Source organism: Mytilus edulis, chromosome 14 (genome assembly GCF_963676685.1).
Source record: "Mytilus edulis chromosome 14, xbMytEdul2.2, whole genome shotgun sequence".
Classification (NCBI taxonomy): Eukaryota; Metazoa; Mollusca; class Bivalvia; order Mytilida; family Mytilidae; genus Mytilus; species Mytilus edulis.
This window is the reverse complement of record NC_092357.1, coordinates 32,516,624-32,585,386: the sequence shown is the minus strand read 5'-3', so window position 1 is coordinate 32,585,386 and position 68,763 is coordinate 32,516,624. Positions and strand designations below refer to the sequence as shown.

At 32.4% G+C, this 68,763-nt stretch overlaps 6 protein-coding genes across 6 annotated transcripts in view; 2 read left to right on the top strand and 4 right to left on the bottom strand.

Moving 5' to 3' along the window:
- Positions 1-4,172, top strand: part of LOC139504482 (kin of IRRE-like protein 1) — an 11,749-nt gene extending 7,577 nt beyond the window's left edge. The window contains exons 7-8 of the mRNA XM_071294586.1: positions 271-309; positions 3,053-4,172. Coding sequence (XP_071150687.1) covers positions 271-309; positions 3,053-3,486 — 473 coding nt within the window. The 3' untranslated portion in view covers positions 3,487-4,172. The remainder of the gene's footprint in view (positions 1-270; positions 310-3,052) is intronic.
- Positions 4,173-8,815: 4,643 nt separating this feature from the next.
- Positions 8,816-16,139, bottom strand: LOC139504481 (uncharacterized). Its single transcript, XM_071294585.1, has 6 exons — positions 15,654-16,139; positions 14,806-15,126; positions 14,170-14,285; positions 13,324-13,510; positions 11,210-11,342; positions 8,816-9,479 (listed from the first exon to the last, which is right to left on the bottom strand). The coding sequence occupies exons 1-6, from the start codon at positions 15,721-15,723 to the stop codon at positions 9,371-9,373; spliced, it is 936 nt and encodes a 311-aa protein (XP_071150686.1). The 5' UTR covers positions 15,724-16,139; the 3' UTR covers positions 8,816-9,370.
- Positions 16,140-35,733: 19,594 nt separating this feature from the next.
- On the bottom strand, positions 35,734-37,170 carry LOC139504465 (uncharacterized). Its single transcript, XM_071294565.1, has one exon. The coding sequence runs from the start codon at positions 37,167-37,169 to the stop codon at positions 36,000-36,002; it is 1,170 nt and encodes a 389-aa protein (XP_071150666.1). The 5' UTR covers position 37,170; the 3' UTR covers positions 35,734-35,999.
- Positions 37,171-37,889: 719 nt separating this feature from the next.
- On the bottom strand, positions 37,890-39,632 carry LOC139504127 (uncharacterized). The gene has a single exon (XM_071294188.1). It carries the CDS (start codon positions 39,630-39,632, stop codon positions 37,890-37,892), a length of 1,743 nt encoding a protein of 580 aa, XP_071150289.1.
- A 249-nt stretch (positions 39,633-39,881) lies between these two features.
- LOC139504126 (uncharacterized) lies at positions 39,882-42,276 on the bottom strand. The gene is made up of 4 exons (XM_071294187.1): positions 42,256-42,276; positions 41,514-41,681; positions 41,133-41,291; positions 39,882-40,618 (listed from the first exon to the last, which is right to left on the bottom strand). The coding sequence occupies exons 1-4, from the start codon at positions 42,274-42,276 to the stop codon at positions 39,965-39,967; spliced, it is 1,002 nt and encodes a 333-aa protein (XP_071150288.1). The 3' UTR covers positions 39,882-39,964.
- A 734-nt stretch (positions 42,277-43,010) lies between these two features.
- LOC139504125 (acetylcholine receptor subunit alpha-like) lies at positions 43,011-45,977 on the top strand. Its single transcript, XM_071294186.1, has 2 exons — positions 43,011-43,325; positions 45,079-45,977. Exons 1-2 carry the CDS (start codon positions 43,011-43,013, stop codon positions 45,967-45,969), a joined length of 1,206 nt encoding a protein of 401 aa, XP_071150287.1. The 3' UTR covers positions 45,970-45,977.
- The last annotated feature ends 22,786 nt before the right edge of the window (positions 45,978-68,763 follow it).

Genomic DNA, 68,763 nt, shown 5'->3' with positions numbered 1-68,763 from the left:
CACGGAACAACTGAGGGTCATCGGAGGTCTTCAACAATGCACAAAGCCGATACCGCATAGTCAGCTATAAAAGACCCCGAATTGACAAATGTAAAACAATTCATACAAGAAAACTATAGGCCTTATTTATGTACAAAAAAAGTGAACGAAAAACAAATATGTAACACATCAATAAACGAAAACCACTGAAATAATGTTCTCCCAAATAATAATGACTTTTAATCATACAAAAATGTATATTTTATTGATATATTCTCCTCTTGTATTAAGGTTATAATTCCAATAAAACTGAACCAAGTGCGTCATCCGGTATGTATATGTTACTTCATTTTCTGTTTGCGTTGTAAACAGTATTTTGCAAACATTTTCACAATTAAGAAAAATAATCTTTTAATATATTCATCGTCACTTAAAACTTTCTTTAGACATTTTCTGTGTGTGTTACATTGTCATTTGTTTTTCTGTTGCACTTACGTGTTTCTGTTGTTTGTCGTTTTTCTCTTATAGTTGATGTGTTTCTCTCGAATTTGTTTTCTTTCAATCGATTTATGACTTCCGAACAGCGGTATACTATTGCTGTCTTTATTTCTTTATTTACTACTTGATAGCTGTTTTGGCTTGCGAAAAGGCAGATTGATATACAAAATTGAGTCATTGGTTTACCAGTTCAATAGAACATGTAATCCGAAATTTATACGAAATATATGTATTTAGGAAAATATCATTCGGACAAAACCGTCTCGTAAAAAACTATGAATACTAATTCAGTATTTTGTCCATTTTTTGTTTTATCAGATATTGATATAGGATTACAATCAAAATATTTCTTCGAAATCGCAATTACTTATCTTTTGTAATATTCCAAGGTTCATTTTTTTGTAAAATAATGAATACAAATATTTCTAATCATTACAAAACTTTTTGAAATGAAATAGAATTGAGTTTATATCTGGACTGCTTAAAAAATTCATGGTAGGTACTGTTCAATGTCGTTTCAAACTTTTGATGTTCAGGTGGTAACCACCACTTTCACTAAAATTAATTTGGCTCGTTTTTTAAATTTTCATAAAATTTGTCAAAGAATTTACTTTGACACTTTATCAAAAATAGAACAAAAATAGAAAAAAAATTAAAAATTTAAACCAACCGTATTGTCAGAAAAATTACACTGGTTATATAGCAATTTGACAAACATCAATTTTGATCATTGAGAAGCTTAATATTCCTTTTACAACACAACGTAATTAAAACGTTAAGCTTACTTTACAGAGTTATCTCCCTGTAGTGTTAGGTACCACCTTAAATATGTCTATGAGATTTGCAAAAGGTAATAAAAGGACACTCAAACTGATATATCAAAAATAACAAATTTTTCAATGGCAAAACAGGTCATAGACAATCAATAGTAAACAAATAAACAGAAAAGAAATATAAGGACTGAGAAAACGATTTACACAAAAAAACAAAATTGATCTTAGGTGCTTCGGAACGATATGCAGATCATGTTTCGTATGTGGTACCAACAAAGTTCATTTAAGAACAAACCTTAGATCTAATTCGGTAAGTCGAACTAGGGAAAATAACGAAGAAAAAAGATAGAAATGTCGTTCACAACGATTGGATCTGTGAAAAAGATATTCCGTTACGTTCATAATGACGTCCATAAAATTATCGAAGGTGCAATTCAATTTTAGTACTTGAAAACACTTGGATTAAAAGTTTCCTGAAAACCAAGCCCTGGAGTATTATGTCAAATGTGAGGTATTTACTCCATATAAAGGCACTGATAGATTTTGCTGCACAGAAATGGAAAATTCACAATTGTGAAGCTAAAATCATCTTTTTTTGCGTAAAGGCGTATTGTTCTCAACCAATGTTCACTGCAAATTTCTAGATGTAAGTCAAGGTGTTAGGCATTCTTGACTCTATCTAGTGTATCCTTTATTTTAAGTTCATTGTCATTGTTCCGTTCAATATAGTCCTTCAACTATGAAGAATTTAGTGAGACGACATTGTCTTTATTGCGGAACATAAAAATAAAGAATAATGCTAGCTTTGTTCATGATTCAAAAGAAGCTCTTGTATTTCTGTATGAAGTCAGACTCATGCGAATGAAGGAACAAATTGGCAAGAAGGTCAGCACAAATGGATTCCATTGGAATACCAATTGTTTGTTGAAAAAGAAAACGTTTGTTTTTTGTTTTTTGTTTCATTTAATCTATAATTCAAGATGCACAAATTCAGTTCTAAGGATGTTTGGAATATTCATGTTCTAGTATATTAATTTTGAGTCTGTTTTGTTGATAAAATTGATAAACTTTAAGGAAAGAATGGTTGTAAGTGGTTTAATTAGAATAACAAGAAAGTTTGCGATGATTTGAAATTATTAAGAAACTTAGGTTTCAACTCACTCAGGCAAAGTTGAACATAGTTGGATTTGGCTTTAATTTAATGGTTAGTTAAAAATACTTTAGCTCTTATACATACTTGACTGTCACAATTCGGCTCTGAGCGTTTCTGGTGAAGGTTTATCCAGAAAAGCGCTTTGGACGCATTGAATTTATACGTTTTGTTTTTATTTTTTTAAAGAACCGGGTCGAAACCTTTGCATTCCCCGAGGATATCACCAGCTCAGCAGTCAGTACTTCGGTTCTGACATGATTAACACTTTTTACAAACCTTTGTTAATTTGCCCGTTAATACATTTTGAAAATTTAGGGAAACTTAGGAGTCAACTCCCTCACGCAAAGTTGGCCATAGAAAGATTTTGCTATAATGTTTTAAATTATATAGCTTTTCAACTGTTTCGGATTATACATTTTTAGCTTTCAATTATTCGACTTTGATCGTTCCTGGTGAAGATAAATTCAAAAAGCGCTTTGGACCCATTCAATTTATAACATGTTCTTAACATATTTTTATGATTATTTATTTTAAATGTTTAGATAAAGTTGATACTTTAATGTATACCTATTGTTTTACCAAGACATTTCAAATATCGAACAGGATGCTCGCGGTCATTTTGTATAAATCATATATTTTTTCATTTAAGGAAAATCCTACCTGCAGTATGCCCTCCTAATTGTGGGATTTGTTATAGTTTTATTCGTAAGTCACGTGTGCAGTTGGTACTTCAGAACACATTATCGAAAGACTGTAGGAACGGATGGAAATCTCAATGAGGCCTCTGCAAGTTACAATACGCAACTTGGTGAACACTATGAAGAGATTAATATGAGCCAGGAAATAGAAACTCAACTTGAAAAAGACACTGATAGAAGTTTCAGTTGTATTGCTGAATACGCTGCCCCGGTTAATGATGATAAAGGAGAAGTAGACGTTTTAGATGAAGATATTCATTGCCAACAATTTGCCACTGTTGTATCTAGAAATCAATATGAAAAGCTGAATAAGGTGCAAACAGACAATAATGAGCATGCCTATCACGGAACAAGATCAAGTGAAACCTTTTTGAAAATCTTTTGAATTACTTTACATCACTTTTATCACCAATTAATGCTTCATAGTTACTTTAAACAACACAATCTAGGGAATCCCTTTACACATGTATGACCGTTCTATACTTAAAGAAAAATGGAATTAGACAATTTTTGTTCATTAAAAAGAGGTGGTCAATGTTAGACCTAATCGGCAAAATTATCAGACTTGTGTAAAAAACTATAACAAATGGAATAAGATCCTTATTGTTGTACAGCGGTTAAACTCATCATAGATACCATGATTAAAATTGTGTATTTGCTCTAGACTCGCGTTTTGTCTACAAAAGACTCATTGTGACACTCGAATAAAAAAGAGTTAAAAGGCCTACAGTACGAAGTTGAAGAGCATTGAGGACCAAGAATTCTAAAACGTTTTGCCAAATACAGCTATCGTAATCTATTCCTGAGGTAGAAAAGTCTGAGTATTTGATGTTGTTTACAGATCGTCGAGTTAGATACAACCCATGAACACTTTTCGGTCCTTTGTATACTTTTATTCTGAAAGTTCATCAACTTTATAGAATCATATATGACGTGTATATGTGTCTTGGTATTTGTTTATCCAAGTTGTATTTGTTATTCTGATTTGATATTGTTTTATGTCTTATCTTTTGTAGTTATTATTCCATTTTTCTTTTCTATTCATATATAAATAAAGGCAACCGAAGTATACCGCTGTTCAAAATTCATAAATCGATAGAGATTAAAACAGAATTCGGGTTTCCAACTTAAACTGAGGGAAATACATCAAATATAAGGTAGCAATAAACAGTTAGAACAAAATATTAAAATTTGCCCTTATAAATTTTACCATCCCCTTTACATTGCTTTCTTGCAATTTCAAGCTTAATGTTTATGTCATATATGGGCATATGTATGTAATCAGAATCTTCAATAAATTTTATATTCAGAATATAAAATGGTAAAATATAATTTCTTTTGAGTGTATTCATGGCAACAATCTGCCTGTATATGTTATAAAATATTGTAAAAAGGAGGGAAAAGATGTCACATATTTCCTCAAAATTTTGCTTAAAGTTGAACTTCAATCGCTTGAAGTAATACCTTTTCTGAAACTGTGTACATATATCATTCAGCAAATCCAATGCAAATCATATGACTTTCATTTCATTTTTTTTTTGTAAAATTGCGTCAAAAACTTCGTGTAGAAAAAAAGGGTTTGTAAACATAACATTAATTTCTGGACCGATCGCCGGTCTAGCTATGAAAATACGGATTGTCAAACAGAAAATAGCCCATAAAACATGTAAAAAATAATCTTGATGCTCTTATAAACAATCTGTGAAGGCTAAATTAGTACTCAGCTGTCTAAAACTGAATTTTATTACACAATAACTTTCCTATTTTAGAAATCCACCGGGGCCAAAATGCGAAACGAAACTCCTAACTGTGTATTGCTACCTAAGATGTAACAACAGAGACACAACACCGAAATGTAACACACACAGAAACGAACTATAATGTACACATGTAACAATGGCCATTTTACTGACTTGGTACAGGGCATTTTATGAAAAAATGGCAGTGTTAATTATAACATTAAAATGACAACATTACACGACAGGGTTACAATAAATAAACAGACAAATTGGAGAAAATATACAACAGAGAAACAAACGAATAATAGCCATCGAAAGGTAACAGGTTAATAAATATTGTTATACGCCAGACGCGCGCTACGTCCACACAAAACTATGCTCAGATCTAAAAAGTTTGAAAGCCATAACAACTACAAAGTTGAAGATCGCCGAGGACCAAAAGTTCCAAAAAAGTTGTGAGGCCAGAGTTATCCGCCTTGGACAAAAACATTATTGTTATCAAGAAATATACATAGTTTCGCAAACAGTAAATTTTATAAAATGACTATATAATAGATATACATAATTAAACTGAAGTGGTGACTAGCTATAGAATCAAAACGAATACATTACAAAATCACAGCCCGGTTAGCCATAGTCAATGCAACGCCCAAAGTGACGTCACATTTAAATTTCTAAAACGTGTTCCGAAAATTAAGAAAGAATTAAGATGAAATTCAAGATTAGATTTTTATGACTTATCTAACTTATATTAATAGCAATGAATATTATAATACTAAATAATATCGTATTGTAGTATTCATTAGATAATAAATTGTATTATCTAGCTTTGTGAGTGTTTCTTCTGATCCAACTGCAAACCAAATGTATAGTGTAAATTTCGTTCATCCAAAATTAAATCTACTAAATGAACTGGATGAGTAGTTATCCCCAACACAACACACGAAAACAACAGCAAAAAATACGATTTACAACTACAAACGTTAAGACATTTGACAAAATCCGATGACGACAACAAACACAACATCAAAACCCAACAAATTAATTTGGGATTGAAAAGTACCGTGCCACGTCTTAAAACAATACGAATTCACAATCAGCAAAACAGTCACATTCGGGAATAAGTCACGTTCGCTAATAAAAACATCAATCGACGTAATGACAGACCACAATCTAACACGTTGTAAAAATGTCCATAGTTAGTTTTGACAAAGATACATCCTATTGATCAACCAATTAGTGATGGTGTCTGTAAAATTAACGGAGTGTCATTTTAAATCTGTCCTCCTCATAACTTTGTTGGAGCAGTTTCTGCATTAGGAGCACACTCCTGTATATGAAGTCAATATAGTGTGAACATGCACGAGAATAACGTATTAATTAAGATATGTAAACAACATGCGAAGGAGCAGAGGGTATATTACTATCGAGAAATAGAATATTGATAATTGGGAAGTTGAAATCGTCCCGTTTATCAGAGTTTCGTGTGAAGTCGTCCATCTGTGTCAATATTGAGGAAAAGATAAAGGTATGAAGTACTATCCTTAATTTCAAGTTATTTGGGATATATGAGATGCAAGTATTGGCTGAAATATGGGTTATTCAGTGGTAGGACATCATCAATATTTTAGAAAGTGAAAATAAAGAATTACACAAGGTGCTTTTTCTGTTTGTCTTTTAGAAGGGGGTCTTTTGTGGATAGTTGTCTAATTTGCAATCATACCACATCTTCTTTTTTATATTTGAATGAATTCTTCTTCATACGAGTACAAACGGCTAGTAGGGGTGCACAGTAAGAACGCATTGAAATATCGATTGTCTGTTGAAATATGAATCCTCCAAACTCAACAAATAAATTGTCGATCAAAAGGTCCAGCATTTTGATAATATCATCGTCAGTATATTTTCAGGTAGATTCAGTGTGGTTCTTCACAAAATATGAATTGTTGTAACCCAAAACAAGAAATTTGTATCTACGATTTCCATTTTTATAGAAATAGCTCTGTTTAATGAGATGGTGGAGTCGATCTTTCAACTGAGCATGGAGAATAGTAGTGTAAAGGTTCGAAAAATCAAAAGTCTTTATGTTGCTGCAAAATTGCAAAGATTGTGACCGAAGATTAAGCAGTAGATCTTTCGATTGTTTTGAGAATCCACATCTGGTTAACACCACTTGTATAATATATCACATCACAATATTTTTGAAGCCCATCTTTAACTGTAGAAAGAATAGTAGTCAGTATTTTAGAAAGATGTTTAGTCGAACATTTTGATGATCCAGCTACATGTATGTATCGTTCTTTATATGGAGTTTTGTGTAGTTTTGGTATCCAGTATAATGATGGTAAATTTTCTTCGTTTTCCTTGATGTTGATACCAAAAGAAAGAAGGACACATATGTGATTTTGTAAAATCTCGTCCGTGTTAAATGATGTTAAGGAAAACGTAGGATTACCAGTTGTTTTATTTATTCCAAGCTCTGTTGTGAGGCATTGCAAATAAGGGGTTTTCTATAAAAGTAAAGATAATTTACCACTTAGTTCATTTGTATGGTTTAAGTTTAAAGCAATTATGAACACAGGATTATTAGTTTTACACAGTTTGATTTGGAAGAAAGGCTGAAATAGTAAGATAGTGCAGTTAATTGCACAATTGTATATTAATATTCTCGTATTTGTTATAAAACACATCAAATAACATAATCTGATAATTAGAAACCTAATATTGATTTATATCCAATTTATAGAAATTTTCCTGTGACGTTACTTTTTGTGACGCTGATACATTCGTGTGACATACATACAGTCTTTATTTCTATTATGCTGTTTTTGTCTAATGCCCTTATTCACTTTAAAAATTCGCTGTTAGTCTGCAGTGAATGTGTCGAAATGTATTATTACATGTATTTTATTTAATTTTGTATTTCTCTGTTTTGAGTGTTCTTGTATTTATTTGTACTGTATTCCCGTCAATTAATGTTGTAATGTTAGCAATATTTGTAACATTAATTGCCATAAAGCGTGAGGTTAGGCTAGAAAAATTCCTGATTTAACTCACAATTTTTATTCTTACAATGTCCTGTCAGGATTATGGCAGTTGTTATTAAATAGTTCGTTGCTATGTACGTTGCAGTGTAGTTTGTTATTTTTTTGTTGCATTTTTGTGTTCTGTTATTTCGTTGATTTCCTCTTTAATTTGATATGTTTCCCTCGGATTAAGTATGTAACCCGGATTTGATTTCTCTCAATCGATTTATGACTTTTGAACAGCGGTATACTACTGTTGCCTTTATATGTAATATTAGATTTTTAATACTCGCATTGCTTCCATCGGCATACTCATCGATTATTTACAATAAATAATTAGTAAGTGTTTATCGCTATTCAGTTAAAGAAGCTTACTGCTGTACTTCCTGAATATTCTTATTTTTGGTCTTGAACTTTTTGTTTAGTATTTGTGATTGTTTTCTTTTTTTTTTTTTTTGTGATAGGCTTTTAATAAATGGTAGAACTTTTAGATCGGTTCTTTGTCTTTCAAGTGTATTTGTTTGTTTTGCACTACATTAACCTTATGAGCCTAACCCTTTTGAACTGGTTTTTTAGCATGATATATTGTTGTGCTGTCTCACCACCGTCCCAGGCAATATATTTAAGCTTGCCAAAATTGGGGTGTGGTTATCCATGCCCAACAGCTTGTTAATCAACGGTGGTTTTCATTTACTGATTTTCGTATTCGTTTTTCGTCTTTTTTATGTTCTTGTATATAAAATCGTTAAAACTCGTTTAAATTGTTTAACATTTTGATCATTACGGGTCTATTTGTAGCTTCCTCACCGACTTTGGTTTTGTTGATTGTTAAAGACTGTACGGGTACCCATAGCAACATGCACCCACTCATCATGCCACATCTCCTTTTGTGGATTTGACAATAGGTGGTAAAAACTTTGAATCGTGCAAGTATATAAGTCTGGTAATGTTGAGTTTTTTTCTTCATTTTATTTCACATTGGATTTAAAAAATAAATTATTAATAAATAACAATACTATGTTTTTAAATGATTGCAAATATGTGTAGTAGCCATTTCACAGTCTTATACCTCGTCTTTGTTTTACTCTTTAAAATTATTGCCGATATTTGTTGAATACATCTAAACAGGCGATTAGATTACAAAATCATCAATAACAGAAATATAAACATAAGTTTTTCCAAAAATATACTTAAACTCTGTCAATCATAACTTTGTAGTACAACAACAATATACTTTTACAAATATACACTAAGATATTTGCATAAATTAGAACTGTAATGTTGAAGAAAAGCATGTCAATACAAATGTTACAAATAGAGTTGTGCAAAACATATCTTTTTGTTCTATCTTTAGACAATTTTTAAAATCAAATTAAAACTCAACGACTGAAAATTGTACTGATTTACGACAATCAATACATGTATGAATAAGTAATTCATAGCAGATTTATAGAAATTGGATTTCCATTGAAGAATATCATTTTCTAATGTATCCTTGAATTCATCATGTTACCCCTTCTTTATCATTTTGTAATGCCATTTCTTCGTCTATCTTCCGGTGTTGTTTTAATGAATCTTTTGACCCTTGCCTCTTCTTCTGATAGCAATTATGTCTTAAAAATAAACAAATTGATTAACACGTTGTGTCTTGTTAAGTACCAAAACACATATGTGTTGTATGAATGAATTATTATGATTTTGGTTTTGCAAAATATTATTTAAATTTTTACGCATACATTTTGGTATTTCTCAAATGCATAGTGGTGACGTTCAGAATATTTGACAGTTTTCATTTATTTCTTTACATTTTGAAACTATCATACATATATATCACTCTTTTTTAAAGACGTTGGACCATGACTCATATTGGATTATCTCCCAATTACAAAATGATATCAATTAAAAAATGACTCTAATGTTTCAACACCCAACACAAAGCCATATAAGCATTTACATGACGGATTATAAATGTGTCGAGTTTTGTAATGGGATAACAACATAGAAATGTCAGTATTTATTCAGGAAGCTGCCGGGGTATATACGACGTTTTTATCCTAAATTGGAACCTCGAATTAAAAACCTGTAACTATGTGACGTAGTCGAATGCTATACACTAAGGAATGTCAGAGGTTAGCATCTGGAGAAATAATGACGTGCTTCAGTCAATAATACATTTTTAATACAAAATCACGCAACTAACACTTGACATACTTATTTTATTTTTTTTAAAGTGTCATTATAAATATAATATTTGTGTTGCAAAACAAAGCTTAACACACATACAAACAAACACACACTTGAACTCTGAAAACGGAAAGAAATTGTCAAAAAAAGGGTGCATTTAGATAGATTACTTAAAATAGTAATACACGATAATCATGACATGAATAAGCATGTTGGATTGGGAATGTTTTTAAAATTTCTGCACTTGAAAAATAGTAAGACAGACGTAATCCATAATATATGTTTATTTCAGGTCTCAAAGAGGGAATACTGGGATATTCCTGGCAAATAGCTTATATACTCTGATATAAATCTGAAGTCGGGAATGTCGAGATATAAACCCTGTCTGAGACATAAATAACATATAATACACATGTATATGTATCTATATATACAGATGATACAAATGTTATGTATGATAACCACCGCAACCCTTAATGTATTTAACTTAATTCTTCAGAAAGTGGTCAACCTTAATGACGAATTTGTATTTTGTAAGCTGATAATTAATTAAAAAAAGGACTTAAAAATATCACAGGTCTCTCAAACTTGTCAGCAAAAACGAACTGACAATCCAATGACAAAAAAATGAAAGAAAAAAAAACAAAACAAAAAGCTTATAGTATACAATACTCATTACAAAACGACAATCTACACAACACGTACCCTAAATTTTCTATTGTGAGTAAACCTCAACATAACAACGACGTTAGATAGCCATAGTGTCTATTAATGCTCAATAATTGGTACTTACGAAGACAGATAAATTCACAGTGTTGACCATCTCATTTTTTCGAAAGCTTTACACTTTGGGTAATTATGAAAGCTAATTGTACAAAGTAAAGGGAAATGTTACGAAATGCAGGGTTATGGAAAGTTATATAATGATGCCGGATTTGAGAATTATCAAAGATACAAACTTAAAAGGCAAAACGCGCAGTACGTCAACACAAGACACACCAATGACGACCGTACAAACAAATTAATATGATAAATAAGTCGGATATGTAAGACATTTTTGCCAAAATTAATATTTCTTAATTACAGTTTGTGTTATGTGGTCGTTATTTCATTGACGCTTCTAATAAATACAAATTGGTAGTTAAATAAAAATACTTACAGGAGTGCTAATAATTTCGTTTTGTTGTTCTTAGAGAGAACGCACATTAAACACATAAATGGAATAGACATCAAAAAGCAAACAGAAATAATTCCAGCAACTCGTTGTATATCAATTCTGGATTCCATTGTACCTACAAGTACAAGATTAAGGTTGTTACTCATTGTTGACTGCTGTACCCAATTATTTTTTTTATTTGTTTTACCTCTTGCGCCTTTATGTGTTCTTCACACATTGTTGTTAATATAATTAAATTTGTCATTGTTTATGCGATAGTTATAAAACCAATTGTATACGTCCTTTTGTATTTTTTTTTTCATCTGATGAGTTAAGCCATTTCAACTGATCTTTATAGTTCGTTCTTATGTTGTATTGTTAAACCACTGTCCCATGTAAGGGTTGGGATTCCGCTAACATGTTTAATCCCGCAACATTCTGTAGGTATGTGCCTGTCCCAAGTCAGGAGCCTGTAATTCAGTGGTTGTCGTTTGTTTATATGTTACATTTTTGTGTTTCGTTCATGTTTTATACATAAATAAGGCACTTAGTTTTTCTCGGTTGATTTGTTTTACATTGTCATTTCGGGGCCTTTTATAGCTGACTTTGCGGTACGGGCTTTGTTCATTATTAAAGGCCGTACGGTGACCTATAAGTGTTAATTTATGTGTCATTGTGGTCTCTTGTAGAGAGTTGTCTCATTAAGCAATGATATCATATCTTCTTTTTCTATCTTAATCCACCATTTTCTAAATTCGAAAATGCCTATATCAAGATCGGAAAGTGAGAGTTGTTAATAACTCGTTTAATGTGTTTAATATTTTAACATTTGAATAGGGTCTTTCCGTTTTAAATTTTCATCGCAGTCGGGTATTTTTTTTTTTATATATTCATGATATTGAATTATACAAAACTGTTTTGAGTTTAAAGGTTTAACGGAACGATACTTTTAGATGTTTTAAGCGAAATAAATGGAATGAATTAATCAAATAATCTTTTAAAAAGCTTGAACTATATTATACATTTATAAGTAGTTGTTTCCATAAAGCACTCACTGGAGTATACAGATATTACATCATTGTAATATTTTGTATTTGTTCATTTAAACATAATGTAACGAATGTCATTAACATTTATTTCTGGAATAACTATTGCCGAACATAAATTTCTTATATCTTTGTTTTGATTAAACTCTTGCAGGGTTTCAAGGATACATTATCTATGTACATGTATATATATATGAAGCCCAGGTGGTCGTGTGGTCTAGCGGGACGGCTACAGTGCAGGCGATTTGGTGTCACGATATCGCAGTAGCATGGGTTCGAATCCCGGCGAGGGAAGAACTACAAATTTGCGAAAGCAAATTTACAGATCTAACATTGTTGGGTTGATGTTTAGACGAGTTGTATATACTAGTACATAATTTACACAGCCGTGTATCACCATCATTGCTGGTGATCCGATGGATACATCTGTTGTAGAGTTGTCACTGACTGAGACGTACTTATAAATATAATTATTTTCTGTGACTGTATCTTGCATTAATTTGTAGGATCCTTTACTATAGATAATTGAGCTGATCTGTAACAATAACATCTCCATGCCTTATATATCATGTACTGTAGTACGACGCTAGATTAAAACTGACGAGGAAAGGAAACACACGGCCACCGAAAGCTTTACTTTTGTGAAGCCCAGGTGGTTGTGTGGTCTAGCGGGCCGGCTGCAGTGCAGGCGATTTGGTGTCACGATATCTCAGTAGCATGGGTTCGAATCCCGGCGAGGGAAGAACAAAAAATTTGCAAAAGCAAATTTACAGATCTAACATTGTTGGGTTGATGTTTAGACGAGTTGTATATACAAAATGTACACAGCCGTGTATCACCATCATTCCTGGTGATCCGATGGATACATCTGTTGTAGAGTTGTCACTGAATCAGACGTACTTATATATATATATATATATATATATATATATTAAAAATTAAATACACAAAAAGAGTTTTAAAAGCAGCATTGTCTAGCGCTTTCATCCATCTTGGGACCGCTTGAAAAGAAACTTTTTTTGTATATATATATATATATATATATATATATATATATAAAGACAATCTTACCGTTTAAAGTACAGTTCATCGTTTCATTAATTACAACAATCCGTTTACTCCCTACATCACAAACAACAATCAATTTTCCAATTTTAACATCGTCTCTATGTGTATAGACCAGCTTAATATCAGTAGTAAAAAATAACCCACGTTTTTCTGTGTTAACTTGAAGAGATTGTAACGTAATGTCTTTTTTCTGAAAAAAAGGATCAACTTTATTGTTTTAATATATTTTCGTAAATAATAAATCTCTTTCGTTCTGTCTCGTCTATGTGAGAAGTGAGTTTCAAATTAAGGTTTTTGCTAAGGATAGATGAAGTTTGATGAGTAATATTTATACATACTAAAATGATATGATTAAGTATATTATAAACATCGACTATTGCATTGGTGCTTACTGCATATTAGTCATAATATCCTTTATTTTATGTTTTTTGCAGTATACCTCATAGAATAATGTGTTGGTTTTGTATTTTATTTTAAATATAGATTTCTCCGAAAAATTAATCTGCAACTTGAATATTAAATAGTCAAAATACACTTACCTTATGCAATTGAGTCAATATTAACTATTATTCCATATTGGTCTTATTTTAGTAGGTTTCTCTATATGAATTGGATTTTGAATAAAAAAACATATTCACCTGAGAAAGTGTTATATATTATTATGCTATTTTTTTGGTGTGTGTGATTTTATTATACATGTATAATACATTTAACATCTCTATTGTCCAGATTATGGAACTGTTCATATTGATTTTGTTTATTTGCTACATTCCCTGCTTTGGTCCTAATTTGGTGAAAACAATATTGTATTTTTTTTCTATCAGTTTTATTAAATTTTCATTTACTCACATTCAAAGTAGATTTACAATATGGTTGAGGAAAAACATTTTCTAATGTAACATTTCCTCTGCAAGTACATTCTGTGTCGGTCTCAACTGTTGCATTCAGAAGACTTTGAGGATGTTCTTAATAATGAGAGAATACAAATTATTACATTTTTTTTAAAAGAAAATTTATTGTAAATAATTATAGTAATATATCGGACCACAAAAAGTGTAAAAATGTTCAACGCATGGAAAATCTATATATAAAAAAAATCATGGCTCTGAAAATTCCCTTTTTTATTTGCCCTACTTTGACAAGATATCAAAGTTAATTAGCCTGCGATAAACAATCATTGAGCATCACATTATTTGTTGACTTTACGTTATATATTAGTTGCAATATATTTGCATGCATTGGTTCAATAATTTCGATAACATTTACATTACAAGAAACTCCTTTTTTCTGGCAGTTACAATAATACAAGCTTAAACTAGAAAAAAAATGTGCACTATTAACTAGCAGGGGACTCGGACGGTACATTTTTATTGTCATAAATGTGTAAAACATCTAAGAATTAAGATCATATACGAAAATCTACGAATAATTATATGTGAATACAGTCAAGAAATGTATGTGGTTTAGATGAATTGATATACTCACTTTCAAATTTGAATTTAGACAGTATGAGCATCTTTCTGTCAATCAAAAACCCATATGCACATTCGTAAATGATATTTACGTCATGTAAGCTAAAATTGTGAATTCGTAACGTTGATACACCAATCTTCTTATCCATATGCTCACTATATTTGTTTGGATATCTTGATACACCGTTCAATGTAATTCCATGAATGTTTCTTCGAATCGACCATCTTCGGTTCATATTTGCCCTACTTGCATAGTTAGGAATGAAGCATCCTAATTGAACATCTTCTCCAAAAACTGCTGGTACTGTGTCCAATTTCCATGATAGTTTTTCACCTAAAAGGATGCATTTGGTAAATAGAATTAGTCTTTTAGGCTAAGAAGACTTTAAGAAATTAACATGAATGTAATCATTATATAACACTAAAGCTGCCGATACGGATATTATGCAACCAAAACGTAATATGTTCTAACTGATAGATACGATCATACGATGTTGTATAATCGACGAGCGTAGCAGTATATTACTTTATTTTTGTTTTATTTTTCAATATGATGAACATTCCTGTCCTCAGTTATCATTTTTATATTAGAAGGGAAGAGATGCGATTCATTTTCAAACGATAAAAAATATTTCAAATGAAATTCAGATCAACAGTTATAATTTCTCTTACAACCTTGAACAATAAAAAATATAAGTAGTTGTAACTGGCTTTAATCATAACATAGATGGTGGTGTGGACAAGGTAAAGAAATGTAATTGATTCAGGTACACAATGTATCTATGTTTTGTATTATACAAATCTGAATTTTTGATAATATAAAGTTTAAGACACTGCCAACTAAAACAGGACTTTGCTTACCTGATGTGCTTGTCACAGAAGAACACACCAGGGCATACAATAAATACATGTATATCATACCGATAATCATGTTTTGTGAAATAAGCTGCAAAACAGAAAAATATAATTCATCATACTTATCAATAGGTGAATGGAATAACCTGGGAGAATGTTAAATACTGAACACTGAGGTAAGTCCACACAATCAAATTGCAAAATCAACATCTCAAAAACATAAAACGAATGGATGACAACTGTCATATTCCTAACTTGGTATTGGCTTTTTTCTTAGATCGAAAATGGTAGATGAAACCTTGTTGTATAGCTAGCTAAACCTCTTACTCGTACTACGGTCACAACCAGAGTTTTTCATCAATTTTTTCCGGACATTTCGATAGATTGCAGATTCTGAATTATTTTTAACTTTTATATACTCTTTTATTTTTTTTATTTTGTCCATTGTCTTTCAAAGATACTTCTAATCATAAGGTTTGTAGATACTTTTGTTCCTTACGTTGTAACTAAATTCCTATTCCCTTTTTACGAATGTGACCCACCGAATTACACTAATTAACCGAGTTTGTAATAACATGAGCAACACGAAATATACTACATGCGGAGCAGGATCTGGTTACCATTCCGGAGCACCTAAGATCATCCACAGTTTTTGGTGGGGTTCGTTTTGTTTTAGTTTTCTGTGTTGTTTCTTGTGTACAATTATTTGTCTGTATGTCTGTATGTTTTGTTTCTTTTCTTTTTACCCATGGCGTTTTTAGTTTATTTTCGATCCATGTGTTTGAATATCCCTTTGGTATATTTCGCCCCTCCTCCACATATATCATTTATACTTATTATCTTATAATCAATGACTTCCATTTATTATCTTCGATTTTTTCGTTTATTCCTTTCAAAATAAAACTTATCATTGCTAGCAAAAACTTACGATGTTGAATTAACCCTTTACTTGTTCAATATACGGTTTTATTACAACGCAATAAGTCATGATCAAAATAGTGGGAAAATTTATTTAGGTCATCGTAGACATTCATTTCAAATACTAAAACGAGAAAAATATAGTAAAAAGTAAAATAAAAAAATACTGAACTAGGAGGGAAATCTAAAATAAGAAACTACCAAATAAAATAGCAAAATCAAAAGCTCAAACCCATTCAAATTGTCATATTTCTGACTTGTACAGACTTTTTCTTGAGTAGAAAATGGTGGATTGAACCTGGTTTATAGCTAGCAAAACCTCTCACTTGTATGATTGTCGTATCATACTCCATTCTCACTTGTATGATTGTCGTATCATATTCCATTATATTGACAGCGATGTGTAACCAAAACAAACATATTTAATGGGTAAAAATGTCAAATTAGGGGTGCAACAGTCAACATTGTGTTATAATCCTAATCACAATAAAATTAAACAATTATTTAACTAAGAAGAACAAAAAGGCAAAGTAGTCCTTTGTTAATTTATATATTATTGTCATTTTGTTTAGTTGTTTTTTGTTACTTATTGTGCCATCTGACTCGGATTTCTTTTGAACTTACTTTTACTGTGCGTATTGTTGTACGTCTTGTTGTTTGTTTTTTCTGCGTTGGCCAGTGGTATAGGGAAAGGATTCAGATATCATAAAACATGGTTAACCCCGCCGCATTTTTGCGCCTGTCCCAAGTCAGGAGCCTCTGGCCTTCGAAAGTCTTGTACGATTTTTTATTTTAGTTTCTTGTGTATATATCGGGGTTTAGTATGAGGTCCATTATCACTGAACTAATATACGATTTTATTTAAGAGCTAGCTGCAGCACGCCTCTGGATCAAGAGTTTCTCGTTGCATTGAAGACCAATTGGTGGCCTTTGGCTGTTGTCTGCTCTTTGGTCGGGTTGTTGCCTCTTTGAAACAATCCCATTTTAAATTTTATTTATCAAATTTAACAACCTCATTCATTGCTTTCTTATTTTCGTATTTTATTTATGTATGTTAAATCCACCTATAGAGGATTGAAATATTTTAAGCACTGGCACCGAATGGTCAATTTAACACAAAGTCCAGTTTACATTGTTGATAACAGTTCTCCTCTTACATTTCTAACTTAAAGGGGTTATTCGGTGCTTTGAGTTACCCTGTACCACTTGATTTTTTATTGTTATGTGTTAAAGTGTAACAATAAGACCAAAATTACGTATGGAACCATGCAATTTATTTTAATAAATGGAAATGACAATACATTTTCCATCATCAAAAACTAAACCAAAATGTTCAAACTTTTAAGCATGTTTGGTAAATGAATCTTCAACCATGAATGAATCTCTAACCGTAATATGCTGTATTCAAACTTAATTAATGAACAACACTACTTGACTTTATATCATATTTCACTCATAGCGAGAATTCTTCATTTTTCTGTCGATTAAAAAAAAAAGGGTTTCCAACATTTTTTTACAGAAGGTTCTATCTCATAATTTTCCGAAGCAAGGTGAAGGTTTTAAGTGTTCAAACAAATTAAATCCCGCAGCCATCTGTGTGTGCCCTTACTAAGTCTCATATTTCAGTCTGTCATATTTGATTTTGTTCATTTTCAAACCTCAATTTGTTTGTTTTTTTGGTTTTTTTTTGTGTTTTGGTTTTACGGTTTGGCATATAGACAGCCTTCCATAATTAATAAAATTATATTCATTATTGGTTTTCCTCATTATTAAATACTGTAAAATGTCCTTTAGTTGTTTTTTTAAGCATGTTAGCTACCGCTTTCTAGATGTATCTATATATTTGGTCATTATTGAAGGCCATAATGGGACTAATAGTTGTTTAATCCTTATCACTTGATTTGTGATTGTTCAATTCTAATCAAACTACATTGTTATCAAAGGTACCAGGATTATAATTTAGTACGCCAAACGCGCGTTTCGTCTACATAAGACTCATCAGTGACGCTCATATCAAAATATTTATAAAGCCAAACAAGTACAAAGTTGAAGAGCATTGATGATCCTAAATTCCAAAAAGTTGTGCCAAATACGGCTAAGGTAATCTATGCCTGGTATAAGAAAATCCTTAATTTTTCGAAAAATTTAAATTTTTTTAAACAGGAAATTTATAAAAATTACCACATTATTGATATTCATGTCAACACCGAAGTGTTGACTACTGGGCTGGTGATACCCTCGGGGACGAAAGGTCCAACAGCAGTGGCATCGACTTTTCCAGTCATTCATAGAATTGGTATTTGACAGAGTGGTATGTCTGGTCGTGTATGTTGAAAGTAGTACAATAAGAACATACTTTGTAACTATTTTAATCTGAGTGTCACTGATGAGTCATATGTAGACGAAACGCGCGTCTGGTGCATTAAACTATAATCCTGGTACCTTTGATAACTATTGAAAACAATCTGTAAAAAAAACATGAAAATATCTTTTTTAAATATATTTGTATATAGAAAAACGATTAAACTGAGTCAAGAAAAGCAGAAAGTATAAAAAGTCAGATCACAAAAAAAAACTGAACTCCGAGGAAATTGAAAGCGGAAAGTCTCTAATCAAATGGCAAAATCTAAGGTTCAAACACATCAAACGAAGCTTAACAACTGTCCTATTCCTGACTGGGTACAGGCAATTTCTTATGTACTGTTTGTGATGTCTTTAATTTTCTGCTTTATTATATTGTTTTTTTACTGTTGTTTGTACTTTGGTCGTTTTTAGTTTAACATGGCACTGTCAGTTTGTTTTCAACTTCCGAGTTTGAATTTCCCTTTTAATATATTTCTCTTCTCCTTGGCGTTATTCGATATTCTGCATCAAGTAAACAACCCATGCAAACATTTGTTAATATATGTATGTACATGATTTATCTGAGTCAAGAAAAGCAGAAAGTATAAAAAGTACAATCCAAAATAAAAAGCTGAACAGTAAGAAACATTCTAAACGTAAAGTCCCTAATCAAATGGCAAAATCTAAGGCTAAAAATCATCAACTGAATGGTTAACAGCTGTTCTTTTCCAGACTTGGTACAGTCGTATCTTTAGTTTTCTGATTTATTATATGTTTTGTTTACTGTTGTTTGTATTTTGTTCGTTCTTAGTTTGACATTGCTATGTCAGTTTGTGTTCAACGTCTGATATATATATAGGAAGATGTGGAATATAAACTCATCATAGATACCATGACTACATTTTGTATATTCGCCAGACGCGCGTTTGGTCTACAAAAGACTCATCAGTGACGCTCGAATCCAAACAATTTTGAAAGGCCAAATAAAGTACGCAGTTAAAGAGCATTGAGGACCAAAATTTCTAAACGTTTTGCCAAATACAGCTAAGGTAATCTATGCCTGAGGTAGAAAAGTCTTAGTATAAAAAAAAAATAATTTGTAAACAGTTAATTTATAAATATAACCAGATCAATGTTTATTCATGTCAGCACAAAAATGCTGACTACTGGGCTTGTGATACCCTCGGGAAAATAAATCTCAACCAGCAGTGGCATCGACCCAGTGGTTGTTAATGAACTCATCCTAGATACCAGGACTAAATTTTGTATACGCCAGACGCCCGTTTCGTCTACAAAATACTCATCAGTGACGCTCGAATCCAAAAAAGTTTAAAAGGCCAAATAAAATACGAAGTTGAAGAGCATTGAGGACCAAAATTTCTAAACGTTTTGCCAAATACAGCTAAGGTAATCTATGCCTGAGGTAGAAAAGTCTTAGTATAAAAAAAAAATAATTTGTAAACAGTTAATTTATAAATATAACCAGATCAATGTTTATTCATGTCATCACAAAAATGCTGACTACTGGGCTTGTGATACCCTCGGGAAAATAAATCTCCACCAGCAGTGGCATCGACCCAGTGGTTGTTAATGAACTCATCCTAGATACCAGGACTAAATTTTGTATACGCCAGACGCCCGTTTCGTCTACAAAAGACTCATCAGTGACGCTCGAATCCAAACAATTTTGAAAGGCCAAATAAAGTACGCAGTTAAAGAGCATTGAGGACCAAAATTTCTAAACGTTTTGCCAAATACAGCTAAGGTAATCTATGCCTGAGGTAGAAAAGTCTTAGTATAAAAAAAAAAAAATTTGTAAACAGTTAATTTATAAATATAACCAGATCAATGTTTATTCATGTCAGCACAAAAATGCTGACTTCTGGGCTTGTGATACCCTCGGGAAAATAAATCTCCACCAGCAGTGGCATCGACCCAGTGGTTGTTAATGAACTCATCCTAGATACCAGGACTAAATTTTGTATACGCCAGACGCCCGTTTCGTCTACAAAATACTCATCAGTGACGCTCGAATCCAAAAAAGTTTAAAAGGCCAAATAAAATACGAAGTTGAAGAGCATTGAGAACCAAAATGCCTGAAAGTATTGCCAAATACAGCAAAGGTAATATATGCCTGAGGTAGAACAGCCTTAGTATTTCAAAAAAAATAATTTTGTAAACAGTTAATTTATAGATATAACCATATCAATGATAATTCATGTCAGCACAAAAAACCATTCATACGGTAAATCCAACGGTCTAATCTATATAAAAACGAAAAACGAGAAACACGTATGAACTACATAAACTACATAAACAGACGACCACTACTGTTCATCAGATTCCTGACTTAGGACTTTAATATTTTTTTAATATATTTCTCTTCTTCTTTTCTTTACTCGATAGTATTGCATCAAGTCGACAGGTATTTTGCTATTTTTCATGATGCTAGTATGTCAAAAGGTGAATTGGACTTTAACCAGGGTGAATTTCAGTCACACGCATGATCACGCAATGATCGAAGACGAGGTCTTCTATATTATTTTTTCATTCATTCATAGTTTCCGTTAAAAACTTGGATATAATCCAAATTTGTCCCTGTAAACTTGAATGGATAATCACGTGACCATTGATTGTGTACTATTTTTAAATCAATGTTTGTAAACAATGTTCAACATGTGTCAATAGGTGAGATTCAGATAAAAAGTTTTTCACGTGACTTTATCTTTTACACAATTTCACAGGTGTATTTAACCTGTTCCTTCAGAAATTATGATTGAATAACAGTTTTGTCCTCGATTAGTATTAAAAATTGACAAGAGGTCAATGAGGACTGTATGTTTTGTTTGAAAATTAGCACATTACATATCACATGTATATTATGTTTCTTATAAACGAAATGGTGCGAAGAAGTTTCATAATTTGTAAAATAGACAGACAGACAAATAATAGTATTCATGACACAACATAGAAAACTCAGGACTAAGCAAAATGTACCCCACCAAAAACTGATCTCAAGTGCGTCGGAAAGGTTAGCAGATCCTGCTCTAAATGTGGCACCCATCGTGTTGCTCATGTTATTACAAACCCGCTTTTGGCCTTATTTGCTATTTAACGCATAGTATTAGGCAAATATATATATATAACATCAGTCATCTGCATCGATGTTTAAAAAACAAAATCTAAAACAGTAAATGTAGTACAAATTTAATTGAGAGAATATAAAAATCATGCAAATTTGATGACATGAAAATTAATTTAATACATTATATAATATAAGGCAGCTACATGTATTATTAGATGTTTACGAAAGTGCCGTGGAACACAATATTTTCTTTTATTCTCACAGACTAAAAAAGTCTGTTTCATACAAATTTGGTGACATGAAAATAAAATTAATAAAAAAATGTTTATAAAAACAAGTTCAATTGTATATTGAATAAATTAAAGCAGTTACATGTATTATTAGCTGTTTATGAAAATGCCGTGGAACCTCCTTTTTTTATTCTCAAGATAAGAAAAGATTATAAATACAAATATCAGATTTTTCTTTTTGCCAACTAAATGAAATGAGTTTATAATGCTACAGTTATAAAGCTGCCGCCCAAAACACAGAAGCTGAAGATCATGTCAACATTTTATTTTTATTCTGTTTTCCTATGCAAACCAAACTACAATCAAGACACCAGCACTTGTTGTAAAATGATCTATATAGCAATATCAGTTAACAATTATCTCAACTAATTCCTGCAAGACATTGTGTTGGTAGTTGTGACAAAAAGAATACAGAAACATCACAAAAATAAATAACCCTTGTTTGCTGATCGTCAATGTGTTTAAGCCAATTGTACATGGTTTCAATAATGTGAAATGGAACTGGTTATCTTAAGAATTACTTTAACACTCCATAACACCAGCCCCGAAAAACTTGGTTAAGACGATGGAAATGTGAAGAGTTGACAGATAGACGGGCGGACCGACGGAAGCAAAGTGAAATTGAGAATGGAAATGGGGAATGTGTCAAAGAGACAACAACCCGACCAAATAAAAAACAACAGCAGAGGGTCACCAACAGGTCTTCAATGTAGCGAGAAATTCCCGCACCCGAAGGTGTCCTTCAGCTGGCCCCTAAACAAATATATACTAGTCCAGTGATAATGAACGCCATACTAATTTCCAAATTGTACACAAGAAACTAAAATTAAAATAATACAAGACTAACAAAGGCCAGAGGCTCCTGACTTGGGACAGGCGCAAAAATGCGGCGGGGTTAAACATGTTTGTGAGATCTCAACCCTCCCCCTATACCTCTAACCAATGTAGTAAAGTAAACGCATAACAATACGCACATTAAAATTCAGTTCAAGAGAAATCCGATTCTGATGTCAGAAGATGTAACCAAAGAAAATAAACAAAATGACAATAATACATAAATAACAACAGACTACTAGCAGTTAACTGACATGCCAGCTCCAGACTTCAATTAAACTGACTGAAAGATTATGATTTCATCATATGAACACCAGGCACAATCCTTCCCGTTAGAGGTTTAGTATCATACCATCATAACATATATGAGAAGAACATAACCCGTGTCATGCCAACAACTGTTATTAAAAAAATAATGTGTTTAGTTCCGATGCAAAGACCTTATCAGTGACTCAATATTAACGCCAAAATATGCAATCTTTAATGACTTGACAACAGTATCGTAATTATATCCCTTCTTGATAAGTCTATTCAAAGGTTTTGTAAGTTTCTGAGGTGAATACTGACACCTTTGTGCTTTATAAAGAATATTACCATAAAAAATTGGATGTGAAATACCTGAACGTATTAGAAGTCTGCATGTTGAGCTATATTTACGAATGATGTCTTTATACCGATGATAAAATTTAGTAAATGTTTTGACTAGTTTGTGATATCGAAAACCCTGGTGTAATAATTTTTCAGTAATACATAAATTTCTCTCGTTAAAATCTAAAACATTGTTACATACACGAGCGAATCGTACAAGTTGAGATATACAAACACCGTAAGATGGTGACAAGGGAACGTCACCATCTAAAAACGGATAATTAACGATAGGAAATGAAAAATCATCCCTTTTATCATAAATTTTAGTATTTGAGACGAGACAGATCACAACAGCTCACCTGACCAATACTAGTAATAGATTTTGCAAACGAAAGTGTTTACTTTTCGCCGTGATTTTTAATTGTCCTTTCATAATATTTGTTTTTTAGTATAGGATTTTCGGAGGTCGTGTTAAACTTTATATAGACTGTTTTCGCCACAAACCACTAAAATCAGAATGAGATGCATTTACGAAGTTATTTTAATTTTCTGGGGATCCCATGCATGTATAATATGGTATATAAGTCAGGTTGCAAGTAAGAAATATATAAACACACAGGGATACAAATTATAAACTAACCTTTCGCTTGAAACAATATTTCTATCTTTCATTAAGGACATTAAGAAATAATCTCACCTGGACTGTTTTCTTGGCCGTGTAATGATGAAATTGTGAAAGTGAGTAAGGGCTAGGAATGTTTTGGAACTTCGATTATCAAAGAAATTGATTATAAAACCGTAAATACAATGTAACAATTGTTTGTACTTTAACTGCTAAAAATCTATTTTATTTTTCATCAAAAGCAGCGCGTTTGACATCTTCGTTTGAAGTATATGATATTTATAAAACTTAAATGAATCGTATAGGTCAGTTGATGAGTAAACACGTAGACTCTGTTAAACTTACTGTTTAATATACGTTGAATGTTTAAAAAGATGGGATGGTCACTTCTAGTACTAAAATAAGTTGAAGACAACCAATACTTTGCACATTTTAGGGGGGGGGGGGCGCACGCCCACCACGCTCCCGACTAAATCTGCCCCTGAAAATCATTTCAAATAGCTCAATCGATAGTTATAAAGCACAAAACCGAATTTTAACCAATAGACACAAACAAAGAACTCGCAACTACTACAAATAAAGGCAACAGTAGTATACCGCTGTTCAAACTCATAAATCCATGGACAAAAACCAAAATCGGGGTAACAAACTAGAACTACAAGCTACTAGAAACGAGTTAGATAAAGACAAGAGTAGTAGATCGCTGTCCAAAAGTCATAAATGACAACTCTAATAAACAGTCTGTGGAACTCACGCAATGCAAAAATATGGTAAATCATATTACAGAATGTAGCAATAACTTGATAACTGATAGCTGTACTGATCCAGCAATATAGGCATTAAGACATTTTTTTGATTTTCCAAAGATAAATCTTAAATCAACGTGTCCCAAAACCAACATCACAGTAAAAACTAGTATGTGATGTCTTCAAAATGTATTTAGAATTATATAGCTACAGCTAAATTGGGTAACAACATCTTTGTATCTATAAACGAATTTTCTAAAAGTTTTGATGAATGTGTGGTAACAAAATCCAAGATCTTTACCATATATTTATATAAATTGCGTTCATTGAAATCTGAGATAACATTAACGGTACATTTTTTCTGCATCAGATGCGCATTTCGACAATACATGTCTCTTCAGTGATGTTCGTGGCCAAAAATTTTGAAATCCAAAGCTAACATAAAGATGAAGAGCTATAATCCAAAAGGTCCAAAAAGAATAGCCAAATCCGTGAAAGAAATCAGAGCTTTGCATGAGGGAGATACTTTCCTTAATTTATAATAATTTCTAACATTTTATAACAGTAAATTTTAATAACACAAAAAATCCGTATTATCATGCCAGTACCGGAACATGACTTTCGACATCGACATAACAAATAAATGAAATATACGTACATAGAGACGCTAATTAATGATTGATGTCTTAACAGACAATCGGCCAAACATTTTGAAAGCATCAGGTAAATTGAAGAAAAGGGTTATTCTCAGATATTTGTAAAAAGAAACTTGGATAAGTAAACTATTTTTAAGTTGTGTTGGAGAACATTGTTATTAAAATTAGAGAATTATCAAAAGTAGTACCAAACTTAGGAAGCAGTTTTTTTTCTATGGAACCATATTTGTTGATTGGGAAAGAACAAATGTATGTTTGTGAGTATATAATTTCGTGATTTTGTTAAAGTTTGTAAAAAAGCCTATAAGAACAATATTTTCATGAACATTATTTTTTTCTTATTATTTCAATGTTACTATCCCCTTTGAAACACCTCAAATGCAGCAAAACATTTCCCTCTAAGTCTAGATCACTGACATTAAGCTTATGATATGACGTTACACCGAATCTTCTTAACACCCAATCCCTAAACTGTGTGGAATATCATGTATTTAATGTCATTCCTCGGTCACTTATGATAAACAAATGTATAAAACTTATCACAAATTATCACTTTTAAGGTGGCTCGTAGGTACAAAAATTTCAAAAAAAAAATGAAGCTTTATTTTTTCATTACAAATTTTATTTATTACACTATTAGTTATTACTTTATGATATGGTAAAAAAAAATCAACCATAAAAATCGATTCGGTTTGGCCCAAGATGACTTTTAAAATGATCATAAAATTGAAAAAGCTCCAAATTATCTCCCTTTGGTGCAAAAATGCCATTTTTGGCATTAAATTTGAAATATCTTTTTTAACTCATCGGTGACCTATATTTTTTATTATTGTTTTCATATAAGCTGTACATAAACTAAATAATTGTAAAATTTAAGCGATTTCTGTAATTAGGTTATTTTTTTATTTCGATATTATCTCTATTTCGTCTATTAGTTCAATAGAAAAAAGGGACATTAACAAAAATGTATGCCTCTTCCGGAGCCAGACTGTGAGCTTAAATGAACGGTGACCCCATTTTTTTATTTCATTTTTCTTTTAAGTATATGATAAAGTTCATTTATTAAAAAATATAGCGAAAACCTATATTAGAAAAAAAAAAATGATTTATACCCAGGAGCCCCCTTAATACTAAAATTATAAAAAGCGATGTTAAATACAGGTAAATCATATAGTCGAATCTGAACCTTCTTTTTACCACAAATAATCAACCATGTCTGTAGTTTTACCTTCATCAAACATTTGTAGAACGGAAGTAAGATGTCGTCCGATGCAGTTTCAGCACCAATCACCTACTGGGAATAACGTTTGTCTAGTGACATGTCCCCATGAATATAGTACACCAATTCCAGAGTACTCAACTTTAATAGACAACTGGACATCAACACCAATAATTGCTGTGAAAGAAGATTAAAGACTAACGTCTAGCTTTGTTTAAAAACAAATTATATAATATAAAATGAAAGAGAATAACTACTCAACAACTATCCAACAATAATTTCCGTATGACTGTTATTATAATCAAAATAAAAGTAAAAGGGAGTCAAATGCTGAGAAACGTAGCAGTGTGTTCTTTAAAGGAAGAAGACGTTAAGAACATAATACAGGACAAAAACGTTGGTATACTACTTTTGAAATATTATGTAAAGTTTTTTTCTTGTGTACAATTTGGAAATTAGTATGGCGTTCATCTGAAGTAGTATATATTTGTTTAGGGGCCAGCGGAGAGACGAATCCGGGTGCGGGAATTTCTCGCTATATTGAAGACCTGTTGGTGACCTTCTGCTGTAGTTTTTTCTATGGTCGGGTTGTTGTCTTTTTGACATTTCCCCATTTCCATTCTCGATTTTATCATAAAAAATAAATAGGTTATTTTTTTATTTGCAAAAGCGTATGTCTTATAAACGTTCACAAAATATTTTATTAGAAAATAGTCACATTTATATTAATAAAAATAACAACGAAAATTAGATTGGATAATACAATTACATATACACAATGTATTGTATTCGAATACATCTATTATTTCATATGCTTATTAGAATCCCGAAGCTTTTGGTTCCACAAGCCTTTCATTTACAGCTGAGAGTGCTTGATTCATTATGTTAAATTTAGAATAGATAATTATGTTATTTTTTATTTGCACTAACGTATGTTTTATAAACGTTAAAACAATATTTCATTAAAAATTAGTAACATATATATTAACAAAAATAACAAATAAAGTTTGATTGGAAGAAAATAAAAAAAATATAATTATGTTGTATTCGAATATTCGAATTTCATATGCTTATTAAAATGCCGAAGCTTTTTGGTTCATTTACAGCTGACAGTGGCTGCTTTCTTTAATTACGGACATCTGTTTTCTCTTTTTGGCATGTTTGATGACAAATTTATGTTATCAAGGTTTTAAATAAAGGCAACAGTAGTATACCGCCGGTTGAAACTCATAAATTGATAAGGAAATAACAAATCCGGGCTACAAACTAAACCTGAGGGGAAAGTATCTAATATAAGTGAACTACGACACAATGGAAACACAACATTAAACTGGCACACACACATAAACGAACTATAATGTAGTAATGGCCATTTTTCTGACTTGGTACGGACATTTTAAGAAAAAAATAGATGGTGTTGTGGCATGCCAAACATCCCGCTTTAATGGCAATGTTTATTAAAACATTAAATGAAGACTTTTTATTCCAAATATGTGTTAATTTATTTTATTTTCATTGTTGATATGCAATGAGAATATTTTGCTAGGTTTCTTCATACAATATGTGTACTAAGTATAAAATAGAAGTAGGGTTATAATTGTAAATGAGACAACTCTCCGTAAGAGACAAAAAACACACAAATGAACATATACAGGTGAGTGTACTGCCTTCGACAATGAGAAAAGTCCATACCGCACATTCAGCTATAAAAGGCCACGAAATGACTTATGTACAACAATTCAAACGAGAACATTTATGTCCCATTCTATTTACAAAATAATACACGTACAATAATAAAGGTTTTCTTTCATCGTGTCATTGAATGTATATCTACAAATGTATTATATTTAAAATTCTTGTGTAATGAATACTTATGCTTGCACTGTTTTACGATCTGATTTGTTCCGAACCATTATCGTTGCTGGATTCTGTATATTCTTAACATACCAAAATCCGTCGTATATTCTAGCAAACTTTTCTATTGTTTTTAATGTTCCTCAACTTCAGATATCAATTGGCCTTCCATCTTTTCAAATGAACATGCACTGATGAGTCTCATGTACACATACACGATAATATCTGTAACCTACTAAAGTTGTATAAATACTATGGAGGACTTGATCTGAAAATATGATATATTTTTCGTGCTGGAATAAAGACAGCTGCACATTTCAATTTATTTACTTGTTTTGTCTATCCTTTTAAGGATGGTTACTCCTCTTGCTGGATCTGTTGTTTTCGAGATAAGAAAAGGTAAACGAAAAAAATAGCATAAATACCAAACTCCATCGAAAATTCTCAACAGAAAGTCTCTGAGCAAACAGCAAGATTAAAGCTCAAACACATCAAACAAATGGATAACAACTTCCATATACGAAACTTGGTACAAGCATTTTCTGATGTAAAAAATGATTTGATAAATAATCTTCCTCTTGACTATGGCGATAACTTGGGATACTGTATAATTTGTTATAATTGGTTGTTAAGTCAGCATTAAGCACAATAGTAATTCCATTCCAGCTCAAGGATGTTGTGAGAACTCCTCTTTACAGCTGATTTTTATGTGTTTGAGTTTATTTGTGACAAAGTTGTAATCAGTTGTTTGTGATTAAAAGCAGTTAATTCGCTTTTAATTAATGACACAATCAAACCAGACATAATAATACTGCTTGTTTAAAAAGCTGTTACACATTTTAAGTTTTATATCAATTGATATTCGAATTATTGTTTGCACTCGTAAAGGCCATTGTGTATGTTAGCACATTATTAGTAACTATTTTATTAATATGACTCATAATTGATATTAAGTATATTGAACGCCTATAGTTCATGGTCAAACGTATATTCGTCACTTAGTACTTTCATATATTTTTTTATTAAAAACTACGTTTTCTTTTCTCAAAATCATGTTGGGGTAATTTTTGTTGGTATTTGAATCGGCTTTGTACCAATTTAAGCAGAAATATTCAATTCTTAATTTTCTGTTTAGTTATGTTTTTGTCATAAAATATTTTAACTTGCTAAAAATATAAATGCAACAACTATTTTTTGCTTGAGAGTAAGCCATATATGTTAACCAAATAAAATAGTAAAAAAAATAGGATACATCTTCATATTAAAAGAAAACAAAGACATTATAGTTAAATGCTTTTCCATCAACCAACATATGTAATTAATCTCAAGACTTATAAACGTAATAAACATATAAAAGAGTACCTTGCGAAATCAAGGTAATAGTTGGGAGACTTTTGAAAAAGGACCCATGCTCAAACAGTATTAGCAAAAAATCCCGAAACACTGTTAGTAATAATCTAAATTGTAGGCAACAAACTTTCATATATGAGTTAGCAAAAAACGGTGTAAAGTCTTGATATTTATAAGTATGTTGGATGAAGGAACCGCATTTCATTTTAAAGTCTTGATATTTATAACGTATGTTGGTTGAAAGAACTGCATTTCATTATAATTTCTCAAACTGCTATATATAACAAATGAAATGTTTCTGACAAAGTGTCTAGTTCAAATGTTTTGAAATTTTCATATTTTATTCAAAGGATCAAAGTTACGTTTTGTCAAAATTTTATAAATATAAACAGGCAAACCAAATATTAGTCAAGATGTTGTGTATCACCTTAAATTCAGAACAGTGATTTGAGTATTGAATAAAACGTCATAAAAATGTTTAAAGTTATATTTTTGGCCTAAAGTTGCTATTTAGAGCATAGTATTTGGTCAAAATATATAGAGAGCATCATTCATCTGCATCGATATTTCAAAAACAAAATCTAAAACAGCAAATGTCGTACAAATTTTATTGACAGAATATAGAAAAACATACAAATTTGATGACATGAAAATAAATTATACAAAAAAGTTTTTTTTTTAAAAAGACGCATTGTACATAATATGAAATAAAGCAGCTCCGTGCTAAGCTGTTTATGAAAATACCGTGGAATACTGTGCTTTTATATGATTAAAGACTAGGAAAAGATCATAAATACAAATATCTGATTTTATTTTCTTGCCAACTAAATGATTCCCTCCCCCCCTGTATTACAACATATCTTTAAAAAAAAAGGTAATCAAATATACCAGGCTAAAAATTTGTGACATCAAACTTGTTTCTTTTATATAAGACTCGTCAGTAGTGCGCGATTCAAAATAGCTGGAACGCCAAATTAAACACGATTCTTGTCAGAGGATTGCCAAAAAGTCCCAAATAAAATTGAGAATGGAAATGGGGAATATGTCAAAGAGACAACAACCCGCCCAAATAAAAAACAACAGCAGAGGGTCACCAACAGGTCTTCAATGTAGCGAGAAATTCCCGCACCCGGAGGCGTCCTTCAGCTGTCCCCTAAATAGTTTACAAACATCAGGTAGCAGTTTTATGCATTGGTAGTTCTCGTCAATCAAGAACATATAAAATAGCTCCGCAGACACTCACAGCGATCTCATACTTTTGGTGCGTTACCACATGTAATTAAAACATTTTCAACCACAGTATTTTTATTAATTATAATGTAGCGCTAAATGTTCTTGCTCAGCACAGGTTAATGTTGAAATTCCGCTGTCTATAAAACTAAAACTTCCAGCAGTTGATTGACTAAATTGGTTATAAAATATCACATTAAAAACGAAACTGCAAGTAGATGGTACTTGCTGTAATGACATCTTTTCGCACACTAATTGCCTTTTGAAACTGCTTTCTGCAGGTAAAACTAGAGACATAGTAGTGGAAATCTTTTGAACACCGCCTAATCTCTCTTGTTTCTATGATTTCTGATGATAAGATATTCGTCTTTTATACATAAAATACAGAAGTGTGATAATTGGTGTTAAATTTCTTAAGTTGTTAGAATTGCCATTAAATTATACATGACATTTATTACAAGGACAGTCTTTGCTGATACATGAGGAAATATAATAGGCCTCATGAAAATCCATTACGTAACTCAAATGTCAACGATCTGTGCAAAGAACGTGTGAACGATTATATGACATTTGCGAATTTACGAGTCCTGTAGGGAAACAATGACTTTCGAGAATAATATATATATATTTGATAGTATTAAAGTAATTATTCAAAACCGTGTTTTAAAGCGTTTGTGCCAATAAAGCTTCAAATGACAATTTGTTTTCATTGCAAACAAGAAATGCATTATATTAGAATATAAAGATGTAATATGGTCGCCAATGAGACAACTCTCCACCAAAGAGACAAAAAGACAAAGAAATTAACAACCATAGGTCATCTTACGCCTTCAACAATCAGTAAAACAGGCGATACAAATAGGAAATATCAAAATATTATGAAATTTCATAATTTAATTGAAATATAGGATCAAAGTGGAGTTGTCTCTCTTTGACGCTTCTTGTCAAAACTGACATGGTAGATAACAACGTGTGTCTTAAACGAAGTTGAAAGGTAGACAACTCATCATTATAATAAGTTATTTGAAATAGAAAGTTTTATAACAAACTCCCATTTTCCTTTGCTGTTTACGTTTCTTCATTTTCTAATTCGCTCATGCTTTTTTTTTTATCAAATATATGGATTATCATCTCTACAGTATATTTGAAATAGGCTTTTTCGTCGTCCTGCCAGTGTTACATAATATACTAACACGATATCAAGAAATATCATGTTTCTATTTAGTTTGTAGCTTGTCTTGAACAATTAAATCCTCACCCTTGATATTTGCCACTGAATATATAGTAATACATATCCACCAATCACTGAGACAATTTGTCTCTAAATAACTTAGTGACTTTAGGAAGAATACATAGAAGCCGGATGCCTAAGTTGAACTTTAAAATTGAAAATTAAACAGAATACAGATTAATAACCGATTTTCAATAAATAATAGTTATTTCATGTCGGAAAAAATCGAGAATTTACATGTATGAATTTTTAGATCTGGGTTGGAATTGCGAGTATACTTACACACAAGGAGTATATAAATCTTGACTTGACTAAAGATTATTTAAAGTTGGATGTTATTAACAAGAAAGAATAATTTTGTTTGATACTAGTTTATCAGTCTACGACATAAGCAATAATGCACGGGGAGGTCAAATACGAATCTTTATTCAATTTATAATTTCAAATTATAGACCGTAAATAATGCAAAATCACAGAAACATGTTTCTAAAATTCTCAGCTAAGAACACTGTCAAATCGGTTATAAATCTAACAACGGGAGATTAAATTTAACAATCAATTTCTTTACAAAACTGATAACTGCAGTATGACAATAATTATTACGTCCTTTCAATAAAATAAAATTGAGAATGGAAATGAGGAATGTGCCGAAGAGACAACAACCCGACCATAGAAAAAAAAACAACAGCAGAAGGTCACCAACAAGTCTTCAATGTAGCGAGAAATTCCCGCACCCGGAGGCGTCCTTCAACTGGCCTCTAAACAAATATATACTAGTTCAGTGATAATGAACGCCATACTAATTTCCAAATTGTACACAAGAAACTAAAATTTATAATAATACAAGACTAACAAAGGCCAGAGGCTCCTGACTTGGGACAGGCGCAAAAATGCGGCGGGGTTAAACATGTTTGTGAGATCTCAACCCTCCCCTATACCTCTAGCCAATGTAGAAAAGTAAACGCATATTAAAATTCAGTTCAAGAGAAGTTCGAGTCTGATGTCGTTTTTTTCATGTCGGGGCCTTTAAAGTGGTTAGGATTGTCTTATTAACAGTTGAAGGCGTTTTAACTGCATACATGCATATTAGCACTAAAAGAAAAGTTTAACAGTGGACTCGATTTGGCGATAACAAATAATATTGAATATTACGGACACGTTAGTGAAATAATGAATATTACGGACACTTTCGAGGAGAATATAGACACGTTTGGGGGGAAGGACACGTTTGGGCGTGTTACACATATAAATATATCTAATCTAACTGTAATTTTTCTAAATTTTTAATCTTAGAATGTTTTTTACAGGTGAAGTTTGATGCATTCTAAAAATATTTTTTTTAAGTCCCAGTTTTCTTTTCTGTAACACTTAAGAAAGTGGTTAGGCATCGATATACAGTAAGTTGGTACTCAAAACAAATTCAACTGATCTTAGGACAGACCATATATATATGACAGCTTCGATAAACAACGCGCGTTTCGTGGGAAAAATTTGTAGACTGTAGCGGCCCCCTCTTATGGCAGTCAGTGGGCCCCTTATAAAAAGTTCAGGAATCGCCAATGATGTTTGTGCGACACATAGAAACCAATCAAAAGCTTGATGTTCTTATGCAGTTGTATTTAGTAATAAAGGCTCTACAGAAGCTGTTTTGTTATAAATTAAAAATAGAGAATGGAAACGGGGAATGTTTCAAAGAGACAGCAACCCGACCAAAGAGCAGAAAATATTCCACGGCCACGAATGTGTATGATGTAGGTTTAGATTTTAACGAGAAAAATGATTACACCAGGGTTTTCGATATCACAAACTAGTCAAAACATTTACTAAATTTTATCATCGGTATAAGGACATCATTCGTAAATATAGCTCAACATGCAGACTTCTTATACGTTCAGGTATTTCACATCCAATTTTTTATGGAAATATTCTTTATAAAGCACAAAGGTGTCAGTATTCACCTCAAAAACTAACAAAACCTTTGAATAGACTTATTAGGAAGGGATATAGTTACGATACTGTTGTCAGGTCATTAAAGATTGCATATTTTGGCGTTAATATTGATTCACTTATAGGGTCTTTGCATCGGAACTAAACACATTTATTCAAAAACCTGCAGTTGTTGGCATGACACGGGTTATGTTCTTCTCATATATGTTATGATGGTATGATACTAAACCCCTAACGGGAAGGATTGTGCCTGATGTTCATATGATGAAATCATAATCTTTCAGTCAGTTTAATTGAAGTCTGGAGCTGGCATGTCAGTTAACTGCTAGTAGTCTGTTGTTATTTATGTCTTATTGTCATTTTGTTTATTTTCTTTGGTTACATCTTCTGACATCAGACTCGGACTTCTCTTGAACTGAATTTTAATGTGCGTATTGTTATGTGACCATATCCTCAGTGTCCAATATCTTCTTGCTACAGTTCCATTAAGTTATGGGTAGCAGAAACTCTGCAGGGAACTGGTGTGAGATGATATCGAACACTCCTGGAGTACCAAAATGGGGATATACCTTTCCTATAGATTCTAAACAAGACAATGCTTAACTTTTAAGCAAACAACAATCCAAATGACTCAGTATAACAAAACCAATCAAGTCTATGTCATGAAATTAGCAATTAGGTGTCATGATTTCTATCATGTCTATTGTTCAACTCCTATTATGATGGACAATAAACATCAAAGACTAGAAGGACTTGTGGTGCCTCTGCATTGAATAAATTAAAAACAAAAATAACTCAACATTTCACATACAATCCTGTATATCACATTTTGGTACCACACGACTATAAACAGACAATGGGTGGGATGAGGTGGGATTAAAATAACTTCACTTGCAGGCTATAAACATACATTACAGTACAAACGTTGCCTATTCTGTCAAACGTTTGCCTCCTCATTGAGTGGATATTAAACAAATGAGACAGAATCACATGGACTTCCGCCTAAGTTAATTGGCCAATGAGGTTATGACCATATCCTCAGTGTCCAATATCTTCTTGCTACAGTTCCATTAAGTTATGGGTAGCAGAAACTCTACAGACTTCCTGAAGATGAAACCCAAAATCTCAAATACAGTATAATGCCTCTTCCCAAAACTCAAAATAAAACATATCTTCTTTCTTAATATTATTTATTACATAACAAGTGTTGTACAGATAACATAATTATACATTGCTCTTAGATTCACAAAATGTATGCATGGGTATTTTATAAATTTAACAATAATAACTTGTGCAATTTCAATTATTCAAATAAAACTTATCAAAATGATAGTTACGATGAAAACATTTTTAATTACCAATGCAAGTACAATGAATATGGTGCAAATACTTCATTAAACTTCCTCAATCTTAGGGCTAGATCACAATTAAGATTACTTTTACTCTTTGTTAAAAACATGAACTAAACTAGAATAGTCAGCTTGTTCTTTAAATACAGTTTCAATATTTTCAGACCCATTTGCAACTTGAGATAATCTCAATGCAATACTGCCTGCATCAACTAATGTATGAATTCTACTATAGTACTCGGCACTTGTTCTGCCAAACCAACCAATATGTTTCATTGCCTGGTCTACATTTTCAGCTGCCCCTGATAAAGCCATGGTAACTGCACAACCTGATCGAAAGCTATGGGGGGTTTCTCCTTCATAAATTCCCAACAGTGATAAGTAATAACGCAATCTCTCATACATGACAGAGTAATTGACAGCCTTATCCAACACTCTGCCTTTTTCAGAAACTATTCTGAACAAATAACCTACTGACATATCAACTGTACTGACTTGGCAAAAATTAACATAATCAAGCAGACCTTGTACAGGACAAATAGACAAGTCATCACACTTTTTAATAACAAATGTATTACTCTTTCCCTTATCACCTCGGAGTGTCTTTCCAAACGTATGTTGAAAAACCAAGCCACTATTATCATTTAATACTTTTACCTCCTGAGCAACAACTAAAGAAAGGTCACTAGCCCTATCACCTGCAAAAAATTGTAGTTTCATCCAAGCTCTATCTCTATACAGAATATACCTCTCCCGTAATGACAGACCAGGACTTTTAATTTCCCTATCAATGTATGAACACATTGCCTTAATTTTTGATAAAAATATAGGCTTAGCTTGTTTTGGCAATACATGTGCACTGGCTTGTTCTTCCCTGATTAGTTTAAGATATTCTTTTACTATGGGGGCACAAGCAGGGTTACCAGACTTAGAAAAAATGTCCCAATATCTCCCAAAGCCATTATCATCAAATATATTAACCAATTGATTAATCACCCCTTCAACTGTACCGGAAGCCAGTCGTTTTGGACAAAAACAGTCAAACTCCCCCTTTTGGCCTAAATGTTTGCAATGAACACCGTGAATAGTAGTTTTTCCAGAAAAATCCTTCCAAATTAAAAATCTTCGAATATCATCAGGTGTACAAACTGACAAATGTTTGCAATCTAAATCTTGGAGAAATTGGAGAAAAGAACCTTGAAAACTTTTCTTCCTCTTGTGACCTGATGAACAAGTTATTCGTTTATCTAACTCGTCCATTCTTCCCTCATTTTTTTCCAAATCAATGTCACTATTTATCTGCAATGACAAATATAAGGTCCATTTTTAGGTCAATGACAAAAAATTTAACAATTAAAAATTGAAAATATCTTAATAGGACTTATAACCTCAAAAGAAATACAATGCACATGCATTACCCAATAACAATATACATATTTTTCATAAATGAAAAGATTAGCAACACTGGTACATTAAAATTATACAAAAACATTCAATTCATTTTAAGTTCACTTGAAATATCCGTATTACAGATGTATTACTTCACATGAAATATAAACAAAAATAAGATCAAGAAAAAGAAACTCTGAATGCCCACAATGGCCATCTTAAACCAAATTCATCAACAACAAAGCCTTTCCTTGAAGGTGCTTTGACAACCCCTTTTTGACCCCTAGCTCCTAGAAGAATGGAGGTTGATGAACAACTAGTCAACATTGGCCACCACATAGGAACTGGATAAAGTTCAGGTACCACAACTGTGCAAGAAACTGACTGTTCCTTCAAAAAACATAGCAAAGGAAAAATCAATACATAGGGTGGATATACATACATATTAGATTCTGCCTTTAAATCTTGGGAAAACACATTAACACCAGAGGTTTCTGGTGTTAACCATGGGGTAAAATGTCTAAGTGGCCTACTGTCTACTGATTGCATTACATTCGAGTCTAAAGACATAAGATCAACAGTATGTGGACCCTATCGAGAATCAACTAAAACCCATGAAGCATTACTCAACATAGTATCAGCCGTGTTCAAAATTCTAGAAGGACCATCAGCCTTATTCAGTTCAGATGGAACAAAACTTAGATGCAAATCAACATTTTGCCCAGCGACCAACTGAAATATATCCTTCATAATACAATTCAAGGCCGGACATTTGCTCCCTTGACTATTCCAGGCTCCTATTACCGCCATGCTATCAGTTAATACATCAACCCGAGAGTCTAATAAAGATTTTCCCAAAGATTGCAATGCCTTCAAAATGGCTTCAGCCTCCTTTTCATGAATAGGTCTAGTATCATCAGCCAACCAATAATCACCCATAGTCAAATGGTTGTCACCTAAATTCACAAGTTCCCAATATCTATAACCTGAAGAGTCTGTAACCATGTCAATCTTATTATGAAATTCTGGTCTCCATTTTGAGAAGCCTTCCCATTTGTCCAAAAATTTCCAATATTCAATCTCCTCTTTAAGAGGTCCAAATACCCTAACAGGCCTACTACATTTAGTACAAACAAAAATAGCAGCATTCACCTCCCTGCAAAAAAGCTTACAGCCAGGTACAGCTAATTGCATACTAATACACTTTCCAGAAAACCTTTGTAAAGTTCTCAAGTCTACCTCCTTAGAAGACAAAATAAATTCACGCAACTCAATAAATTTTTTCCGCTTATCCTCTGGTAAAATAAATGCTTGCTTTTCCGAATCAACGAAAAAACCAAGAAATTTCTTACAAAATTCTGGAACCAATGAACACTTCTTAAGCGAAAGAGTATACCCTAACCTTGTCAAAACCTCCAGCATAACATAAACCAACCTCCTACCTTCGAACTCTTTCTCCTCACTAGACTGCAATGGGCCCCCTCGAGTTACTGAAAACCTATCATCAATATATAATGTATTCAGTACATTTAATTTTCTTAAATATGATGTTACACACATCCCTATTGACTGGTATATGAATGGGCTTGCTTTCCAACCAAAGGGCAATGTTGTGTAAGTCATGTAAAATCCCCCAAACTGAATACCAAAATATGTAAATGAATGTTGACTAAGTTTAACATGGTCATAACCTGACTTTTCATCATATGTTACCATTAATGCATCTTTCTGTACTAATCTAGGAATATCTTTCAAAGTTTCAAGATGAAATGGTAAATCTTTCACCCACAAATTTAAAAAACGTTCATCATGGCATAAACGTGGCTTGCTGGGTTCGACTGTAAGTGGCATTACTATTCTAGGGGGTTCACATTCACCAACTGCTCCCAACAGCTTAACTGAACCCATAGCAATTTTCTCGCATAATTCTTTTGAAATAAAATCAACATGTTGCTTACAAATTTTTGAATTTTGAAAATATTGATTTGGAGGGATATCCGAATCATAGAAACGACCCTTAAAATTTCCTTTAAAGTATCTGAAAAAATCTGTAGCATCAACCCCATTTATAAGCCATTTTAGTATATCTTTATCATCTGTCCCTACTAGAATATCTTTCCAGTTAGACAAATGGTGATGAATCTGACCGCTTAGAAAAAGATCAGGATCACGCAAAGGAAAAGTCCCACTATCAAAATGAACACCACATGCACCATTCAGAACTTCTTCAGCCGAAGGAACGTGTGTTGTAAGTGAAGGAGTTTCACCTCCAAGTGTTACCCATGCTGGTTCTTGGCGTACTTGTACCTTTTCGGGATTAAAACCACTTTCCATTTCCCATTCTGGAACATGAATGTTGAATGAATTTAAACTTCCCAATGTATTACTATTCTGAAGAGAAAATAAAACTCTCTCTATATCCAAGAACCAACATAAGAGCACTTTAAGGAGAAACCCCTTCACCTACAATCCACGTGGAACATGTAGAACCACTAGGGTATCAGTGACCCTTGAATTGTAAATGAAGACATTTCAAATAGAGAAAAAATAAAATAAAATAAAAAACAAAATATTTTACAATAAATTAAAATTCCCCAATTAATTGAACATACAAATATACGAAAAACATTATTTTCCCTTTGCAGCCTTCATTTTGTCACAGTCTCTTATCTGATGACTTGTACTCTCGCAAAACAGACAAGCACCTCTCTGACGTATTCCAGAATTTCCAAAATTTCCAGATTTCGGGGTCTACCCCTATAATTATTATTAAAGCCACCTGGATATGGCGGTTGCAAGTAAGGCATAGCATTGTATGGATACATACAAGGAGCCTGGTATGGCGGGTATAAATTATGCAATGGCGAATCTTCAGGTTTTGGAGTAGTATCCTTTTCAGGTTGCTTTTCCTTTAAACACTTCGACACAGCTTTTGTGATTGCATCCGCAACCTTACCACCCAGTACGGACAAACACAAAGAAGAGATATCTAATTTTAATTGATGTCGGTTTGCCTGACGTGTTAACTCTTCAAAGGTATCGGCATCATCATGATTAACCCGTCTTGCAGCTTTAGCAAGTTCCTCCAGAGTAAGTAATATGAGTGAATCACTAGGATTATCTTGCAGACAAAGTGTCCTCACCTTCTCCTTTAAGTTCTTAACAACTTCTTCTTTTGTAGTATTCTCTAAGTTAGCAATCCTGTCTTCCAAATCGTCCCTCTTCCTTTTATTTGTCCCATTGTTGTTGTTGTCACCACTACTCTGCACAATGTCACCACTCATCTGCACATTGACAGGATTAGCACTAGTAGTGGGAGTCTTAAAAACAGAAAACAAAATCGGTCTTAAAAACAGAAACAAAACCGGTATCATTATTAACACACATTACATAACACCAGTCAATGCCAGTGAATCACTATTAATATCAAAATTCTATGTAAATTACCACAGTGTTGTCAATATTTTCATTTATAAATATGAATAAACATATACTTGGATTCAACCAGTATGGATTACGTCACAGTAAGACAAGTAATTATGTATTAACCAACAAGACAATTTTATATTTTTATATGCTCGTTATGTGGTACAATTTGTTGCTCATAAGTGAAGGCCACACAAAGACCATACATGATGGCATTGTCCAATTACTTCTTAGGTTATTATCTCATTGGCATACAATTTTAGAAATTCTCTAGTGCGATCATTGATTTGTCTTCTAAGCTTATCATCCTAGTCAATGTGCAGAATTGTATATGTAAAATTCAATAGATTTAATTTTATCTGCCAGCCAAGACATTACATTCAAAGTGCAGGACTAGAAATTACTTACTTGATCTTGTGACTGGGTTAAATCTTGTCCACTAGGTTGCCCATATTCATTTGCATACAGTATCAAACAATGTGTGGCCCACCTGGCTTCTTCAACTGTATTATCTCTATTGGCAAATTGAAGTAAATCTTGTAGTTCTGCACCAGTTAAATCTAGAACCTGTTCAATAATTTAAAAAAAAAAAAAAAAAATGACAAATAAAACTCAACAGAGCTTTTGTTTTACTTCTTGTACTAGTAACCTTGCTAAATTTAAATAAAACTGGTTTATTTATAATGTATTACAAAACACTTGACTTGCATATGATTGTCTATAAATGGTTTTAAAATAGTAGCAAGATAAATCAAGTCAAACAATGAAATGATTAATAGTACTACAAACCTGTTGCCTCAGATCATCCATGGATAAATTATCCAATTTGTTGTCCTTTTGAAAACGGGCAAACTCCTTTAAGCCCTGTGGTTGTCCTCCTCTTATTCTCTTAAAAGCTGCCACTAACCGTACCCCTTTTAATGAGTGCCTCCGTTTCAAACACGTGGGTAAAACCATCTGAAAATAAATACACAACTCTACACACTAGTCTAGACATCAAATGACCTTGCGCACCTGTTGAGGGAAATCCCCTTTTGGCATTTTTTAAAAACTATCTGAAGTACCACACATAATAAACGAACATAGGCAAATGTTCTTTATCATTATAATCTTAAAGAAACAAACAACATTTTTAAAAGTGTCTATCATTTGATTATATAAATCAAATCTTATAAAATCTATGATAACACGTGTCGAGCGCACCTTTCGCCACGACGGGATTGTTGAAAATCTTTATACCTCATTAAATTTCGTGAGAAACTATGAAATGAACATATCTTATCAACCAGTTTAGAATATAAATACAATACAAATGTTAAAAAAAAAAACATTGGTCCTATAGATATAATTTATTTCGCACTCGACCTCGTGGTGTCGGTCTTTCCGGCCAATCTAAAATTTATTATATCTCCTTGGCCCTGGTTATTTTTTCAAATTATACCTTATAACCCTTGTCATTATTCTTCAATTATATCTCAAAACCTCTTGCTTTATCAAAAAATAAATATTACCATCTCCAAATAAATCAAACCATCTCCTTGGCCCTCGCCATTTTCCCAGTATCATATCTCATGGCCTCTTGCCCATTTAAAAATGTATTATGTCTATTGCTATTCTCAAATTACATGACCTCTTGTCATTCTTATATCATATGGCCTCTTGCCATTTAAAATAAAAAATATATACCTTTCCTATGAAGTATGTTGCCAACTTGGCCTGAGCAGTCAGGACACGGTCCGCTCTCTTCAGTGGATATTAAACAAATGAGACAGAATCACATGGACTTCCGCCTAAGTTAATTGGCCAATGAGGTTACGTTTACTTTTCTACATTGGCTAGAGGTATAGGGGGAGGGTTGAGATCTCACAAACATGTTTAACCCCGCCGCATTTTTGCGCCTGTCCCAAGTCAGGAGCCTCTGGCCTTTGTTAGTCTTGTATTATTTTAATTTTAGTTTCTTGTGTTCAATTTGGAAATTAGTATGGCGTTCATTATCACTGAACTAGTATATATTTGTTTAGGGGCGGGTGCGGGAATTTCTCGCTACATTGAAGACCTGTTGGTGACCTTCTGCTGTTGTTTTTTTCTATGGTCGGGTTGTTGTCTCTTTGACACATTCCCCATTTCCATTCTCAATTTTATTATGTATATTTAAATGGATTGAAATGAACTTTACAGAATTGATCCATTTTAAATAAGTTGATACATCACAAATCCGATTCATTTGATCAGCATCTTATCTTGACGGTACTCAACACAAATTTTGTAGAAGAAGTTATTAACTAAATGGCAAGTGAAATAAGCATCATTTGTTTATTTTTAACAATAAGCAATGGCTTCTGTCAAACTTCTGACGATGTCAAGAATTTGTTAACGGACTTGTTTGTAACAAACAGTTATAACAAACAAGTAAGACCAGTGTTCGATCAGACTGATGTCACTGATATGTATGTCTCAATGGAACTTGTAAGCATTCATGACATTGATGAAGTTAATGAAAAAATGGTATTTGCTGGTTTCCTAAAAGTTTCTTGGATTGATGAACTTCTAGTGTGGGATAGTGCTGCTTATAACGACATTGAATTCATCAGTGTTCTTCAGGTAAACTTTAAATATGTCTTTATTTCAATGATTTGTTATAGTACATTTGTAATTGTTGTTTTCTTTTCTACATAAGAAAATGCCTGAATCAAGTCAGGAATATGACAGCTGTTTTCAATTCGTTTGATGTTTTTTAGGTTGGATTTTTCCATTTGCGTACGGACTTTTCGTTTGGAATTTTCGTCGGAGTTCGGTAATATTTATTACTTTACTTTATATCAATGTATATAGGAATAAGTATGCAAAAGGTCATGGTTTTCTCTGACTGTTAATGACGTCTTTACACTAAATCCATTGGATGTTCGATGTGTACTGATTGAAATTTTAATCTAAGATACATGTTTTCTTTTAGTTGGTGTTGGCTTTCGAAATTTTAAATCCGACATATTCTGCATGAGCCTGTCTCAAGTCAGGAGTTTATAGTTTAGTGGTTTTCGTTGGTTCATGTCATGTAAGTGTATTCCGCAAATTGTTTTGTTTTAAGTTAGGTAGTTTGTGTTCTTGCTTGAATTGTTTGACGTTTTTCATGTCGGGGCCTTTTATAGCCGACTATACGTTATTTTTTTTCTCATTGTTGAAGGTTGTACGGTTGCCTTTAATTACGTACAAATATATTTCAATAGTTTGTTATAAAAATAAGTATGATTCAATATGTATTAACCCTTGTGTTCGGTGGGTGCGTTACATTCGTTCTTTTATGTTTTTATCGCTGATCTACAAGGTCTTTGCACATACACAAGATATTAAGGATCTGTCAGACAGTTTCTGAAGTTTTGCAATATGGCTATAAATTAGAATCATCATACATGTCAATAAATATAAGACAATATTTTTTTCCAAATATCAATATCATTCATGTATCTGAGACACAAATTACTGTTTACTGAGCATCTGAATGATTGGTTATTTGATAAATTTAAGAAATTTATAGTACATTTTGATTTACGAATACCAGGGAAAAATGTTAGGCCTTGTTATATATTTACCTTTATGCGCGTTATTTCTCACGAAATATCATGTTTACCTTTTTGTAACAAAAATCATTACATAAACATATTATACCGCTTTATAAACATAAAAAAGGGAAAATGTAGTATGATTGGCAATGTGACAAATCTTCACAAGGGACCAACTGACACAGAAAAGAAAAACTTTAGGTCACCGTACGGCCTTCAACAATGAATAAACCCCATATCACATAGTCAGCTATAAAAGGCCCCGGAATGACAAATGTAAAACAATTCAAACGAGAAATCTAACAGGCTTACTTATGTACAAAATAATTTAGCCTAAAGTCACTATTAGTTTTCGTAGTTTACTTCGCACAAAAGATAAATATTTAAATTCGAAGTCCTGGCAATCCTTGGTTAATTGTACATTTTAAACATAGATACATCGAATATTTAATTGATAATGATAATATTAAACGAGGGGGGGGTTACAATAATAGGCCATTGTAATGACTACAGATTTGGGGGACGCCCAACCCATATAAACGTTTTTTTTTAATCTATTTATTTTTAGATTTTTTAATGGACTAGTTTGGCATTTTATATAAAGGCCTGTATAGTGTTTGTTTTTTTTTCTCCAAGAATTTAACATTTTCAAGCTGAATATTAAACATTTAATTTGATATTTTTTTTTAAATTGAAATCATTCCTTTTCTTACTGGCGTGTCTGAGTAGATGGCGTAAAGGATAAAGAGATTGACTACAATATAATGTATGATTATAATCGGCCTCATTTCTTTCAGGATAATATTTGGAAACCAGACTTTGTTTTAAAGAATGGATTTCAGGACTTTAAAGAATTAGGAGGAAGTTTCTACTACATTTTAGTTGACAGTGACGGTTGGGTAACTTGGTATCCGTACCACGTGTTCGAGAATGAATGCTCCATAGATGTCACCTACTACCCTTTTGATGAACAGACTTGTCATATCCGGTTCGCATTATGGACTTATACAGATAATTTAGTTGTTATCGATGCCGTTTATCCCGACATTGACCTTAGAGGATATCGAGAGGATAGTTTATGGTCAATTATTTCAACTTCGGTTCAGACAGAGTCTGTTTATGACAGTAGCGAGATTGTATTCACAATTAATCTACGCCGTAAAGCCACGTATTACATAGTCAGCATTATTACACCTATGATATTCTTGGGAATACTTAATTCTTTAGTATTCATTATTCCTGCTGATGCTGGTGAAAAAATGTCGTATTCAGTGACTGTTTTCCTGTCTTTTGCAGTATTTTTAACACTGATTAACGACAAACTACCCGTCAATTCAGAAAATACATGTATACTGAGTATTTACATCGTCAGTCAACTTGGATACGGTGTTTTGGTTCTTATCGTTACTTCGTTACACCTAAGAATACACCACAGAGAAGAGGGACACCACATATCGAAAATATTTGTTTATGTTGTAAAATTTGAAAGAAAAATTCGTTGTTCGAAGAGGAATGTGATTTTTGATATTCAGGATAAAGAACGCGTTGATGTCGACGAAATATGTGCAACTGATGAAACTATAAAATGGCGTGATGTGTCGTCTGCTATTGACTTACTAGGTTTTTGGATTTTTTCGGGTACGAATTTTATTGTAACAGTAGTCACTTTCATCTATATGATTGGATGAGAGGTACATGATTTTAATCGATTCTCCTTAAAGTTGGCTTCATCACATACAAATTGAAACCATATCCAACTGAAAAGAACACAATGTACCTTTTATGACGCGACAGTCCGCCATCATTATTCAAGTTGTCTCAGAGAAATTTTATAGGCTCTTCAATATGTTAAATGTACTTGATTTTTTTCTTTAATCCAACCCATTTTTTACCTCTTGCATCTCTTTTCTTGGTTTTCGAATACAATTCTTTCTATACATGTTGGTCCTGACAGTTTAAACTGTGATTACTTAAATTACGTCCCTGATCAATACTAAATGTTGTTCTTTTTCTCGTTGACACCCGTTAACTCTATTGTAAAATTAGCAATATCTCGTCTACTTCTCATTAATTTTACAAATTATTTAAAAACAAGTAATGCTTTGCATCTATATTGTAATACTTGAAACATAGATCTAGCAATGTATGCGATTTTTAACAGTTTAAGTGGATTACAAATTAGGTCCCTAATCAAGTAAAAAAATAAACTTTTTGTCGATATCGGAATTTTCAAAATGGCGGCTGTGTCATTTACAGTTAAGATAAAATATGCTGTTTTCATTATATTTGAATGCCGAATGTCTAAAGATTGCGATAATTGACCATGCTTATTTTTATAGAAGCTTTTTTCGATGCAATCATATACATTTTTTTTTCAGTCCATAAATTTTTTATCATCTGTATTTAAATTAAAAAAAAAAGGCAGATATTGCTATAAAATCTAAGACAAAGATACATGCAATGACACCAGATAAGCTTGATAAATTACAAACGCGTAGATACAAGTCTTCATTACGCAATTATAAAATAAAATTGAGAATGGAAACGAGGAATGTTTCAAAGAGACAACAACCCGACCAAAGAGCAGAACATATTCCACGGTCACCAATGTGTCTTGAACAGCTGGCCCCTAAACAATAATGTGTACTAGTTCAGTGAAATTAGACGTCACACTAAACTCTGAAACATCATTAAACCAAAATGAAAAAAAAAAACAAGTCCAGAGGTTCCTGACTTGAGACATGTGCAAACATGCAGTGGGGTTAATATAAAAAAGAAGATGTGGTATGATTGCCAATGAGACAAATATCCACAAAAGACCAAAATGACACAGGCATTAACAACTATAGGTCACCGTATGGCCTTCAACAATGAGCAAAGCCCATACCGCATAGTCAGCTATAATAGGGCCCGATAAGACAATGTAAAACAATTCAAACGAGAAAACTAACGGCCTTATCTATGTAAAAAAATGAACGAAAAACAAATATGTAACACATAAACAAACGACAACCACTGAATTACAGGCTCCTGACTTGGGACAGGCACATACATAAATAATGTGGCGGGGTTAAACATGTTAGCGGGTTCCCAACCCTCCCCCTAACCTGGAACAGTGGTATATCAGTACAACATAAGAACGAACTATAAAAATCAGTTGAAAAAGGCTTAACTCATCAGATGGACAAAGATACAAGTAGACGTGGCCGGGTACTCATACATCCCGACACAAAAAGACGCAATGAACAGATCTGAGAGTACTCGCAGTTATCTGACAGCTAGTTCAAAGCCACTAACAACTAATAAAAAATCATGCATCTAAGACTAAACAATCAATCCGTACACATCCAACATCCAATGGATTTAGCGTTAAGACGTCATAAACAGCCAGATAAAAACATGACCTTGTGCAATGCCAAGTTACAGGTATCGACAGATTGTAGATCCATGAATATATATATGTATATAACATACTAGTAATATTTAGTTAGCTTTTAATTTACTGATAACAAAATCAATATTTATACCAATAAAAACAATACTCAATGATCTTACTACAGTGTTGCATAGGTAACCTTTTAGAATAAGTTTATTTAAAGGAGCGACAAGTTTGCATGGATCATTTTTAAATTTCCGGGCACGGTTAACAACATTTCCGTAAAAATGAGGATGTGCTATCCCGTTTGAAATAAACAACCAAACTTCAAAACCAAATCTTTATATCTATGGAAAAAATTAGTAAAGGTTTTAAGTAATTTATGGTAACGATATCCCTGGTTCAATAATTTACCAGTAATACATAGGTTGCGTTCGTTAAAATAAAAAACGTCACAACAGACACGGGCATAGCGAACAATTTGTGAAATATAAACACCGTAAGATGGTGCCAAAGGAACATCACCATCTAAAAATGGAAAATTAACATTAGGGAACGAAAAATCGTCTCTTTTGTCGTAAATTTTAGTGTGGAGTTTCCCGTTTAAAACCAAAATATCTAAATCCAGGAAAGGACAGTTATTACCGAATAAATTTGATTATTTAAAGTAAGTTCCTTGGGGTAAACATGTTTGTGAGATCTTAACCACCCCCTATACTACTAGGCAATGTGGAATAAACAAACACACAGCCATACGCACAGTAAAAATCGGTAAAAGTACATTCTGATGTTAGATTAGATAATAGAAGAAACTAATAAAAATGACAATATGTATTAACAAAGGACTGCTAGCAGTTTACTGACATGTCAGCTCCAGACTTCAATTCAACTGATTGAAAGATTATACAGATAATATACAGGAAACGTATGCTAACCCGTATTTTTAATACCTGTTATAATCATCCCATGTACAAAGTTGTCTCCAGAGTTGAAAAGTTACATAAGACATATTTTGCCCTGGGAAAAACATTCTATCACATCTCTAAGGAAAATTCATAACAATAATAATGAACAACTATGATTAAATATTTATATTTGCAGCTTGTTGGTGATTTAACATAATTAATTTTGATAGATATATCAATAGTAAAATGCATCGATTCTGTTTTACTTTCTGTGTGTTAAATTTGTCTTTTGATTGAAAAACAATTATGCCTGAAGTCAATGCAATTGAGTTTACACAATATTGTTTTATATACAGATTTCCAATGGCAAACTTAATATCAATCAAAATCTACGAATTAAACATCGTATAAATTATACACTTGATAATCTCCTACCTATATTTAAAAACAATGGTAGGCATCAATTATTATGTAAACTGATCAAATACCAATTAGTAAATTACATGATATTTTCAAGGAGTGTGACACCATCTCTTTCTTCGTCCCTTTCTATGAATATGCGCGTATAATTACAGCTTTTTGCCACCCCGCGTATCGATCAACCTGAAGATAAAGAAAAGAGTACATAATACGCCTATTTTTAGAATAAGAAATAAACTTCAAGAACTTTCAAAGCGGTTTGTGTTTGTACCGGCCGACAAAGCAGCCAACAATGTGGCGGTGGTATGCCGTAAATACTTTACGGACGTTTTAAGAATGAAATTTTAAATTCATCTGAATTCAAGTCCATACGCTCCACAGAAAGTTATATAGTAAACAAACATATCATAACCACATCACAGCTTAAGGCCTCCTCTGAACATTTCAAGGTCCCTTCTATGTATATGTCACCTAAACTACACAAAAAACAGCAAAATATCGTTTCAACTCGGCGACTAGTAAGTGTTCTACAACTAACCTTTCAGTGCTTTTAACTAGTTCCATTACTACTATCAAAAAACATATCATTAACTTTTGTAATAAAATATATGAAAATAGTGGAATAACTATTTTTGGATTGTAAAACATTCTTTGGATGTTTTAGATAAATAACGTGCTTTTGATGGTCCTTTTGATTCTGTTGACAGTTTTGACTTTTCAACTCTTTACACTACACTTCCACACAATCTTATAAAAAAAGTTTTCCTATTTAATTAAATGGTCGTTTGGTAAATCTGAATGCAAATATATTTGCTACAACTCATTTAAATCCCTCTTCTCTAATGAGAAAGGTAAATATGCTAGATATACTTACTGCAGGTGTGATGAGATGATTGAAACTATTAATTTTCTCCTTGATAATGTTTATTTACGTTTCGGCAACAAAGTTTATCGACAAGTTGTAGGTATTCCCGTGGGCACTAATTGCACCCCTTTAATAGCAGACTTGTTTTTGTACTTTTATGAATCACATTTATGACCAAACTCAGTAGAGACCTGTCTAAGTTGCATTTAATTGATAAATTCAACAACATGTACCGTTATCTTGATGATATTTTTCCGTTAAATAATGAAGATTTTTTTAAATATACTGCCGAAATTTACCCAAAGGAACTTACTTTAAATAAATCAAATGTAAACGGTAATAACTGTCCTTTCCTAGATTTAGATATTTCAGTTTTACACGAGAAACTCCACACTAAACTTTACGACAAAAGGGACGATTTTTCGTTCCCTATTGTTAATTTTCCTTTTTTAGATGGTTATGTTCCTTTTGCACCATCTTACGGTGTGTATATATCACAACTCGTTTGCTGTGCCTGTGTCTGTTGAGATGTTTTAGATTTTAATGAACGTAATCTATGTATTACTGGTAAATTATTTAGTCAGGGATTTCGTTACCACAAATTACTTAAAACTTTTACTAAATTCATCAATAGATTAAAAATATTTGGTTTTGAAGTTGGGTTGTACCTGTAGAAAACTTATTTCAAACGGGATAGCCCATCTTCATTTTTACGGAGATGTTGTTAACCGTGCCCAAAAATTTAGAATCCTGGTAAATTTATCGATCCTTAAAAAAAAAGGTTAATAATTCAACACTGAAACTAGATCTTTGAATATTGTTTTTATTGGTATTAATATAGATTTTGTTATCAGTAAATTAAAAGCAAACTAAATATTATTGTTGTACATTTGCTTTAGACTAGCTGTCAGTTACTGCGAGTACTCTCAGATCTGTACTTAGTGTCTTTTTGTTGTGAGGATGTACATATACCCGGCCAGGTCAACTTGTGTTTTTGTTAGATGTATTTCTATTTATATCCATCTGATGATTTAAGCCTTTTTCAGCTGATTTTTAATGTTCGTTCTTATTTTGTACCGTTACACCACTGTCCCAATTTGAGGGAGGGTTGGAATCCCGTTAAAAAAGCAGCAGTAGTATACCGCTGTTCGAAATTCAAATATCGATTGAGAGAAAAACAAATCCGGGTTACATACTAAAACTGAGGGAAACACACCAACTATAAGAGGAGAACAACGACACAACAGAAACACTAAAATGCAACACACAGAAACGAACTATAAGATAACAATAGCCATTTTCCTGACTTGGTACAGGACATTTTAAGAAAGAAAAAAATGTAGGGTTGGACATGGTTTTGGGGCTCGCCAAACCTACCGCTTTAATGACAATGTTAAATATAACACTAAAATGACAACATTACATGACATGACTACAATACAAATAAATGGAAGAACATACAGGACAGAGAAACACACAAATAAACAATGCAATAGAACATTACGACAAGCTAATAGTTATTAAAGGTACCAGGCTTCTAATTAATTACGCCAGACGCGTGTTTTGTCTACACAAAACTCACCAGTGACGCTCAGGTCAAAATAGAAAAAATAAGCCAAACAAAGATAAGAGCATTAATGACCCAAAGTTCCAAAAGGTTGTGCCAAATATGGCTAAGGTTATCTGCCTGGAATAAGAAAATCCTGGGTATTTAGAATAATTCATATTTTTGTAAACAGTCTCTTGTAAAGAGTTGTCTCATTGGCAATCATACCACATCTTCTTTTTTATATTGTATAAATATTTGACCTAGTGTAAAGATAAATTGCACAAAAAAAATGAATGAACGTATCTACCCTTTATATAACGATCTGAAGTGAAAGGGTTGTCGACCCTTGTTGTAACTGAAATAGCTCCGTATGTATAGCACCTGTACAATAATGGAAATGATTGTATCCACACTGTTAACATCTATATTTAGGCATTCGACAAGTTAACAAAAGTTAAAGAAAACTTGATTATGTTTACATCTGTATAGATGTAAGGCATTTTATATTAGGGTAGTTATACGCTTTTATACAACCACAATTGATTATTTGAACGTTAATTTATTTTTCTTACCATCCCACCCATGGCCGTGATCGTATGAACATTGGATACAACGATCTTAATGGTAAATATTAATAATACAGGTTTCGATCTCTATACCTGAAATGAAATTTCTTAAAGTGTTGGCCATTCTCTTAAGTAGTCTTTAAAATTAATGTTATTAGAATTTTTTTTTAATTGTTATTGTTAATTTTTAATCGTTAACCCCAGTGATGACTATTTGACTCAGAGTATACTGGTTTATCAAACTACAATCTACTTACACATTGATCTAAAATTCTAAACAGCAGCATACATAATAACATGCTTGATGCAAAGAGAAATCTTATGCATGGGAAAGTTTCCCCAATACAATCTAATAAAACAAATATAGTTAAGAATTTGAGTATTTAAACGATTTTAAATTCCTAATCGTCAGAATAAATCCAATTACATATATTAATATAATTTGATGATATTGTATCATGTAAAAATTTAATCGTTTCATTTTTCATTTAGATGTTCAAGATAACCATGACACATCGCTAATTAATGAAAGTAGTAAAATCAGTTTACAGTCAATTAAACAAAAAATACCATTAGCTTTTATTTACTGTCTATATACAAATGTCAAAATATGATACCCTAAACTTATATAACTGCTCTAACCAAACTAGAAATATTTACAGAGACAAGTATTTCCGGTGTGTTAATATTCCTTTGGGATGCGCACGCAAGCAATATAGTTAACTTGAACTGTTCTATTTTCTCGTTGCATATGTATCGGTTAGTCTATGAAGAGGTATGTACTATGAAATTTAGAGCCAGGGGCTTGTCCCGAGCTCTTAATTTCATGTATAGTATATACCTTTTCAAAGACTATCCAATTTAGCACATATTTACAACCCAAGTCATTTTTAATTGGACTATTGATAGCCTATTTTGGCTGACTACTTGTTTCACAAATGTTTGTTAAACGGACTTTTATGTCTTGTAAAATTAAATTTAATCACTAGTGTTGAAGTATAATAAGTGATTTCAAAAGGTCCTTGACTCAGGAATGAAAAGATGGTAGCTACTGGTGTTAGTATGTATATTGATATAAAGCGGTGTTGTACTACATGTACTTCGTTACATAGTAAGATGATAAAATAAAGTGACCAAACACAGGCATATATAATTACATTGCAGTGGAAGCTTTACATGTTTTGAAAGCATTTTTCAATTTCACAATAAAACTAAAGCTATATAGTAAATTTGAAACATATAGATATATGTACCACTTTACAGTCTAACAAGCAACCATTAACATGCAAATATCAATAAATTTAAGATTATAAGTTTTGTGTTTTTTTTTAAATTTCAAAGTAAAAACTAAAAGATTATCAGAATATATGTATATTCCCTTCAGACATTTTCACAGTATTTCAATTAAAAGAAAGTTGAACACAAAAGTCATCATCAAGTTGATTTAATTTCCCTTCACAAGTTTTCATTGTATACAAAGTAATTGCATTGGTGATAAATTACCACAATTATAAGATAGCGTATTCTGATCAAGGTATTAAGGACCATATTTGTTATTCTTTATTAAAATGGAAAAACAACTTGCAATTGTCAAAAATATTTTTGAAATTCAAAGATTTTATTAGCAGGATATTTAAAAGTCAATGTGAAAACCAATTACATTTTTTTTAATTGGGAACATAGCATTTTATTCCAAAATAGCCAGCTTTGGCAATTTCTGTTTTAACATCTTGATTACGATACTAAGAAATCTTACCCTTGTGGTCATTCATGCATAGTTACTTAGTACATAGAAAAATTAGAAGGCAATTTCAAGTATTTTGATTTGACGAGCAGTTGTACAAAGTTATATCTATATTTTGGGTTTCACTGATGAATTTTGCATATATAGTGTACATGTGTATCACACTACAGTGTTAGATTACAATAACAAAACCGCAATATACTAAAAAATAATAATATAGTGCACATGACATTGGAAAATAAAAAATTTAAAACGTAACTAACAATAAAGTGACATTGTTTAGAGTAAATAAACTTTAAAAAGACACAATTGCTAATCTAATTATGATAAATGCCATAGTATCAGTAATAACAATACTAAAACCTAGCAAAATCAAAAAAACATTTTTAAAAATGTTAGTTGAATATAAGGTCGAACGTTATGAAAATATTGGCATAACATATATGAGATATAAAAATGTATAGCGGTAAAAATATCTTAATAATGTTTTCAAATATATTTACTAAAATATTGTCAAAATAATATCACAAGTTTTGATAATCTTTCCAAAACCATTTTTATCGAAATGTTGAAAAATGTTGAAAACATCATGAACATCAAAAAATATCATAAAAAGTTCATACATGTAGGAAATTTTCGGTCAAATACCTTGAAAATATGTTTCAAAATGATTCTGGATGATATCTATATCATATTCAAATAACATTGTCAGTACTTTAAATTGATTTTCCAGCTTTTTTGATATTTCAAATCATAAGTCAAATACATATATACACAGTGATTCATTCTGGATACAAACTAGAATAAAAAAGTAGTTTTGCATATGCCAGTTCATAATCCAAAGTAACCGAAATCAGGAAGAAATACAAATTATAGCACATTTAAAATAAAACACACAACTCATCAGGATTTAGCTACTGACCAAATATGAAGTAATTGCGTTCAGAAATTAGCGGTAGAAGTCATGAACATTTTGAGTTTTCTATTTTGGTTATTTGTTAATAAACTGTGTAACACGGAATTCTCTTCTGTGTCGAATGGAAGTTTAAGTGAAATTCACAATTGTTAACTGCACCAATGAAGATGTAAATAAAGGGATTGCAATTAAAATGACTCATAACATGATATCAAATCCTGAAACGGATTTTTTCAGATTTTTTTGGTTTATACCTGTTTTCCAAATTTATTCAGGATTTTGTTTAATTTTGGTGAAACGAATTTATACAACTTATTAATTGTGGTGTAATATAATATGCTGGATTGCCCTAATTAGTTGATCCAAAATAAATTGAGACATAATTAAAAAAAAAAAGTAAAACAAATAAAAAATAGATGACTTAAAAAATTGAAAGCAACACGTTTAATAATTTCTTGCGTCCACAGCTTTTCTGGATTTACCTTCATCAGGTACGCTCAAACCCAAACATTTGAAATCCGAAGATAGATAAGTACCGAAAATCGTTGAAGGGCTATTTCATGTATATGTCAAAAATACCTAAAATAAATAGCCAAATTCATCTAAAGCCAACTAGTTCAGTTTGAAGATTGTGGTTTATTTTCAACTTATTTCAATTCAATGTAGTATTTCTATTTTAATATGTTCAGTTACAAATTTATCAACATGATCAAGTGAAATAGAAGACATATTTTTTAAATCTTTATATATTATACAAAAGACATGGAAAGATGTAGACGGACGCACACATGTAGAAAATGATGACTTCTTTTTTGCTAAACATATATACACACACACCAATGTAAACATATGTTAGTTTTCTCGTATTTGTACTTTTACAAATAAAGTCTCCTGTTATCCCACTTCCATGTTGAGCAAGCGGTAATGTAGATTTTTCTTTTTCCATACCAGTTTTCGCGGTCCTCTTTACACGTTGTAGATTTCTTTGTAAAATTAGAGAGCATGATTTAGATTTTAAAGCTTCCAGTGTTGGGAGTAAATTTCAGGATAAATCAATATAATATGTTTATTGTCGGAAAATATAAAATTTATTTGTACTCGCTGCGAAACAGCCTCGCTTTTCGTCCTGTTTCTAAAGCTCATACAAATAAATTTCATATTTTCCGACAATGTACATATATTGTATATTTACATGTGTCATGTCGGGGCCTTTTATGGCTGACTATGTAGTATGTGCTTCGCTCTTTGTTGAAAGCCGTACGGTGACCTATAGTTTTTAATTTCTGTTTCATTTGGTCTCTTATGGATAGTTGTCTCACTGGCAATCATACTGCATCTTCTTTTTTTATATATCGTTATCTGGTTTTTGATGATTTGTCGTGATTAAATCAAATTTCTAAATTTTTAGCTATCTGCTTATCTTTTTAGCCGTTGAAACAATGACAATTTTTATAAGAGTAATTTCTCAACCCTTCAATTTCAAACACACGGATCAAAACGAGAGCGAGGCAAAAATGAAATGAAACAACCGGACAACAGTCCACAAAACAGTGCACATAAAAAAATAAACAAACACTGCATACAACCTTGGATGATAAAGTATCTCAATTTTAGATATACATTAGACCACTGGTTTTCCAGTTTGAATGATTTTACCCTAGTATCTTGGACCCTTTATATCTTGTTGTTCGGTGTGAACCAAGGCTCAAACTTGAAGGCCGTACTTTGACCTATAATTATTAACTTTATACTCATTGTGACTTGGATGGAGTGTTGTCTCATTTAAACTAAAACCATAGCTTCTAATTTATATTTTGCGTTTTAATTTTATAGTTAACTGTTCGGTGTGAGCCAATGATCCATGTTGAAAACGTATTTTGTCCTATAATTGTTTATTTTTACATATTGTGACTTGGATGCAGAGTTGTCTTATTTGCACTCATACCACATCTTTTATTTCTATGTATTCAATCAATCGGCAATCCTCGGGTGACTCCGCTACTCTCCTTCCATCGGTACGGAATCGGCCGAGTTGTGACGAATGTGTATTCAATCAATCGGCAATCCTCGGATGACTCCGTTACTCTCCTTCTATCGGTACGGAATCGGCCGAGTTGTGACGAATGTGTATTCAATCAATAGGCAATCCTCGGTTGACTCCGCTACTCTCCTTCTATCGGTACGGAATCGGCCGAGTTCTGACGAATGTGTATTCAATCAATAAGCAATCCTCGGGTGACTCCGTTACTCTCCTTCTATCGGTACGGAATCGGCCGAGTTGTGACGAATGTGTATTCAATCAATAGGCAATCCTCGGGTGACTCCGTTACTCTCCTTCTATCGGTACGGAATCGGCCGAGTTGTGACGAATGTGTATTCAATCAATCGGCAATCCTCGGGTGACTCAGCTACTCTCCTTCTATCGGTACGGAATCGGCCGAGTTGTGACGAATGTGTATTCAATCAATCGGCAATCCTCGGGTGACTCCGCTACTCTCCTTCTATCGGTACGGAATCGGCCGAGTTGTGACGAATATGTATTCAATCAATAAGCAATCCTCGGGTGACTCCGTTACTCTCCTTCTATCGGTACGGAATCGGCCGAGTTGTGACGAATGTGTATTCAATCAATCGGCAATCCTCGGATGACTCCGCTACTCTCCGTCTATCGGTACGGAATCGGCCGAGTTGTGACGAATATGTATTCAATCAATAGGCAATCCTCGGGTGACTCCGCTACTCTCCTTCTATCGGTACGGAATCGGCCGAGTTGTGACGAATGTGTATTCAATCTTTCCCAATGTCAATAATCTGTCGTTTTTAATGAACCACAAGTTATGTGTAAACATACTCAATACCATCTATTTAAAAGTGAAAACAGTAGTCATATAGAATGAAGTTAAAAAACTTTCTAACATATCCAACACCATTATGTTATGTAACATAACACAAGAAGCTATAGCAGATATTACAATACATTTTATTTGGTTGAAATAATTTTCAGGGTAGTCATCAACAGACATTCATCTTTAAAATGACATTAATATTGTGGTATTTGTTATTATGGTTATTTTGCGCATACTTTTTTGTAAATTTTTACAAAACCTACACCGGAATCATTAAACAGAATATCACAATACAACATGTATTCCTTGCTTAAGGTAAAAATTTTACTCGAAATTTGTTTTTCTTCATGATAATGACAAATTCGATAGGTAATCACAACATAGATATTAATTTGTTTTTCTACGTTTTTTGATTGAGTTAAGCCTTCCAATTGATATTTAATAGTGTGTCTTTCCATGATTTGATGTTATACTATTGTTTCAGAAACGGAGAAGCTTTGACACCATTAAAACGTATATCCCTGCTGCAATTGTTTGCACCTGTCCTAAGTCAAGAATCTGATGTTCATTGGTTGTCGTCTGTTTATGTGTTTCATAAGTGTTTTTCGTTTCTCGTTTTTATATAGATTAAACTGTTGATTTTTCCCGTTTGAAGGTTTAACACTATTATTTTTGGGGGGGCCTTTTATAGCTTGCTGTTAGGTGTGAGCCAAGTCTCCGTGCTGAAGGCCGTACCTTGATATATAATGGTTTACTTTTATGAATCGTTACTGGAATGGAGAGTTGTCTCATTGGCACTCATACCACATCTTCCTATATCCATATAACTGCTAAAACATCCCAATTTTGGCAGAAAGGGGTATTTAATCATTTTGGCAGTTGCAAAAGCATCAATAGTAGGCTACTTCCATAGGAATAGAAAGAAATTATAGTTTTAAGTAGACCTAACCACAAAAGAGAGTTAACTCTTCACAAATCAGATGATTAATTTTAATCATATCCCATTAGTAAAGATAGATCAAGCTTCTCAATGATCATATTTGGTACTATATGCTATATAAACAATGAAATTATTCCGGTAAATTGTGTGGTTAACAGTTCTTATTTTTTTTTCTCTAACCAGTTCAATGTAATAACTCTGTCAAAATTTTAAAGGAAAATCTGAATAAGTCAAAGTAGAAACCTTGATATTCCATGTAATACAAATTAAATAAACATAAAATGTATGAAAAATGAACGTGTTACATTTTTTTAAGTGAATATCGAACTTATTACTTGGCTGGTGATGACCCCAACGACTGCAAAGCGTCTGTCAGCAGTAGCGTTTACCAAGTTATTGTTAAAATTCGTTAAAGGTACTGAGTTATTATCTATAACGAAAGTCACATTGTTCATCTTTATAAGTATAATTAATGACATGCAAATAAAAACAGTTTGAAGATAGAAATAAATAAATCGAAATTGAAGGGCATTGAATACATCGAAAAGAGGTTCCAAAGGTAAGAAACAATAAACGCCGTGATTTATATGTTTAGATTTTACAGAGACATTCCAGAGTTATTATTTTTAACATCATCGATACTACTTCAAAGACAGATTTAAACAAGTGCAGTCATAAATATTTTATTAGTAAAATAAAAGATATATACCATAGATTACATTGAACAAATATTTCATAAAAAGATAACACATTTAGGTTAAGGTCAAACTTTTACACACATAAAATATCTGTCAGCTAATAAAAGGCTTGTATAACCAAATGCCACTTTTTTTTTTTTAAATAATATAAAAATGCAACACAGCTAAAGAAAAAATATTCGAAAACCTGATGTATATATCATCCATTCAATAAAATTGAGAATGGAAATGGGGAATGTGTCAAAGAGACAACAACCCGACCAAATAAAAACCAACAGCAGAGGGTCACCAACAGGTCTTCAATGTAGCGAGAAATTCTCGCACCCTGAGGCGTCCTTCAGCTGGCCCCTAAACAAATATATACTAGTCCAGTGATAATGAACGCCATACTAATTTCCAAATTGTATACAAGAAACTAAAATTAAAATAATACAAGACTAACAAAGGCCAGAGGCTCCTGACTTAGGACAGGCGCAAAAATGCGGTGGGGTTAAACATGTTTGTGAGATCTCAACCCTCCCCCTATACCTCTAGCCAATGTAGAAAAGTAAACGCATAACAATACGCACATTAAAATTCAGTTCAAGAGAAGTCCGAGTCTGATGTCAGAAGATGTAACCAAAGAAAATAAACAAAATGACAATAATACATAAATAACAACAGACTACTAGCAGTTAACTGACATGCCAGCTCCAGACTTCAATTAAACTGACTGAAAGATTATGATTTCATCATATGAACATCAAGCACAATCCTTCCCGTTAGGGGTTTAGTATCATACCATCATAACATATATGAGAAGAACATCCCCTACTAGTTTATCAATCTGACACCCTTTTGACACAGGTAGAGTTTAGTCTTTGTCATCAAAATAAATTGATGTTGATTCTCCATTGTTTATCAAGCTTAAAATCTGTTGAATTGATTTACCTCTTTGATAGGAACACATCACAAGACAACATCTATTTCCAATAGATGCTTTTTGTTGCAACAATGTTTTTGTGCATATTTCGTCCCTTTTACAAATGTTCGATGAAGGTAAACAACAGACATATTTCTGGTTAATTGTAGGTGGTCTGGAGAAGGTTTAGTTTCAATTCTGTAATTTGAAATGATCATACGTCGCTTTATATATTTGAAGTATTAAAAGTGATAATCAGTGTCAAGTTTCTTAATTTGTTTTCACAGCATAACATTTAGAATTACAGGAAAGGCATGAAGTGATAATTAGTGTCAAGTTTCTTAATTTGTTTTCACAGCATAACATCTAAAATTACAGGAAAGGCATGAAGTTACGGGAGTTGTTCTTTATGGTTTGTTGTATCATCGTCACATAATTTTAATGTCAATAATCTATAGATATAGGAAGATGTGGTATGAGTGCTAATGAGACATTTCTCCTTTCAAGTTACTAACCATTAAAACAGTAAAAGAAATTTTAGTTGTGTAATGTTTTTTTAAGGTAGAAACCGTATACTAGAACTTCAAAGGAAACATTTAGGAGAAAATGTGAAACTATCAGCTAAACATTTTTAAGCAAATACTCCCCCTTGTATGTATGTTATCTGCATTTTTTTCTATGGCTTCAATTTTGTCTATGCATATTAAAAATTGAGGTTTCTATGAACGTTTGTCAATATATGCAAATGTTTTAAATGTGTTATAACACCTTTGATAATCAAGTTACAAAAAGAGCCGTTGATAATTGATTTTAACTAATTAAAGCATTTTTTTATTTGTTTAAACCATTGACATGGTTTGTCATAAATTGAATATAGCAGTTAGCGATACAATCAGAATGAAAGCACACATAAACATGATGAAAAAGGTCGCAGCTTAGCTAAGCATAAAAATTTTATCAAAGAAAAAGAAGTTTTTCAATATCAGACACATCATAACCCCTTAAGACGGAGATCGAACGAATGAGATTATACAATAATATTATTTTGATCAGGTGAAATGCAGTTTCTATGACTTTTTAAAAGGGTAAATAACCGAGGTCAACGGTAGAATTTGTTCTAGACTTAAATATAAACAAACGTAATTTATAATTCAAATTAAAGTGAAATATCAACAAATGACGTATGTTAAACAGTTGTCGTGTACGGCTATTTGTTTGTACTTGACTGAAAGATGTTACCTTTTATGTAAATAAAAACATTTTCTCATCAACAGTACTTTTACCTCCCAATTATTCCGTGTGCATATATTGAGAATAGTTAATTGCGTTAAACAAGGTTTGAAATGTTACATACTATTATTCTTCCAATGGGGTCATAGAATACACCAACATACACTATATGAAAAAATATTTATACACCCGGTCCAATGGATCTTTAAGTCACCTCAAATGAAATTAAATAATTATAAAACAATTATATCACGTTCTTGAATATAACAAATTTTTCATGAAATTATCTTTTAGTTAACGAATGTTAATTCTTAAAAACTATAACCATATGGCTCAATATCTTTAATTGTTTTTATGGCGGTAATTGTAACGTTTTTTCCTGTAGCTCAGTCCATATCGTAAACTTGGATATGTATGATTGCTCGTTTCAAAGCTGTGACATTTTCACATATGTGGTTAAATTTTCGGGGTACGAAGTGAGATTACTTTTCCCGTAAATTAGCAAACCCCGAACATCCTTTTGTGATGCGGCTCCTTGTGGTAAAATATCCCCTTTTTAACACAATAAGTTCTTTGAAAATTTAATACTTTGAACACATTCAATAGCTCCATAGCTTTTACACATTTATTATATGTTCCTCTACTTTCCTAATCACCACAAATAATTAAGTTCAGTCATTTGTTAAAAATAGAAACATGTCCAATATCACTACACAGATATTTTTTCTTTACATGTGACTTTTGAGTTCCTCATTTCGAGGCGCATTAGGGATGTTGTCCCATATGAGCTTTTTGTAATATGACATGGCTCCGTGCCTGTACTTTTTCGTTATTGTTTAATTTAACTACGGTAAATTCTTGTATACTAGCCTTCCATTTCTGCAAATGTGCGTTGTCTATATTCCTCTTTGTGTTTCTTTGTTTCGTATTTTTTTGTTTTAATCGTGATAAAGGTTATCTTGTTGCCTGCAGTACCTCAATTTTTTACTTTTTTACCTATTATGTCTGGGTTTTTTTTACGCAACGTTGTCAATATAATAAAACTTTAAACGACTGATATACAAGTTAGAGGTTTGCTAGCTATAAACCAGGTTTAGGCCACCACTTTCTACAGAATAATGCCGGTAGAAAGTCAGGAGTTATACATTCGAATGATATGTTTTAGATTTTTGATTTTGACATTTGGTTACGACCTTTCCGATCCGTTTTGAATTTCCTCACAGAGTTCGGAATGAAAAAGATCACGAATTTGAAAATTAATAAAGTGGTGTCTCTTTATTGTCACTTCTTTTAAATGTTAACAATAGATAGCAATATTCATTATTTACAATTGACATCAAACTACTTGCTAGAATACCATGATTATTACACTTTCCAAAATAGACGAAGCTAATATACATGAAAACCTTAATTGCTTCAAGATGTCGTTAAAAAGATCAGAACAAAGTGATGAATTATCACAAAATGCCACAAATACGTCAATTTCATTTTTCACTGTAACGTATTCGAATTTTTTTTAATCAATTCGTTGCTTTTAATGACATGATTTTAGAGTACGTGATATTTAAAATTGAGAATGGAAATGGGGAATGTGTCAAAGAGACAACAACCCGACCAAATAAAAAACAACAGCAAAGGGTCACCAACAGGTCTTCAATGTAGCGAGAAATTCCCGCACCGGGAGGCGTCCTTCAGCTGGCCCCTGAACAAATATATACTAGTCCAGTGATAATGAACGCCATACTAATTTCCAAATTGTACACAAGAAACTAAAATTAAAATAATACAAGACTAACAAAGGCCAGAGGCTCCTGACTTGGGACAGGCGCAAAAATGCGGCGGGGTTAAACATGTTTGTGAGATCTCAACCCTCCCCCTATACCTCTAGCCAATGTAGAAAAGTAAACGCATAACAATACGCACATTAAAATTCAGTTCCAGAGAAGTCCGAGTCTGATGTCAGAAGATGTAACCAAAGAAAATAAACAAAATGACAATAATACATAAATAACAGCAGACTACTAGTAGTTAACTGACATGCCAGCTCCAGACTTCAATTAAACTGACTGAAAGATTATGATTTCATCTCTTCTATTGTGCATATTTGTAATAGTTGACTGATTGGCAAACTTACCGAATCGTCTTGTTTTATCTTCTAAAAAAACTAATCATAATAACATAAGCGGCCCCCGAACCAATTTATCTGTACCAGATGCGCCAGGTGACAATCAGCGTCTCTTCAGAGATGCTCGAGGCCAAAATATTCAAAGCTTATTAAACATTTTACCAGGATGGAGAGCTATAAACCAAAGAAGATAGTTAAGTAAAGACAAAGCCGGGGGAGGTAATTATAATCAGAATGCTCATTGAATAAAAGAAGAGGCTTTTACAAGATACCAAATTAACATTCAATACATAAGTCTAAAAGACCCCCGAAAATAGTGATATTGCAAATAAAAAAAGGAAAACAACGAAAAACTGTTCATATTGAAACTTTCGACTGAGCAACTCTACCCCATAAATATGCTGATAAGTTGCATAAAATTATGAAGCATCCTGTAAAAGTTGATAAGGTTATTGATCCTCAGCCTTCACTTTTTTTCGTATTATACCTCTCACTAACAACAATCAGTTCAAGATTGTTTGAATGTTATTTCGATACAGCTTCACCGATTTACAGTCTTTGTGATCGAATATTTTCCGCCAAATCAGTTCAAAAACTTAAAAGAACGTTAAATAAATCAAAGAAAAAAAGTTCGCCACAATATAAGTTAAAACAAAACGTTAATGGATGAAATACTCTTAGTTGTAGATTAAGGCAATACAATGTAGTAAAACAATGAAAATTACCACACATAGTAGAATAAAAGAAACTTGATATCCCGCTGCCACTGATACTAGGTTTATTTACCAATTATCAGGTTTCTATACTTTTATACTTTCAAAGAACTATCGTTAAAAGAGGATGGAAAATATGCAAAAGCTCATGATATAACGCTGATGTTGTGATTTAATCGATAATTTGAATGAACGAACTTCTATGTTATTTCCTCAAAGTATCAAGAATATTAAGACAAAAACCCTAAAGAACAGGTACACGTGATATTCCGAATAAAGTAACTTCAAGCGCATAATGTTATAAAATGACTTATAACCAGGTTTGTATTAACAAGAACAACAAGACGGGTGACATATATTGAGCACCCAAATCATAACAAAAACAACAAGACGGGTGACATATATAGAGCACCCAAATCATAACAAAAACAACAAAACGGGTGACATATATAGAGCACCCAGATCATAAGAAGAACAACAAGACGGGTAACATATATTGAGTACCCAAATCATAACAAGACAACAAGACGGGTGACATATATTGAACACCCAAATCATAACAAAAACAACAAGACGGGTGACATATATTGAGCATCCAAATCATAACAAAAACAACAAGACGGGTGACATATATTGAGCACCCAATACATAACTAGAACAACAAGACGGGTGACATATATTGAGCACCCAAATCATAACAAGAACAACAAGACGGGTGACATATATTGAGCACCCAAATCATAACAAAAACAACAAGACGGGTGACATATATAGAGCACCCAGATCATAAGAAGAACAAAAAGACGGGTAACATATATTGAGTACCCAAATCATAACAAGACAACAAGACGGGTGACATATATTGAACACCCAAATCATAACAAAAACAACAAGACGGGTGACATATATTGAGCATCCAAATCATAACAAAAACAACAAGACGGGTGACATATATTGAGCACCCAATACATAACTAGAACAACAGGACGGGTGACATATATTGAGCACCCAAATCATAACAAGAACAACAAGACGGGTGACATATATTGAGCACCCAAATCATAACAAAACAACAAGACGGGTGACATATATTGAGCACTCAAATCATAACAAAAACAACAAGACGGGTGACATATATTGAGCACTCAAATTATAACAAGAACAACAAGTCGGGTGACTTATATTGAGCACCCAAATCATAACAAGAACAACAAGACGGGTGACATATATTGAGTACCCAAATCATAGCAAGAACAACAAGACAGGTGACATAAATTGACTACCCAAATCATAACAAGAACAACAAGACGGGTGACATATATTGAGTACCCAAATCATAACAAGAACAACAAGACGGGTGACATATATTGAGCACCCAAATCATAACAAGAACAAGACGGGTGACATATATTGAGCACCCAAATCATAACAAGAACAACAAGACGGGTGACATATATTGAGTACCCAAATCATAGCAAGAACAACAAGACAGGTGACATAAATTGACTACCCAAATCATAACAAGAACAACAAGACGGGTGACATATATTGAGCACCCAAATCATAACAAGAACAACAAGACGGGTGACATATATTGAGCACCCAAATCATAACAAGAACAACAAGACGGACGACATATATTGAGCACCCAAATCATAACAAGAACAACAAGACGGGTGTCATATATTGAGCACCAAAATCATAACAAGAACAACAAGACGGGTGACATATATTAAGTACACAAATCATAGCAAGAACAACAAGACAGGTGACATAAATTGACTATCCAAATCATAACAAGAACAACAAGACGGGTGACATATATTGAGCACCCAAATCATAACAAGAACAACAAGACGGGTGACATATATTGAGCACCCAAATCATAACAAAAACAACAAGACGGGTGACATATATTCAGCACTCAAATCATAACAAGAACAACAAGACGGGTGACATATATTGATCACCAAAATCATAACAAGAACAACAAGACGGGTGACATATATTGAGCACCCAAGTCATAACAAGAACATCAAGACGGGTGCGTATATTGAGCACCCAAATCAGAACAAGAACAACAAGACGGATGACATTTATTGAGCACCCAAATCATAACAAAAACAACAAGACTGGTGACATTTATTGAGCACCCAAATCACTCCCAAATTTTGTTGCTAAGTCATAAGTTATTTGTTTTGTACAATTATTTGGTTGACTATCTTTTCCTTTTAAGCCACAGTCATGGTTGCTTTTTTTAATGACACCACAAAAGAAAAAATCAGAGGAAAACATACCATTAAACTCCTTTAATGAAATTTGACCAATTAAGAACTGAGATAAAACGAACCACAGGCTTATTATATACATGTATAGACAATCAACAAAATCAACAGGTAATGGCATTTTAAGCAATACTTAGAAAAAAAATTCAATATGTTTAACAAAAATTAACACTTTCAGCATTTCAAATATAAAGAGATATGTACAAAATGTATAAGCACATCAACTATTAAAGGCTACATAAGACCTTCTTGAAACAAACAATCGTTAACAAATATGTCTATACTTTTACCTTCATCGATAATTGTTAGAACGCAGGAATGCATGTATTATACAATATAATTGCATTGCAAGAACTATCGTCTACTTGGAACAGTTATAGTCGAGTGATGTACTTCAATGAAAATGGTAGATCAAGTGTGAACTGCGTCAAAATTAAGATGTGCTGCGTATGTAGACAGTACCATCCTACCCTCGTATTGTGAGACAAATTGAATATTTCTACGAACAAAACTACAAAAGATTGATGTGTTTTACTAACCCGGATTTGTTTTCTTTTAATCGATTAATGACTTTTGAACATCTTATTTCCTTTATTTCATCCATTTATCTATGATGAGTTTATTTACAACCACTGGGTCGATGCCACTGCTGGTGGAGATTTATTTCCCCGAGGGTATCACAAGCCCAGTAGTCAGCACTTTTTGTGCTGACATGAATTATCATTCATATTATTATATTTATATGTTACATGAAACTGTTAACAAAATTTTGAATTTTTTGAAATACTAATGCTTTTCTACCTCAGGCATAGATTACCTTAGCTGTGTTTGGCAACAATTTTCGGAATTTTGGATCTCAATGCTCTTCAACTTCGTACTTTATTTGGTTTTTTAATAACTTTTTTGGATTCGAGCGTCACTGATGAGTCTTTTGTAGACGAAACGCGCGTCTGGCGTATACATAAAATATAGTCCTGGTGTCTTGAATGAGTTTATTTATATGTTAACAATGTATCAAACAATGTTTTTATGTTTTGCATTATACAGTCTTTTATCTTACCAATAACACATGAGTTAAGTATATTGTTTAGATTTTGACTCTGAGGATAAATATCGATGTATATAAATGATGCTAATTTCATAAACCTGATATCCTGGTTGCGTTCGGTTTCACCTGGTAGATATATATTTGACAGTTTATCTCCAAATCGGCAACAACAATTCCTAAAACACTATTTATGTAGCACTGCAAACTCGTTTCATTGTTGGTTGCTGAAAATGCAATTATATTTTGTTTGTCTTGTTTGAATGAATTATATATCATGTATATACTCGACCTGAACTGCATGTGTTCATTCATTTAATTATTGAATATGCAATTTGAAAATTTGAATTGTTCGAAATTCAGGAAATATAAATACCTCGTGCACTAGTCCCTAAGATTGTCTTTATTGGAATATTCTGATATAATTCCAATATATCTATCATGTAGTGTAGCTAATAATGGGTGCCACATGTGAGGCAGAAATCTGCTTACCCTCTTTGGGCACATTAGATCACCCCTAGTAGGAGCTGGGGTTCGTATAGCTTATTCCGTTATTTTTTATGTTGTGTATTGCTTACTATTGTTTGTTAGTTGGTATTTTCCTTTTAAAGCCATGGCGTTGTCTGTAGATTGTTGACTTATTAAGGTGATTATCCCTCTGGTATATATCTAATATCTCTCCATTACAGTGGGCACAACATTTCAATACATTTGAACTGCAGTGATATTTTAGCCTGCAAAACTGTTTTATTCGCTGGCAACTGATGAGTCTTATGTAATAAAAATGCAGTGACAAATTATAGGCTAGGTATATTTAATATCTTTAATCGTCTTTCAATGACGAATTTCGAGTTTTTGTCTATTATCTTGAAAATTTAAATAGACAAGTAGACTTTGTAGGTAGCTAAAATATTCAGAAATACAAGATCTACCGTACCATTCAATGACTCCTTTCAGAAAATTGCCCCTGAATGACGATTGTAGACTATATATAATCAACAGAGTTTTTGCTTCTTATTTTGAAAATTTATAAACGAAAAGTAGACACTGTGATAAGCAAAAACGATGACCTATACAAGAAAAAAAAGTGCGTAATACCTAAACCTTCGACTGGCTTCCTTTATAAATCAATACACTTAAATGACGATCTTGACTTATTATCAGGTTTTGCTTATAAGATGCACCTTTTATTCGATTCCTAACCATTTTTTTCTTATGAAGATCTGGATTGGCTAACAGAGTGGTGAGTAACGGGCAAAACAACTCAACAATTAACAAAATCCTTCGAAATAGAGAATAATGGGAAGCAACATTACCAAGAATAAATTGTGTTCTATATAAGTTTTTGATAATACCAT

Excerpts from the sequence above, each read along its gene's own strand:
- LOC139504481 (XM_071294585.1), bottom strand. The coding sequence starts at position 15,723 with ATGATTATCGGTATGATATACATGTATTTATTGTATGCCCTGGTGTGT. Across the intron at positions 13,511-14,169 it reads ATTGTAAATCTACTTTGAAT|AAAAAAGACATTACGTTACA; the intron begins GTGAGTAAATGA and ends CCTTTTTTTCAG. Across the intron at positions 11,343-13,323 it reads GATGAACTGTACTTTAAACG|GTACAATGGAATCCAGAATT; the intron begins GTAAGATTGTCT and ends TTGTACTTGTAG.
- LOC139504125 (XM_071294186.1), top strand. The coding sequence starts at position 43,011 with ATGGCAAGTGAAATAAGCATCATTTGTTTATTTTTAACAATAAGCAAT. Across the intron at positions 43,326-45,078 it reads AATTCATCAGTGTTCTTCAG|GATAATATTTGGAAACCAGA; the intron begins GTAAACTTTAAA and ends CATTTCTTTCAG.
- LOC139504465 (XM_071294565.1), bottom strand. The coding sequence starts at position 37,169 with ATGGACGAGTTAGATAAACGAATAACTTGTTCATCAGGTCACAAGAGG.
- LOC139504127 (XM_071294188.1), bottom strand. The coding sequence starts at position 39,632 with ATGGAAAGTGGTTTTAATCCCGAAAAGGTACAAGTACGCCAAGAACCA.
- LOC139504126 (XM_071294187.1), bottom strand. The coding sequence starts at position 42,276 with ATGGCGAGGGCCAAGGAGATG. Across the intron at positions 41,292-41,513 it reads TGGATGATCTGAGGCAACAG|GTTCTAGATTTAACTGGTGC; the intron begins GTTTGTAGTACT and ends ATTATTGAACAG. Across the intron at positions 40,619-41,132 it reads TAACCCAGTCACAAGATCAA|ACTCCCACTACTAGTGCTAA; the intron begins GTAAGTAATTTC and ends TCTGTTTTTAAG.